At 51.7% G+C, this 60,948-nt stretch overlaps 2 protein-coding genes across 5 annotated transcripts; both read left to right on the top strand.

Annotated features, from left to right (window-relative positions):
• The first annotated feature begins 41,211 nt into the window (after positions 1 to 41,211).
• On the top strand, positions 41,212 to 46,369 carry PRR14 (proline rich 14). The gene is made up of 12 exons (XM_075564765.1): positions 41,212 to 41,393; positions 41,866 to 41,938; positions 42,064 to 42,250; positions 42,891 to 43,015; positions 43,087 to 43,285; positions 43,554 to 43,594; positions 43,728 to 43,837; positions 44,480 to 45,155; positions 45,295 to 45,364; positions 45,446 to 45,537; positions 45,790 to 45,861; positions 45,959 to 46,369. The coding sequence occupies exons 2-12, from the start codon at positions 41,916 to 41,918 to the stop codon at positions 46,245 to 46,247; spliced, it is 1,884 nt and encodes a 627-aa protein (XP_075420880.1). The 5' UTR covers positions 41,212 to 41,393; positions 41,866 to 41,915; the 3' UTR covers positions 46,248 to 46,369.
• A 1,346-nt stretch (positions 46,370 to 47,715) lies between these two features.
• FBRS (fibrosin) lies at positions 47,716 to 59,882 on the top strand. Of its 4 annotated transcripts, none has more exons than XM_075564766.1 (19): positions 47,716 to 49,276; positions 49,565 to 49,744; positions 50,507 to 50,542; positions 50,659 to 50,688; positions 51,666 to 51,714; positions 51,807 to 52,107; positions 53,120 to 53,185; positions 53,767 to 54,068; positions 54,219 to 54,424; positions 54,551 to 54,595; positions 54,755 to 54,850; positions 55,010 to 55,078; positions 55,749 to 55,778; positions 56,118 to 56,192; positions 56,446 to 56,563; positions 56,673 to 56,753; positions 57,594 to 57,677; positions 57,787 to 57,994; positions 58,090 to 59,882. In XM_075564766.1, exons 1-19 carry the CDS (start codon positions 48,824 to 48,826, stop codon positions 58,679 to 58,681), a joined length of 3,021 nt encoding a protein of 1,006 aa, XP_075420881.1. In that variant the 5' UTR covers positions 47,716 to 48,823; the 3' UTR covers positions 58,682 to 59,882. The 4 variants fall into 4 exon arrangements, with proteins under 4 accessions (XP_075420881.1, XP_075420882.1, XP_075420883.1 ...); XM_075564767.1 differs by having other exon boundaries at positions 56,121 to 56,192; XM_075564768.1 differs by lacking the exon at positions 53,120 to 53,185.
• Positions 59,883 to 60,948: the final 1,066 nt, after the last annotated feature.

Genomic DNA, 60,948 nt, shown 5'->3' on the forward strand with positions numbered 1-60,948 from the left:
AGACATGTCCATCTAAATATTACTTTAAAAATAAAATAAAATTACTTTTCAAATTTTTTAATCATTTTATCAGGGGCTCTTACAACACTTAAAAAATTTATTGAGGGTTCTTAAAGCTCTTGTAACAATCCATACATCAGTGGTATCAAGCACATTTGTACATATGTTGCCATCATCCTTTTCAAAACATTTTCTTTCTACTCGAGTCCTTGGTATCAGCTCCTCATTTTTCCCTGATTTCCCCCACCCTCCCACCCTCATGGACCCTTGATAAATTATAAATTATTATTTTCATATCTTACACTGTCTGCTATCTCCCTTCACCCATGTTTCTGTTGTTTGTCACCCTGGGTGTGTGTGTGAGGGAGGGGGGTGTTGATATATAGATCACCTTCCCCCTACCTACCCTCATGGTATCACTACTCTCATTATTGTTCCTGAATTTACCTGTTCTGGATTCTGTGTCTAGAGCTCTTATCTGTATCCGTGTACATGTGCTGGTCTAGCCAGATTTGTAAGATAGAACTCAGGTCATGATGGTAGCGGGGAGGAAGTATTAAAGAACAAGAGGAATGTTGTGCATTTCCTCAGTGCTATACTGCACCCTAGCCGACTTGTCCCTTCTTTGTGAGCCTTCTGTGAGGGGATGTCCAATTGTCTACAGATAGGCTTTGGGTCTCCACCACCACAACCCTTGTTTGCATCGATATGATTGTTTGTTTGGGGTCATCTGATGCCTGATACTCGATCCTGTTGCTACCTCATGAGCACACAGGCTGGTGTGTATCTTCAATGTGGGTTTTGTTGATTCTCATCTAGATGGCTGCTTGTTTATCTTCAAGCCTTTAAGACGCCAGACACTATATCTTTTGATAGCCAGGCACCATCGGCTTCTTCACTACATTTGCTTATGCACCCATTTTGTTTTCCGCGATCATGTCAGGAAGGTGAGCATCACAGAAGGCCAGATTATTAGAACAAAGTGTTCTTGAGTTGTTTTCTTCTTTTTTTAAATAAATAATTTTATTGGAGACTCTTACAGCTCTTACAACAGTACATACATCAATTATATCAAGCATATTTGTACATATGTTGCCACCATCATTTCCAAACATTTTATTTCTACTTGAGCCCTTTTTATTTTGTTTTCTTCTTTACACTGCATTAATTGCTTTCTAAATGTTGAACTAATTTTGCACACCCAGAATAAATCCTACTTGTTTGTAGTGTATAATTATTTGCATGCCTCATTTGATTTAATTCACTAATATTTTGGTGAATTTTTTTTGTGTGCAACTATGTTTCCTATTTGTAAAATCTTTGCCTGGGTTTGGTTTTAGGGTAATACTGGAAACAGAAGATAAAGTATGACGTATACCTTCTTCTAATATTTGGAAAGTAATATGAAAAATTAATGTCTCTTGTTTTTTAAATGTTTGGTAGAATTCACCAGTGATACTATCTGGGTGTGGTGCTTTCTCTCTTGAAAGGTGATTAATTACTGATTAAATTGATTTGATAAATATAAAGATATTTATCTCATAAGTGTTGACAGCTTGCATCTTTCACAAAATTGATCCATTTCATCTGTTAGGGATTTTGGAGGCAGAGTTTCTCATCTTATCCTTTAACACCCCTTTAAGTCCACAGTTTATTTGAGATGACTCCTCTCACATTTCCGATATTGGTAATACTATCTTTTATTCTTGGGTAATATACTTAGAGATTTGTCAACAGTATTGATATTATTCAAGAGCAAACTTAGAGATTTGTTGATTTTCTCTATTTTTCTGTTTTCAATTTCATCAATTTCTGTTTCAATCTGTATTTCTTTTTCTCTGGTTGCTTAATTTTTCCCATCTCTTTAATTTCCCCTCTCTTTAATACAAGTGCAAGTTATAGATTTTATATATTCTTTTCAACTATAGGCTTCCAATCCTATGCAGTGTTCTCTATGAACTGTTTCCTGCATCTGAACTTTTGGATACTTGTGCTTTCATTTAGTCATGCAGGCGTCCTCAAACCTTTTAAACACTTCACTGTCCCTCAGACCCGTTGGAGGCCGGACTATAGTTTTTTAAAAAAAAACTATGAACAAATTCCTATACACACTGCACATACCTTATTTTGAAGTAAAAAAAACAAATGGGGCAAAACCACCCAGCTGGCCAGATAAATGTCCTTGGCGGGCCGCGTGTGACCCACGGCCGTAGTTTGAGGATGCCTGATTTAGTGTTTTTAATTTCTCGTGTTACTTCTTATAACCTTGTTGTTGATTTCCAAATATTATGCTTATTGTTAGTTATTCTAGGTTAATTCCATGGTGGTCTGAGAATACGCTTTTTTATGATACATTTGTTAATATGAGTCATCAGGGTTTTTTAAATAAAAATTTCTATTTTATGATTATACTCCATTTTTCTCTAACAGTAACTCTAACTCATGATTATGTTAAAATAATACTGAATTACTATTTTAATGATAAGTTCAATAGTCAAGCAGACTAGGGTGCTTGTATCGGTTGTAGGAAAGGGTTTGATGGTCATGGAGTCAGAGACTGGAGTCACGGCAGAGTGTGTTTAATAATCATGTCTGCCTTTTCATACTTCAGTTACCTAAGTGGGCAACTTCATTGAGTTATAAAACCAGATATCTCTCTCTCTCTCTCTCTCTCTCTCTCTCTCTCTCTCTCTCTCTCTCTCTCTCACACACACACACACACACACACACACACACACACACACACACACACACACACACCGTTTCCACCATTTTGCCTCCGACTCGTGATCTCAGGTATGTCACAGTACAGCTGCGTCTCAAATGGTTTTCAAGAGCTGATTTGTTCGCAATAACTGCCAATCCTTTCTTCTGAGGCACCTCTAGATGGACTCAAAACTCCAACACTTTGGGGAGGGAGGGAAAAAATGAGGAGCCGATCCCAAGGGCTCAAGTAGAAAGAAAGTGTTTTGAGAATGATGAAGGCAACAAATGTACAAATGTGCTTGACACCATGGATGGATGGATAGACGGATGGATGGATGGGTTGTGAGAAGAGTTGTACCAGCCCCCAATAAAATGATTTATTAAGGAAAAAACCCTCCAATATTTTGTTAGCAGCCTAACCTCTTCTATTACCCAGGAAGGCCCCACAGGGTTAGACAACTGGAATTCTGGGTAAGTACTTAAACTAATTTGGAAGTTAAAAATAGCAATTCAGTTCTCAGATGGGTAGTCCAAAAAGCAACATTTTGAAGATACTGACATGCTTCCTGGAACAGGCAAGAATTCCCTCCCCTGATACACCCAGAGATGTCTGACACATTCAGATGTTTTCATTTGGCCTTTTAAACACTTGAGAGGGTTACTATTTTCGGTTTTTTATCTATTTCCGCTCTCTTCTGCACACTTCCACGTATGGGCAAAACAAATGTGCTACCTCATTCAGACAACTTTGTGCCATCCCCCCCCCACGCTTCTGTTTTCTCTGATGATCTACCCAAACTTTGTAGTTTCAAGTCTTAAAAAAAAAAAAAAAAAAAGAGAGAGAGTGAAAGAGTGGGCAGTAATAGTTAGGTTTTTTTGTGCCAACATGGCTCCCGTAGGAACATGTGGGTGGAATTTAACCTGTCAATCAGGCCACAGCTTGATTGGAGAATGACCCAGATAAATGAGTTGCTGGCCTCTCTTTCCCCCTGGACATAGGCCACTCTCTCTCTCTCTCTGCTTTGCCTTCCTGTTAACAAGCCATGTGGAGCCACGCTGAGAACAGTGAGCCCTGTGATGCGGCACCTCCATTGGATCCACAAGCTTGTGATCTTCCTGCATTCTGCATCGTTGCGTGTGGCTGTGAGCCTGAAGAGGGACCTGCGGACTTGAGCTGGCCTGGGCTGGGCTGGTTGCTCGATATGTAACTACTTCTTGATATAAAGCTCTCTCTTACATATATATGAGTGTCAGTGGATTTGTTTCTCTAGCCAGCCCGGCCTAACACAATACATAAACCAACAGAACAGAATAGAGAACTGAGAAATAAGCCTCGGCCACCTCTAGACAACTAATTTTTGACAAAAGGATGAAACACATTAAATGGGGAAGAGATAGCTTATTCAACAAATGGTGCCGGCCAAAGTCAATTTCCATTTGCAGAAGAATTAAACAGGACCCATATCTCATGCCATATTAAAAAAAGCAACTCAAGATGGATTAAAGACTTAAATGTAACACCTAGCACTTTCACTATAAGTGAAAAAATAAGGACACGGTAGGGGCCCATAGACGTAGCATAAAAACCATCAAACATAATGGAAACCATACACACAGAAGAAGATAGAATAGACGGCTAGGAACTCTTTAAAATAAGACATCAAAAGATTTGACAAAAGAGCACAAAGAGAACCCACAGAGTGGAGGACGCTATATAGGACAAGGACTAAGATCTAAAACCTACAGAAAACCAATACCACACAAGAAAAAGACATATGACCCAATAGAAAATGGGCAGCGGGCATGAACAGACTGTTCACCAATAAGACACTCCAGCGGCCAACAAAGGCATTCAATGTTCACAATCACTAGTCAACCAAGAAATACACATCGAAATATCACTTTACCCCAGAACTGATAGCAAAGTTCATAAAAGCAGCTAACAGCAAATGCGGGAGAGAGTACAACGACATTGGGACCCTCTTACACTGTAAAACAGGATAGCCACTATGGAAAATGGTGTGACGCTTCTTCAAACAATTGAGCTACCATGGGACCCAGCAATTCCTCTACTTGGGATCCAGCCTACAGAAATAAGGAACGTAGCCAATACAGCCGATATTTGCTGCAGAACTGTTCACAATAGCAAAAAGATAAAACAAAACACTAAGAGCCCGTTGGTGGAGAAATGGATAAATCACTGTTGATACAGACACAGAATGGAATGCTTCATATGCCTGATAGAGAATGATGTTGAGACTGGGAAACACCTCAAGACGTGGATGGAGTTGGACGTTAGTGTGTTAGGGTTCTCCAGAGAAACAAAACCAGAATGCTAATACTTTTATATATTTATACAGAAGATGTATTACATAAGAAATAAACAGTTCATTAAATTATAAAGCAGTACAAATGGTTCAGTGCAACTCACTCCCATGAGACAGTTGTGAGACACTGGCAGTCCTTCAAGGCTTGAGGGCCGACGAGTAGTCCTCTGTAGAGCAATTCAGGCTATCTGGGCACAGGCAGCAAACAGCAAGGCAGGTCACCACAGTCAGCCAGATGACAGGGTCCGACAGACCCAGCTCAAGATGTAAATTCCAATGGTGTGGAGAAGCAGGTCTTGAAGGAACCTCAAACAACGGCGACACAGTCCACAGGTTAGGTGTCCCACAGGTAGTGCAGCTTGCAAACTGAGGCACAGAACAAGCAAGGCAGCCGCACACTGGCCCGATGATCAAAGAGCAAGAGACAAGAAAGGCGAGGCTCGCCGAGTCATTTATCTCTCTGCCCTTCAATTAATCCCACATGTGATCATCGGCCAGGTTGGCACAATAAACCAACTACCTCAGGTAGGTTGAGTGAAGTTAGTCAATCGCAAAAGGATAAATACTGTCTGAGAGCAATGTTATCTAAAAGTCAAGAGAAGAAAAGATGGTCAGACTTGGATGGTTACGTGTAGGATGGGAGGGGCGAGAAGAACTCATAGGGCTTCTTGAACGTCTCCCAGTTGCGATGTGTTTCGCCCTAGAAACCTGCGATGTGGGCAGACACCTCAGGTTCATTCGGCATTGGAGTTTTCCTTGATTTGGGTTGATGTGTGTTCAGAAACCTGTGCCCCTTGCCAATTTTCTCACCACCCCAGTACGCAGACCCGCTGTTTCAGAAACTTTGGGCTGGAGGTCAGACAGGTGTTCGCCTGGATAAAGGGGAAGATGATGCCCGACAAGAGGGAGGTGGGGGAGCAGAGAAGCAGGGCAAGCCATTGGGGGACTGGGTAAGTTGTTAAATGCAAAAGTGAGGACCTCACTTGTGAAATCCCACACCTATTTCACCATGAAATGTTGACAAAAGAGAAACAGCATGCACCTTCAATGCACAGAAGTCTAAGATTCACTTCCGTGACCATGCTACCTACCTGTCAAGCACGAAGGCATCACATGAGTTCACTGCTACCGTCTTAACTACAGAGACTGTTTCCATCACAGGACAGCGGACACTTAATACGGCAGAGGAGCAGTGCACAAGAGGAAGGCGCTGAACGAGATGGAATGGCGCAGTGGGCTCAAACGTAGCACAGGGCTGGGGGACGCTTCCTCTGCTGTGCACAGGGTCCCCATGAGTCAGAGCTGACTGACTCGGTGGCCCTTAAGGACAACAGCCACAGTCGGAGCAACTGCCACCATGCAAATGACTGGCTATGCAAATGAGGGCCTTGGGATCCACCAAGGGGATGGGATAGCTTGCTCAGAGTATAAATAAGGTCTATGGCACCCTTGTGGGAGTGGGGCCTTGCACATAAGGGGTAGGAACCCAGATGAGAGGATTGGTCTGTTTTGCCACCATGGCGAGCGTGAACCGAGCCAGGAGGCAGAAAGAGGGACCTCTTGATCACCGAGGAGAACAGCTGAGTGCGTAGTGCATCTTTTGGACCCAGGATGCCTGCGCGAGGACCTAGACTCGGAGACAGACTGTTGTCACCCTGGGGACGGCAAGAAGCGGCGGTAGCAGAGGCAGTGGAATCAAGAGTGTGGCACCAGACAGCCCAGCAGGTTTCCCGGCTCACGAAGTAAGGAAGCTGAGGGCCTTAGGGCGGGAGCCTCGCTGGAATAGTGGGGGCCTCTGCACTCTCGGTGGAGCTCGGTTTACTGAGGACCTTTGGGCCACGGCTTGCTGGTGGATTACAATACCTCTAGACCCTCATTAGCGGAGCTCAAAGCGTTTCATAGCCCTTGCCTGAGAAGGGCGGAGGGGAGCCCAGGCCAAGGGACCAACAGCCAGAGAGAGACCTGTCTGTGGGTGTGGCTGTACAGAAACTGCCCGACCATCATTTCTGATCCTGGAGTGTAAGCTGTTATTTCCCTAATAAACCCCAGAATCATGAGTATTGTCTGGGCGTGCTATGTGGCCATCGCTACGAATAACTGAAACCAGCAGAGAAGTGGGGTGACGGGGGATGGATGGTTGGTCTCAGAACTGGTTTAAAAGAAAAAGGAAAAAAAGTAGGGGGAGGGACTGGGAGGGCGAGACGTAGCTGACCTCCATCAGAATCAGCCTTGGGCTGTTGATGTTGATTCTCCTCCCCCCTTGTGAAGTTGGAGGGGCTCAGACACATTGCTTTTACATACATCACTGAAGAATTTCTATGGCGGCCTTGCTCTAGGTGAGCAGCAGAAAGTCCTCAAATCCACCATCCATCCCACCGTCCAGGACCAGCGACCTTGAGAAAGCTCAGAGGATCCTTACAATCTTACAATCTGGAGAAGGTGTGTGTGTGTGTGTGCGCAGTGGGAGGAGTCGATTGAGAGAAAGGGCCTCCTACAAACTATGTCCCAAGAGAGACTGACTTCAGCTCACCCTCTCCCTCCTCACTTACCTGGGACTAAGCAGGCTCGCTGTAATTCTTCCTTGAACAACAATTAGGCAAGAGTTGGCCACCTTATGGGGCACCTGCTCCATGCCAGGCACGGTTCTTGGCTGTGCCTGGATATGGGGAAGGAAAAGCAACGCAGCCCTGCTTCCTGACAGCTCACAGGACCGTCCCTCCTTCCCGCCCCAGGACTCTGCCCCTGTCTCACCAAAGGTCTTCGCTGGCGGCATGTCTCCAGAGCTCCCTCCCTCCTCCAGACTGGATAAGGGCACCCACATTAACAATGAGGCACCCCTACCCCACCACCACTGTATACACACACACACACACACGCACACACACACCAGAAACCCTTATTTCACTTGCTGTCCCTATAGGTTCATCCATCCTGGGTCTCATATACCCCCCAAAAAAACCCAGAAAAACATAACACAACTTCAAGAGAGTGACCCCCCAAAGACATAACACATCTGAGATAAACCCTACTATGAACAAACAGAAAATATTGGAGTATCAGGTCCAGTGTGCATCAGAGGCGAGAATCGACTAACAGGGTTGAAGCCCTTCAAGTCAGGTTTGTCCCTCTGATCCATCTCATGTCTCCAATGCACTCTATTTATAACCCCTGTCTTCCCATTCCTCGATTGTGGACAGAGGAAAATCACTGGAGAGACAGCAAATCTTCAACAGAGAGCTGACCCCCAGATGGGGAGACACGGGGTCCTCACTTTGCTAGGGGCCAGCCACTTTCAGAAGAATGAAACAGGACCCATATCTCACACTCTACACAAAAAACAAACCCAAGCTGGATCACACACTTACATAGAAAACCTAGAACTATCAAGATCATAAAGGGCAAAATAGGGACAAACTTAGGGACCTGACCAAGGGCACATGAGGGAGGGGGGGAAGGGGAGGGAGGGGGAAAAAAAGAGGACCTGATGCAAGGGGCTTAAGTGGAGAGCAAATGCCTTGAGAATGATTGGGGCAGGGAATGTATGGATGTGCTTTATACAATTGATGTATGTATATGTATGGATTGCGATAAGAGTTGTATGAGTCCCTAATAAAATGTAAAAAAAGAAAAAAAAACTTAGGGACCTGATACATGGTACACCTACATCATCCAACTTAACGAAAGACGTAGAAACAGCTGAAGGCAGAATAGGTGCCTGGGATCCCCTAAAATCAAATACATCAAAAGCTTTCATGAAAAGGGCACTCAGAGACTCAGAAAAAAAAAGTTGGAAGTCACCTACTGGAGAGGGGACTAAGCTCTGAAAGATATATAAAATGTCAGCTCATCAACAAGAAAAAGAGAAAGAATTGCATTTTAAAAATATCGGCAGAGGGCATGAATGGGCTTTCCCCAAAGAAGACACACAGGCAGCCCACAAACATACACAGAAGCACTGCGATCATGAGCCCTTCAGAGCTGCCAATCAAACAACAATGAGATCGCATCTCACCCCAACACGAACAGCAAAAGTAAAGCAAAAACCAGGAAACTGCGAATGGTGGCAAGGGCAAAGAAACACTGGGCTTCGTGCCCCGCTGGTGCAACTGTAAAGCACACGACCACTGGTTGGCGTCTCCTCAGGAAGCTGCAATTAAAGCTACCACATGACCCAGCAACGCTCCCCTGGGAATATGTCTTAGAGACATAGGAGCGCCGACAGGAAGAGGGACATGCACGCCCATGTTCATCCCATCACTGTTCACAATCGCACAGAGAGAAACCACCTAACAGCCCCTCCGTGGGAGAGCGAATAATAAGCTCTGATACATATGCAGAAAGGAATATTATACAGTTGCAGAATAACAGTGACTGCAATATACCCCACCCCAGGAGGTACCGAGAGGCTATTATGGAGAGTGAAACCAGTCAATCAATCAGGACAGAATAAGGATGCTTCCTCGCACTTAAGGACTTTTGCGCATCAAAGGGCTTGACCCAGAAAGTGGAGGCGGGAAAGGCAGCCGGTGGAAAGGAAGGAAGTACTTGGTAACCTTCTCTGGCTGACCAAGAATACAAAAGGACTCTCGGACAACTCAACAGAACTCTTTCTCATGGCCACAGAGCTTAAACAGACAATTCTCCAAACAGCACATCGGCGTGGTCCAGACACACACAACATGGTCAGAGGGCTCATGTGAACAGTCAGATGGATTGACTCATGTTTGGCCAGGCTCAGCAGTCAAAGAAACGCCCATGGACACTCAGTGCCTGGCAGGCCTGCGCCCCCCACTGGGATTGCATCACCAGGGGATAAGAGACCCAGAGCCAGGATCCCTGCTTCTTGCCCACACGCAGCAGCTGGTACTGGGTCTTCATCATCATACAGGGCACCCACTGGAGGCAGGTCAACGGGGGATGCTCTGCACACAGTGGCCGACCAAGCAGTTGGCCTGGCCGAGCTCTGAGGTGTCGTGATGACCAGATTGAGGAGGACGCAGCCACCTTCTGGACGACAAGTAACGCACCACAGCCCCTGTGATGGGGTTTCCCAGGCCGCACGGACAATTTGGAGCCTCTGCTGTGGAACCTCGTCACGGCCTCGGATCGCAGAATGTGAACACACCTCCCTGTGAACTCATCGACCCTAGGATTTTGTTCATTCTTGTCCTCCCAGCTGATTCCTCCCAGCTGATTCCTCCTAGAAGCAGAGGAGATGGAGAATTACACCCTAAAGGAATTCTATTTTCCATTAAGAAACTGTACAATGACAGGGTTCCCAGAACGAGAAGCTGGTCTGCACAGGTGGAATGAGCCTGGTTTTGGGGGTGGCTAGGGTGTCCTTAGCCAAGGTCCAGGGCAGGATGTGGCAGGAAGCACCGTCGCTCTTAGCCCAGCAGAGGGCTCTGGAGCTCCTGGGGCAGCCCTCCTCTCCCAGGGCACCAGGGATTAGCTTGGTTCCCACTGTGCGGCTGTCTTCTACAGAGCACGGTGAGAAATACAGGCCGTGTCTCCCCAGACTTCTCAGGTTCACGCCTAGAAAAGGCATTGCCCGGTCGGAGTACACACAGCATACATGAGACAAGAGCCGTTGGTGACCCTTCAGAGCTTGGGGAAGAAGAAATGACCCCCAGCGAGTCCCAGAGGAAGGAAGTCCCTGGGTGGGTGGGGAGGACAACTCCTGAGGCTCAAAGGAAGTAAGAGGTTTGCCTAAGTCCGCGCCGCTGCATGCAACGAATCTAAGTCTGTGCGACATCAGTTATCTTTGTGACCTACGGCTTTAGGACTGCAGAAACATGGCCAATGGTGGGGGGATGATGGGGACAGAGGATCTCAGGCTATACTTCTGGGAAACCCTCACATTAAAAAATATCATTTTATTGGGGGCTCATACAACTCTTATCACAATCCATCCATCCATCCATTGTATAAAGCATATTTCTACATTCGTTACCCTCATCATTCTCAAAACATTTGCTCTCCACGTGAGCCCCTGGCATCAGCTCTTCATTTCCCCCCCTCCCTCTCCACCCCCCCTCATGGACCCTTGATAATTTATAAATCATTATTTTGTCATATCTTACACTGTCCAACTTCTCCCTTCACCCACTTTTCTGTTGTCCATTCCCCAGGGAGGAGGTTATATGTAGATCCTTGTAATCGGTTCCCCCTCTCTACCCCACCCTTCCTTCACCCTCCCAGTATCGCCACTTTCACCACTGGTTCTGAAGGGATCATCTGTCCTGGATTCCCTGTGTTTCCAGTTCCTTTCTGTGCCAGTATACATCCTCTGGTCTAGCCAGATTTGTAAGGTAGAATTGGGATCATGACAGTGGGGGAGGAAGCATTTAGGAACTAGAGGAAAGTTGTATGTTTCATTATTGCTACACTGCACCCTGACTGGTTCATCTCCTCCCTGCAACCCTTCTGGAAGGGGGTGTCCAGTTGCCTACAGATGGGCTTTGGGTCCCCACCCTGAACTCCCCCTCATTCACAATGATTTGATTTTTTTGTTCCTTGATGACTGATACCTCATCCCTTCAACACCTCGTGATCACACAGGTTGGACTGCTACTTCCATGTGGGCTTTGTTGCTTCCGAGCTAGATGGCCGCTCGTTTACCTTCAAGCCTTTAAGACCCCAGGCGCTATACCTCATGATAGCTGGGCGCCATCAGCTTTCTTCGCCACATTTGTGTATGCACCCGCTTTGTCTTCAGCGATCGTGTTGGGAAGGTGAGCATCATGGAAGGCCAGTTTAATAGAACAGAGTGTTCTTGCATTGAGGGAACACTTGGAAACCCTCACATTTGAACTGGCTTTAGCCTCGGGTCATCCGTGAGAACCCATCATGTCCCTTCTTTCTCACAGGTTGGTGCACTTTACTTTTTCTTCTTTCATGGCTCTAGCTAGAACTTCCAGTTAGAGAGTAAGTGAAAAAAGAATTGCTACAAAACCGTCGAATCTATTATTTTTTTTTTAAATCAAAGCGTGAAGCTGCTGTCTCTCAGCAGATCTCCATCTCAGTCCACCCACATCTGAAGGTGGTGTTTCTGTCTCTACAAACCCTCCTGAGAAGAGTCGATTGGTGGCAGTTTCATCATCCCCATAGGGCTCAGATTGTGCTCTCCTTCCACGTTCTTTGTGTTTGGGGAAAAAGAAGAAGTGTGAAGAGACATGAGCAGGGCCGAAGGGTGGATGGAGTAAGGTTTCCCAGTGAATGTCTTGCAGGGCGGCCCTTGCTACCCTCAAAGAACGTGCAGGCTCATCGTTGCGATGGGAAAATTCCTTTTGCACAACTTTACGGGAATTTTCTCCCCCATGCAGGTTTGCATTTTCTTAAAACGTTCCCACAATAAGCCCCATCCCCATCCTGTGACCTTTGAGAAAATCTATCGCGCTTACCTGTCGGGAATCACAAAAGACAATCACCATAACTTTCCGTACTGAGCTCTCTGCCTTGGTGTGCAATCCTTTTATTCTGCTGTGAGGTTTGCTATGATTTTGGTGAAGAATTTTGCCACCACAGTCATAAGGTTAATTCATCTTCCTATTGCAGGGTAGTAATTAGTCTTCCTCCAACCCTGATACCCAGGGTCACTAAGAGTTCAAATAAAGACCTCATTAGACAGCTTTAAAGTTATGTCTCATTCGTACACCTTGCCTCGGTTATTTTCCTAATTCTTATCATTTGTGTATAGCACTAGATTGTAAAATATTTTTTGTATGAAAAGCACCACTTCACTAAAATGCAAACATTTAAAATATGCCACTACTTTTCCTAATGTTTTCATCTCCCCCCCGCCTGGCCCCACCACCACATCTTGGCAGCTTAAAAAATAACACAACAGCTAGGAGCACTCCCAAATTTGGGGGGGTCCTTTTATTAGACCCACACCGGCTTCAGGAGTGGCCTTTTCAGTTCTGCGACTCCTTTCCTGAATCCTACAGACTCCCAGCTCGGCCTCTGAGATTTCTGAGCCCCCGCAGGTTTCTCCTTCTGAGCCCAAGCCTGGGAAAGTCCCCTAGAACACATGGCGGCAGAGGCAGTGAAAGCAGTCAGCTACTCCTTCCTCATTTGCTTGAGCCCCCTTACCACACGGGGCAGTGTTGTGACACCCCCTGTAGAGACCAACGCTGTAGAGACAAACTGCAGGGTGACAGGATCCCCAAGGGAAAGAGGAGGGATCTGAAACCTGAGTGAGAGCAACCTGAGGACTGAGTCCTTAGGGACTCCTGGGACCTGGGACCTGGGACCTGGCTGGGGGAGGGAACATCCAATAGGGGTCATGTTGGACCTGGGGCTGCTCCCAGTTACAAAGGAGAGAGAGGGAGAGAGGGAGGGAGAGGAGGAGGAGAGAGGGAGAAGAGAGAGAGAGAAGAAAGAGGAGGAGGAGGAGATGAGGGGAGAAGAGAGGAGAAGAGAGAGCAAAAGCGAGACCAAGAGCAAGAGAGAGTGAGAGCGAGGGAGTGTGTGTGTGTGTGTGTGTGTGTGTGTGTGTGTGTGTGTGTGTGTAGACCAAAGCTCTGCCTTGTGGCAACTTAGTGCTTGGAGACCAGGTGTAGCTTCCTCTATTACTAAAAAAAAAAAAAAAGCAAACCTTCACGGCCATCGAGTCGATGCCAACTCACCGTGAATGCAGGGCAAGGTAAAACTGCCCTCTGTGAGTTTCCAAGATGGGAACCCTACGGGAGTGGAACCCCCAGTCTTTTCCTCATGGAATACCTCGTGGTTTCAAACTGCCAACCTTGAGGATGGCAGCCCAATGTGAGGGCCCAGGGCCCCCTGTTCCTCTGTGCTCTGGGAGGGGTCTGGCGCTCCTGTGTGGATCTCAAACTTCCGCTGAAGCACGAGGTGCCAGCTGCTCTTCCTCCATCACTGTCAGTTTCTGATGGTAAAATGGAGGTCTTGATCCAGCCGTCCTAAGATTGCTGAGGGGAATTCCTCAAAGCGTCTCTGTGGACATCAGACTAAAGCACGAAGTGACATGAAATGCCCACGATATGCAAAGGGGGTACAGACCGGACTCCGAGGACTGGAGGTTGCCCAAGAGAATGGAGAGTGAGTGGTGAGCTCATGGATAGGGAGTTTCTTTGCACCGTGGTGAAAATGTTCCAAAATTAGCTTGTGGTGATGCTACCGTGAAGGCGCTAAAAATAGTTTAATTGTACACTGTGAGTGGGTGAATGATATGGTTGATGAATTATATGTCAAGAAAGCTGTTTAAAATTTGTGAAAGGAAAAAAAATAAAAAGTAAAATTTTAAAAAATGTGTGAAAGGTCTCTCTGTAACTTCATTGAACATTTGAGAGCACACACAGCTTAAAAACATGTTGCATAAAATGTGGTTTATTACTTAATATGACCTTCTGGCTGTCGCCTCTGTAATTCCCCCCAAATGACTGAGTCTCCAGGAAACCATTGTCCTCCAGTTGATTCTGACTGACAGCCACCTTCTGGTCTATAGGGCAGGGGAGAACTGCCCCGTGGGGTTGATGAGACTGACATCCTGACAGGAGCAGATAGCCTCGTCTTTCTTCTGAGGAGCGTCTGGTGGATTCGAACTGCTCACCTGGTAGTCAGCAGCCCAACACTGACAACACTTAACCAACTCTGGCAACAAGGCTCCAGGTGATGAGCCCGAAGGATGCCAATGTCAAGTTCTTGTGGCCACTAAATGGACTGGATAGCTTGCATGGTTCCTTGATGGAGAGGAGGGGGAGGGTGCTGCCAGGTACCAAGTCAGTTTCAGCTCACAGTGACCCTACAGAGAGCAGGACCAAACACTGCCCAGGCCTGCACCATCCTCACAGTTGTTCTGTTGGATCCTGATATTGCGGCCACTGGGCAGTCCATCTTGCGGAGGATCTCCCTGTTTCCCTCTGACCGTCTAATTCACCAAGCATTGAGTCCTTTGTCCAAGCACTCAGCCATATCGTGAGATAACACCTCACCAGCCTCGCCTCTAAGACACTTTCTGGTTGTACTGACGCCCAGGCAGTTTCGCTTGTGCTTACAGGTCTGTGGTCATTTCACCATCCTTCACCCACTCCATCGTTTCAAGGCATCTACTCTGCAGGCCTCCGGATTCACTGTCCAGCTGTCACTTGCCAAGGAGACAACTGCAAGAGCCATGGCGAGGGTCACCTTGGGCCTCAAGGGCTATCTTTAAAGAGGTCTTGGGCAGCACATTTCCCCAGTGCAATATGTGTCTCATCCCGTGAGTATGGATTGTGGACCAAACGAAATCCTTGACCCCATCAGTCGTTCCTTGCTTTATCATGACCTGAGCCGTGAGCCTGGGGCCATATAAATAAGGTGGAGAGAACCTCACATGGGGATTGGTCTATTTGGCCGCCCTGTTGCTGTTAGGTGGTGAGATAGTTAAGGTTTATGGTGCCAACCTGGCCGACAGACACATGTGGGGTTAATTGAAGGGCAGAGGGATAAATGGCTCACCTTTCTTGTTCTTGGGTCTCTTGCATTCTGATGGTTGGACCAGGGTGCAGCTGCCTTAACTAGTTCCCTGCTTCAGCTTGCAAGACTCACTTCCTGTGAGACATCCCCGAGGAGAAGCCACATGGACCTACCCCGATGCAGCCCTGGGTGCTGGAGCAGCCGTGTGGAGACCCCTGCCAGTGCTGAGGTGCTTACACACCCACTGATTCAGCTTTCCTCCTGCAGTCGGCGCCATTGTGTGTGTTTTGTGAGATGGAGGACTGTAGATTGGTGACGCACATATAGGCTAATGTTGGACTTATGGGCTTGGAGAGCACTGGGTTGGGATGCTTTCTTATGTATACTTACCCTTTATTTAAAACTCATATATATACATATATATGTGTTTCTGTGTATTTGTTTCTCTAGTCTACCCAGACAAACACAGGCGCATGGACTTGGTTCCAACCCAACCCTAGAGACCGTGTGCACAACACAGCGAGACCCTGAGGCCCTTTGCAGTCCTCGCAATTGTTCCTCTGACTTCCTACTAGATGTCATGAGGTGAGTCGTCCCAGAAACCAAAAAGGGACTTCATAGCCACCCAGAAGGAAGACCCAGGAACGGAGCCAAGAATGGAGTGTGTCCTGTGGGCCCCATACCAGGACCACCCTTAACCCAGTAGACAGCTGTGACACCAGAAACCACAAACAGTGGTGAAAAGCGCTGACAGAGAATGACAACGGCAGAGGCTGCACAGCCAAGAGGCTGGCACCAGACAGCTGTGCATTTCCTGGCCAAGGAGTGAGAAAGCTGAGGGGCTTTGAGCAGGAAGTGTGCTAGTAGGAAGCTTGTGGATGGAGGAGGGTGCCCCCGGGCATTTATTCGGGAGTTGGTTGGTCAACACGCAGAGCTCCAGCTGAGCACCTTCGGGCTGAGGCTCACTGGCAGAGTGGGATACCTCTGGGCAGTCAGTCAACAGAGCTAAAGGAGCTTCGTAACTCCTGGGCGACCACAGCAGAGTGGCCTGACAGCAGGCAGGGCTGGGAAGAGGCTGTCTTGGTCAAAGAGCTGAATCGTGAGCATCCTGAGCCTGAATGATAACCTTTCATGTTACTAATGGACATGAGTATCATGAGTCTTCTCGGTTAGTTCTGTGTAGCCCTTGCGATGACTTATGAAACCCAGCCAACACGTGGGGCGTACTGTGGAAGGGACAGGGGCACAGGTCAGATGTGGCCCTCACACTATTTTGACACCCATCAATTATTGAGTTTGCCCTTCGCCCAACCCACTGAACTGAGCAGCATGTGAGACAAGCTATTCAGGGAGGTAGGGTGGGAGTGGGGGAGAGTTCTGGTGGAACTAAGGGAAAGCACTGAGCTACTAATTGAAAAGTCAGCCATTTATACCCGAAGACCCGGGCGGTCTAGTTCCCTGAAGATTTTGACTTCGGAAACCCAATATGACCGATCTATTCCATCAGGTAAGGGACCTTAGAAGTTGGAACCAACTTGATCGGCCCCCAACACCAAGAACTCCGAGAACACAAACCATTTCAAGGCAGAAGCAAAAGTGAGAGGGCCCTGGAAGGTCTGAAGGAGAGAACGCAGATGGTGTTAAGGCCTAGGCACCACATGCACCAGCTCTTCATGGGCAGAATCTGAGCCAAGGGAGAGAACATGACCTTCTAAACAGTGGTTCTCCACCTTCCTCATGCCGTGACCCTTTCATACAGTTCCTCATGTGGTGGTGACCCCAAAACCATAACATTATTTTTGGTGCTACTTCATCACTGTCAGTTTGCCCTGGTGATGGATCGGGTGACCCCTGTGAAAGGGCCGCTTGAGTCCCTAAGGAGTCGCAACCTACGGGCTGAGAACCACTGTTCTAGGAGGGAGGGAGGAGCCCTGGGGGGGGGAGGTGGATTACATCCTGGGTTGCTAACCATAAAGTCGGCAGTTTGAAACCACCAGGGCTCTATGGGAGAACAAGATGAGACACCCCCTCCCATAAAAAGTGACAGTCTCGGAAGGGCACAGGGGCAGTTCCTCCCTGTCCTGTACGGCTGCTATGAGTCAGCATCGACTCAGTGGCAGTGAGCTTGCTTTGCAGGAGGAAGATGCTAAAGATACGGACAGGTGACGTAATAATTAGCTCTCTTTGGCCCTACTTACTGCCCAATGAGGGAGACTTTTGTAACTGTCAGTCTGGGTAAGCTCATACTACGTGAAATAGGCAGAATCTTGGGGGCTCGATAGCACACACCAACTTATGATATTCCTTAACGGGCTTTATGAGATCTGGTTCATCACATTACATCTCTGAGCCTCGGTTTGATTAGAGCCTCTACCTTGTAAAATTACTGTGAAATTTAAGTAAGCTTAGTGTGTAGTGGGCCCTCGATAAGAGCTCCTTTCGCTCCCTGAGTTAAACAAGCACATTGGTTGGCCCTTATTCTGTAGGCAGCAGGGTTTTGTTGAATGTTCTTGAGCAAGAGGGTGACATAATCAGGGATAGCTTTTAAGATGTGGAAGAGGAGCATCTACGGAGATAAGAAGGGGCATCTGTTCGCATTGGTTCCGATGTAACTGAGAGTAAATGAGGGTCTGAACTCAGGCAACAGTAGTAGACATGGGTAAGGGGATCCCTTTCCATAACTATTCATCGTGGGTCTGTTAACGTTCTGGGAAAAATAGCTTAGTCTTAGCCCAGTTCATACAGACCTCAATCTAGTCATCCAATCTCCTGGATTAAATCTGGGACAGTCAGATGAGGGTCCCAGATTCCATTCCATGGTGGTCTCCCCTTTAATCTGTTAAAGCTCTGCCCCTTTCTCTCCACAGCACACACCCTCGCGGCGTCTTGAGAAGGAAGAAGCGGGAGACATTGTTTCTTCTGTTTTTTCATCATTTTATTGGGAGCTCTTACAGATATCATAACATTCCACAGCTCAATCACATCAAGTAGTACTGGACCATTGCTACCACAATCCATTTCAAAACATTTTCTTTCTTTTTGAATGCCTTGGTATCAGCTCCCCTTTGCCCCCCTCCCCCCAGGAACCCTTTCTTTCCTATAACAGTTTTTTTTCTTTCTTGCCATATCCAACACAATCCTATAGATCGATTTGCATACATTTCTGTTGCTTGATCCCATCCCATCGAGTGGGGGTATGAAGTCATCAGTGCTCCTGACTCTCCCTTCCCGTACCCTCCGGAAACTATTACTCCTCTCACTGTCTCTGAAGGGTTCACTATCTGTCACGTTGAGAACCATCTTAAATATACGAATGAACGCACGCAAATCTAACACGATTAACGAGGTAAAACAATTAAAAACCATAATAGTAAGGGGGGAAATGCTAAAGAACTAGAAGATAGTTGTGTAGTTCATCAGTGCCATATTGGATTGATCGCCCCTTCCGTGTGGCCCTTCTGAGAGGAGCTGTCTAATTAACTTACAGGTGGGGTTCGGGTCTCCACTGCATCCACACCCCTTCACGTCGACTTGGCTGCTTGTTTTTGAGCTTCTGTTACATCTTCTCATCGACACCTCGTGATCACACAGGCTGGTGTTCTTTGTCCATGTGGGCTTTGTTGTTTCCCTGATAGATGGCCACTTGTTTAACTACAAGCCTTTAAGACCCTAGAATCTAGTGGTTCTCTACCTTCCTAATGCCGTGACTTTCATATAGTTCCTCAGGTTGTGGTGACCCCCCCCCCGCAACCATAAAATTATACTTTTATTTGGGGTTCTCACATCTCTTATCACAACCCATATATTCATCCAGTGTGTCAAGCACATTTGCACATATGCCGCCATCATCATTTTCAAAGCATTCTCTTCCCGCTTGAGCCCCTGATATCAGCTCCCCATTTCTTCCCCCTCCTTCCCTACCCCACTCACCTCCCTCACAAACCCTTCATAAGTTATAGATTATTATTTTCATATCTTACATCATCCGTCATTGTCCCTTACCCACTTTTCCATTGTTCGTCCTCCTGAGAGGGAGCTATTGGTTGATCCTTATGATCGATTCCCCCTTTCTCTCCTCCCCCACCCTCCCCTTATCCTCCTGGTATCTCTATTCTCATTGTTGGCCCTGAGAGGGTTATCTATCCTGGATTTCCTGTGCTTTGGGCTCTTGTCTATAGCAGTGTGCATGGTCTGGTCTAATCTGATTTGTAAGATAGAACTGAGGTCATGCTAGCGGGGAGAAGGAAATGCCAAAGAGCTAGAGGAAAGTTGTGTGTTTCATCGGTGCTATAATGAACCCTGACTGACTCATTTCTTCCCTGTGACCCTTCTGTGAGGGAATGTCCAATTGTCTACAGATGGGCTTTGGGTCTCCACTCCATGCCCCCCACCTCCATTCACCTTGGGCATGATTTTGTTCTGGGTCTTAGATGCCTAGTACCTGATCCCATCAACACCTCATGATCACACAGGCTGGTGTGCTTCTTCCATGTGGGCTTTGTTGCTTCTCAGTGAGATGGCCACTTGTTTGTCTTCAAGCCTTTGAGACCACAGATGCTATATCTTTCGGTAGCCAGGCACCATCAGCTTTCTTCATCACATTTACTTATGCACCCACTTTGTCTTCAGGAATCCTGTTGGGAAGGTGAGCATCACTAAATGCCATTCTTGTGTTGAGGGAGTACTTGAGTCAAGGCCCAATATCCATCTGCAACCTTAATTCTTAAATACAGATATCAGGACATAGTTCTATTCCCCTTTCATTATATATAAATACCTGTATTTAGACATCTATAAATGTCCTTTGCCTCCTGGCTCTTTCCCCTATTTCCTTTTACTTCCCTCTTGTCCCATCATCATATTTGGCCTTCATTCGAGTTTAGTAATTCCTCACTGCTACATTGCCCATGATTAAGCCCCACTAGGCATCCTACGCCCTTCTCTCCATTGATTGTAGTTCACTTGTTCTCTTGTCCCTGGGTTGATTTCTCCCCCAACCCCTTCCTTTCTCCCATCTACCCTCCTATATCCCCCCCAAAACCATTTATCCTGTTCTTTTCATCTCTGAGTTATTTATCCCGCCTATCTTATCTAGATAGACATGCAGATACATTAATAAGTGCAAAAACCCAGCAAAGCCGAATAAAACAAGAAAAGAAGTCAAAACCAATAAAACAATAACAAAACAAAACAAAAAAAGAAAGCCACTGACAAAAATGGAAGGTCTATAAATAGTTCAAGGTCTGTTTGTTTACAAGTGTGTTCCAGTCAAGTCTGATGGGGTGCCACACTCTGTCTCCAAAGTCTATTTTTGGTATTTTTGAGAGCCGCTGCCCTTGAGGCTATATCTTTGAATCGCCAGGAAGCCTGAGCTTTCTTCACGGTTGCTTATGCATTCCTTCAGTGATCGTGCCAGGAAGGTGAGTATCACACAGTGCCGTATTATTAGAACAAACCTTTCTTATACCGAGGTGAGATTTAAGTAGAGGCCCAAGATCCATCTGTTTCTGTGTTGCATTTGCATATATTTCCATATGTTCTTCCCAATGCTTTCCCAGCCTTGTCAGGGCCTGGAACAGCGGTTCTCAACCTGTGGGTTGTGACCCCTTTGGGAGCTGAACGACCCTTTCACAGGGGTCGCCCGATTCATCACAGGAGCAAAATGACAGTGAGGAAGCAGCAACAAAAATAATTGTATGACTGGCACGGAAAGGAACTAGAAATACGGGGAATGCAGGACAGATGAGCCCCTCAGGACCAGTGGTGAGAGTGGTGATATCGGGAAGGTGGAGGGAGGGTGAGGGAGAAAGGGGAAACAGATGACAAGGTCTACATGTAACCTCCTCCCTGGAGAACAGACAGTGGAGAACTGGGTGAGGAAGACGTTGTATGGTGTAAGATATGATAAAATAATAATTATTTATAAATTAACAAGGGGGAGTGGGGAGCGGGGAGGGAGGGGAAAAATGAGGAGCTGATGCCAAGGGCTCAGGTGGAAAGCAGGTGTTTTGAGAATGATGATGGCAACATATGTACAAATGTGCTGGACACAAATGATGTGTGCACGAATTGTAAAAAGAGTTGTATGAGCCCCTAATAAAATGATTTTTAAAAAAGAATATCGACAATCGGCAAACGGACAGCATTGCCAGTGGCGCTCTGGTCAGGCACTGGGCAGTTCCCACCCATCAACCTCGCTGTGAGAAGAGCCTTTCTGTTCCCATAAACATCGACAGCCTTCGGAACCCAACACAGGGTACCTGTGAGTCAGAATCAACTTGACAGCAGTGGATTCGGTTGCTTTGGGGGCGGATGGGAGGAAGCAGTGAGAGGGAGGGTCCCTTTGCCGAGGGGACCTTGAACTTCTGCTCAGGGCGATAGAAAAACCTGGCAAGAGATCATGGCTGCACAGTCTGATGGACTTAATGCTGCTGAATTGTACGTGTTGTGGAAAAAATTTGGAATAGCAAATGTTATTTATATATATACGTATATATAACCATGAAAATGAATAAAGGGTGGAGAGCAAATGCTTGGAGAATGATTGGGGCAGGGAATGTGCAGATGTGCTTTATACAATTGATGTATGTATATGTGTGGATTGTGATAAGAGTTGTATGAGCCCCTAATAAAATGTTTTAAAAAAAAGAAAATGAATGAAGGACTTAAAAATCAAAAATAACAATAATAACAATTGTATGGTTGGGGTCACCACCACAGGAGGGACTGCGTGGTAGCGTGGCAGCAGGAGGAAGGTTGCCAACCGCTGGCCTGGAGGGTCAGCTTCCAAGCTCACTCACAGAGCTCTCGGCAGAAGCTCTCAGATCTTCTGCGATGCGGCTTCTCCGTAAGGCTGTCTGTGACGTGTCAGCTGACTTCTCTCAGAATACAAGCTGAGAATGAGTGTGCCGTTCATGGCCGACTTGCCAAAGCCACACGCTGACACTTGGCCTGTGCTCTGTTCTCTGAGTGTGAGTTATGAAGTCCGGCTCATTCTACAGAGGAGGGCAAGTGGGCTCCAATTTTTGAGGGACAGCATATTCAAAGAGCTTGTGGGTGTCTTTGTGAAACGAGCCTGTTATAATAATTTGATGCCCCCCATCCGTCTTGCAGAATTGCCAATTCTTTCTAAAATATCAGCTTGACTTTGTCTCGACTCTCCTTAAAGACTGTCGCTGTAAAACACATGTGCACTAAGAGACACCCAGGTCAAAGTAATCACCGAAGCCTTGTCTCCGATACTAGAAGAGGGAAAATAAGTGAAAGACCCAGAAACACGGGAGTGACTCAACACACGGTGCCTAACGTCACGGCAAACCAGGAAGCGGTTGGAAACCATCTGGAAATGCTCGGCCAATGACCAAGTGCAGGCAGTGTGTGGAGTAAAGATGAGCCGGGAGAATAATGACCTGGGCATTTGCATATGCGTACAGCATCAAGGAGCTCCAGGGCTAACGTGTCCAATGAGGACGGTTTCCTATCAGGATGTAGGAATGAACAGAAATTTACTTTTCAGAATTCAATCATGTGGAGGTGTGAGTTGTTAAGACGTCACACTGAAAACATAGATAGCTTTATATTTTATTTATTTTTATTAAAATAACATTTTATTGGGGGCTCTTACAGCTCTTGTAACATTCCATACGCGAATCATATCAAGCATATTGTACATAGGTTGCCACCATCATTTTCTAAACATTTACATTCTATTTGAGCCCTTGAGATCAGCTTTTCATTTTTCCCTCCCTCCCTCCCTTTCCCCTCCCACCCGGGTGACCCTTTGATAAATTATGAATTATTATTATTTTCATCTCTTATAATGACTTATATCTCCCTTCACCCACATTTCTGTTGTTCATCTCCCTGGAGGGGGGGGTGTCACGCGTCCATCATTGCAATCCGTTCCCCCTTCTTCCCCTCCTTCCCCCCCACACCCCTTTCCCCTACCCTCCTGGTAGCGTAGACAGCTTTTTGTTACCCGCTGCCGTCATTCATTCAGTCACTCACTCGTTCATTTAACAAAGCTCTATGGTAGCAGTTCTCAACCTGTGGGTCGCGACCCCTTTGGAAGTCAAACGATCCTGTCACAGGAGTCGCCTGATTCATCACAGTAGCAAAATGACAGTGATGAAGTAGCAATGGAAATAATGTATGGTTTAGGGGGGGAGCTGTCTGAAAGGGGCGTGGCGTGAGGAAGGTGGAGAGCCACTGCCCTAGAGAGTCATCCATACCGGTTCTCGGCATTCACCACTACTATTTTCCTCCAACCAAGGTGACCCTCACTGAGTCCAGAGCAACCCTTTCACCTCCCTGTCCTGCCCGGGTCACTTCTCCGTTGCTCAGTCTCATCCCCTACCAATGGTCCCCAACTGCTGGCTATCAACTGAGGCAGGGGCACCCCAGGGGTGTTTTGTGAATTTTAGAGGTGATCTTATCATCACAGGGATGGAGGGCCCACTGGCAGTTAACAGTGGGCCCTGGGCTATCAGCGACCCCACCAGCACCCAAGGGTCTTGCTCAAACAGACGCACTCTCTTATCTTCAGGGTGCCTCTCAGACAGTCATGTAGGTTGAAAACAGGCCTAGAATGATCTGAGTACAGAGCCAAATGTCTTTTATATATAAGTACAAACATATAAGCACATCGTCAAAACCACCAGGCCCCTCGAGAGAAAGACTGGGCTGACTGCTCCCGGAAACAGAGACTCAGGAACCCACAGGGGGTTGCTGTGAATCAACATTGACTCGGTGGCAGGGAGTGAGTTTTGCTTTAAGTTTCCAGAAAGGCCAGCCACTTAAATCAACGAAGGGAAGAAGGCATTTTTGTTTTGATTGGAACTTAACCAAGAATTGTTTGCCTTGTTTTGTCAATGTCGTTCTGTGGAATCTGGGACAGGTAAATCTATAGGATCGATAGCTTCTTGAGGGGAGGGCAGGGGAGGTCGGGGGAAGTGGACGTACCAGAATGAAGACAGCTTGCTAAGTCTGATTGTGGCGATGACTGTACTACGCTCCTCGCTGTGAGTGAACAATTGAGTCGTCTGAAATGGGAATGACGGGCTGTGCCAATTAAATTCTTGGGGCGGAAAGAATTGTTACTCTGATAATTCAGCAGTAACTATAGCACTGATAGCAGGCGGGCCTGGAATCACCCCCACCCCCACCTGTGGCCGTCTGTCTTGCCAGCTCTGTACTCATAGAAATTCTACGTCTCGGCAGAAGCGTGGGGCTACTTCAACACGACCTTGTCCCTCTTCCTCCTGGCATGGCCCTGCTGCAGCACTTACCGACTGTGGTCAGCACCCCTTCTTTAAACTTCCAAAGTCATGTGACAACAAACATACAATATGACGAGAGAAGCACACGCAGGGAAAGGCCACATCTATAAATGGGGCCTCATAAAATGAATACTTTTGCTCATCAGAAGGCATTCTGAAATCTACCTCCGAGTTTATTGCAGTGCTTTGAGACGTCACACTATTGGGAGCCCCCACACAACGTACGACAATTAGTCTCCATTCTCCTGGGGCAGCAGAGGGAGAGGGTCCGGAAGCAGAAGCAGAAGAGGGAAGAGACTACAGGTCTCGCTACCTCCTGAACAACTGCCTCTCTTGCCGGGAGACCAGAAGAACCAGATGGTGCCTGGCTTCCATGGCTGGATATTTTGAGCCGAGATTCTAGACAAAACTACTGAGCAACCACAAAGAGACTGAGCAACAGGGGGGTGAAGCCGTGGAACAGAATCTCAGATCGCCATGGATGCTAAGCTTCGTGGAGGCGCGCCTGACCCAAGCCACGGGGATGCTCAGTCGCCTCGGATGCGAGTCAAAGTTGGATGGAATGCAGAAGACCGAAGAAAACTCGATACATTAGAAGTGTGGTGTGGGAGACGAATGTTGTAAGGACCCATCGATCTGTCTGGGAAGATGGACGACCAGAGTGCTCCTTGGAGTCAAGGATGGAGAGACTTCTTACAGACTCTGGACCAGGCGCTGGAGCAGGCCATCACATGGTGAGTAGAGGGCAGTGAAAAAGAAGGCCTTAGCGGAGATGGACTGTCACCGTGGCCGGGCTCAAGCACAGGACGAGTGGCGGGGATGGCGCAGGGCCAGGCAGTGTTTTATCCTGTTGTGCGTAAGGTCACTACGGTCATAACCAACTAGTCAGTCCCTCACAACAGCAGAGACTGGATGACTCACCTCAACCATTGCTCTGAAGAAATCTTTAAACCTGAAACAGAAACTATTCCCTCAAGTCATCTTTAAACCACACCATCGCTTGCTTAATCCGTGAGAAAAAAAAATTGCCTTCAGGATTGTGCCCTTTGAAACTCGAGACAGCAACCATTTAGAAACTGTTTAAGGAAGCACACTGAGAAGGTAGCACAGCCCGAAGAACACAGCCAACCTCCCTGGCAGGTACGTGTAGAAACTGCTCCACTGGTGTGCATTTTGTTGTGTCTATTTTCAGTCTCTCTCCCCACCTCCAAAAAAAGACTTAATCGAAAAAAATGAAAGGACAACCTACAGAGTAGGAGAAAAATTGGGGGAGACACAGGTCCAATAAGGGAGAAAGATGGGGCTTTCAACTGGCATAAAGAGTCACAGTCTCGGAAACTCGCAGGCGTTCCACCTTGACCTCTAGGGTCGCTATGAGTCGGCATCAACAAGAGAGCATGAGTTTGAAGGAATTTTGTTTATATCCAATAAAGGTCTAATATCCCAAAAGTCTAAAAAACTTCCACAATTTAACAACACACAAAAAACAACCCAATCAAGAAACGGACAAAGGCCTTAGACCAGCGGGTCTCAACCTGTGGGTCACAACTATTGCCAATGGTCTTAGGAACCAAGACACCACTCCGCTATCCGTCTCCAGGTGGGTCCGCCCACATGCAGATACGCCCACCTATGAGTACCTGGCGTGAAGACTGTTACCCATGCTACACCATGCTTCAAGACAAAATGTCATTTACTTTTAGAGTGGAAAGGGGGAACCGATTGCAAGGATCTGCATGTAACCTCCTCCCTGGGGGATGGACAACGGAAAAGTGGGTGAAGGGAGACGTCGGACAGAGCAAGATTTGACAAAATACTAATTTATAAATTATCAAGGGTTCACGAGGGAGGGGGGAGGGGGGGAAAAATGAGGAGCTGATACCAAGGGCTCAAGTGGAAAGCAAATGTTTTGAGAATGATGAGGGTAACGGATGTACAAATGTGCTCGACACAATGGATGGATGGATGGATTGTGATGAGAGTTGTATGAGCCCCAATAAAATGATTTAAAAGAAAAGCAAATAAAATTTTTCATTGATTTTTAATTAGCAATACATATTTCACAATATAGAATTACATCTTGTTTTTGTGAATCATCACGATGCTTGAATTATGTTCAATTTGTAATCATGAAAATACATCCTGCCTATCGGATATTTACATGATGATTCATAACCATAGCAAAATGACAGTTATGAAGTAGAAACGAAAATAATTTCATGGTAGAGGGTCACCACAACATGAGGAACTGATGATAGGGTCTCGGCATGAGGAAGGTTGAGAACCACTGCCTTAGACATTTCACCAAAGAGACTCTGCACGTGGCCAACAAGCCCATGAAAAGATGTCAATAAAGGGAAATGATACTCAACCATCATTACCCATTCACACCAAAGAAACAAACAAACGTACTGCCATCAGTTGGTTCCAACTCATAGCAGTCCTGCAGGACAAAGAACTCCCCATAGTTTATGCACACTGATGCATTTTTAAATAAAGGTAAAAATACTCCCACATATTTCATTTTAAAAGAACTCCTCAAAGGGTCCCCAGGTTGGAAATCTTTGTGAGCAGACTGCCACATCATTCTCCCAAGGAGCAGCTGGTAGGTTTGAACCAGCAACCTTCAGTCGGCAGCTAGTGTTAACCACTGCACTCCCAGGACTTTCCTTAGTCATTAGGGAGACTGTGCAAATGGCAGGATGGAGACAGCAGACCTTTCTCGAAGCTCAAAGGGGTAGTAAAGTCTTTCTCCCACAACAGGTAGATGTTTTCGGAAACACAGGTGAGACTTACCTCATCTCTCCATCCTTTTAACCATTTCTGACACCAGCCGTCACTCCCAGAGCACTCTGCTTCTCCACCGGGCTCAATCATTCACTACAACAGCTACACAGAACTCCTGCACCTTATCGACATCTGCGGAGTTTATTGGTAACGCAACAATTCGGGATTAGGGACCTCTCAGGGAAGAGGTCTTCTGTCAGAACAGCTTCTCAGTCGGGCCCACAACCAGTCCCTCCTCATGGTCTTCAATCTCTCAGCCTTCAACTCAGGCCTCCTGGGCTGGCTCCACTGAGGAGCATCACACACCCCACTCTACCAGAGAGCCTCAGCCCAGAAGGCGCTCGGCTCTCTCGCTCCAGAGGCTGGGGAGGCTACAAGTACCTGGGGCAGCACTCTGCCAGCAAATCTCCTGCCCAAAGGTGCTCCGCTCTCTAGCTTGGTGAGGCTCAGGAAGCTCACTGTGCCAGCTCCTCTTGGCCTTTTAGTTCTGCCGCCTCTGTTCATAACTTTCTTTCTGCTGCTGCTTCTTGCCATCTCTCTCCTCTCCACCTCACCCCTGCCCCTCTCCCCTGCCCCTCTCTGTCTTCTGGGGCTAGAAAGTTCTCCATGTAGGGAACCCATGTCCACTACCATTCATTGTGATACGAGAGGTCCCCTCTTTACTGTGGGGCCGAGTCTCTTTTTTAAGCCTAGCAGGATGGCAAAATTGGCCAATTCCCTTTGTGGGGTTCCAGACTTTTTTTTGGCATGGCCTCACCCCAACATGGGCTCCATGCCCCTTATTTGCTTTCTTGGCAGGCTGTCCAATCCTCTTGGAGGGTATTACATATGCATCACATTTTATTCTAAATTACTTCCCTTTTACTTATCCTTCAGTTAGCAGTGAGGGTGGCATCGGCTTTTAGAAGGAGTCCCTAGCTATAATTGGGCATTGGTGATATAAATGGTTAGTGCACTTGGCTGGGCTGACAAACCTAAAGATTGGAAGCTTGAGGTCACCCCAAATCACCTCCAATCGACTCCCCAAAATATGCTGTTCTTATTGTTAAGTGTGATCCAGTCAGTTCTGACTCATAGCTCCCCTGTGCACAACAGAACAAAACCCGACCCCGTCCTGCACGCTCCTCACCACTGTTGTCATGTCTGAGCCCATCGGGGCAGCCTCTGTGTCCATCCACCTTGTTGAGGGCCTTCCTCTTTTTGGGATGTCCCTTGACCAAGCATGAGGTCCTTTTCCAAAGACTGGTCTCTCCTGACAACATGTCCAAAGAACGTGAGACAAAGTCTCCCAGGCTTGCCTCTTAGGGGCATTCTGGCTGTACTTCCTCCAACACGGATCTGTGGGTTCTTTTGGCCATCCACGGTAGCTTCAGTATTGTCAGCTCCATAGTTCACATGCACTGATGGCTCTTTGGTCTTCTTTATTCAATGTAACTATCAACTGTGGGAAAAATCTATATTGATACCCAAAGGATTCGTGTCCAATTCCAACTGGAATACGAAACCATCAAGCAGTATCATTAATATCACATGATTAATTAGGGTTTGTGTCAACCTGGCTGGGCCAGGATTCTCAGTGGTGTGGTTCTACCTCTATGAGCTATCTAGACCAGGCACATGTATACATACCAAAGTTGATGATCCTGTGATTAGTGAGGAAGAGGGAGGGGTGTCGTTGTTTGGGCTGTCTCTTCATGGGGATGGGAAACCGTGCCATGGATATGGGGGAGGGCTGCACACGACTGACAAAAAGAAAGAAAAATATGAGCGTTATTGGTCACACTATCCACAAGGTAAAGAGAACACAAGTGTCTGTCAACAGATGACTGAATAAACAAAATGCCACAAACTTGGGCTAGTGTTAGTGTCCCGCTGATGTGTGCTACGACCTGCGTGACCCTTGGAAACCTCATGCTGAGGGAGCTAAGTCAGTACTGCACAAAGATAGAAAGGGTATAACCCTAGTTACGGGAAATATCTAGATTAGACAAATGCATAGAGACCCAAGATGAGGCCTGATTACAGGAGGGGTGGGGGCTGTGAGAAGCAAGGATGCCTACTGAACTTGTGTTACGGATGATGAAAAACCTTAGGCATGAGTAAGGGTAACGGTTGCAGCCTTGTTCATGTCCTGAGGTACACATGTACAAATGAAGGAAAGGACAGAGCTGTTAGGGATATTTCACCACAAGAAAACAGTTTTTATAAAAGTGGAACATTCACTATGATGGACTAATGACCAATTTATGGGCAGCCTCTTGAAAGTCCCCCTTTGGACATGCGGCGACAACTCACTGTATGGACTTTCTTGTCCATCTTCTCTCCTCAAATTCTCAGATTGTTCATCAGATCCTGTCTCTGGGGCGCATTTCCCAACACCGGTTATATGTCCCTTGGAGTAAGGTGTAAGAAGAATGATGTGGGGATGGCGTCTGCTCCCCTGCAGCCTAGACAAGGGGAGGGGGAAGCAGGTCAAACATGCCCACCCTCCCAATTCTCCCATTGGGACCTCCAATTCATTGCAATGGTTCTGTAGAACTCCAAGGAAGTTAAGGAGTTTAAAAATACTCAGGGTACAATTATTTGGACAAGACAACCCCTTCTCTGCTTGCCTGCAATCAGGCCTCTCTTGGAATTTGATCTCTCTGAGCCACAGGGCCTGTTTCAAAGTTCTTTGAAGGCTGCCAATAAATGCCTAAAGGCATGCTACTCCGCCCCTTGACAGCCCGAGGCACTCAGCCCCAGCTCCTCCACATACATGCCTGCAAGCCCCTCAGGCTACAGGTCAGCCTCCTGCTGAAGGCACTCAGCTCTACTTGGTCCACAGCCTGAGAAGTCAAGTTCTGGCTCACGGTTCAGCTTGCTGCTGCTTGTCGGATGACAGCAGGCATATCTGTCGCCTGAATCAAGGAAGTTCAGAGCACAGGATCTTGGGGTTCAAGGGATTCACCACCCACTCCTGGCTCTTCTTACTGAGATAATTCATCTTCAACCCAACATAGAGGCAATCATCATTAACCCTGTTAACAGACACAACTGAATCTCATCAGCATCTTCCCTCTCCTCTCTTACCCAGCCTCATTGGAAAAGGGTCTTTGGGTTGGAATGGCAGAGCCTATGACTGAAAGAGACACATTAAATAATTCACTGCACTGCAAGTATGTAAGTTGAGCTTAGCCTTCCTCACACTAGAATGCACTGGTCTATTGTTTGTCTCTCTGAGCTCAAGGTTTTCAATGTCTTGTTCACGGTTGTATCTTTTGTATCTAGCACTTGCTTATAGTTCAACAAATTTGTTGAACAAAGAAATAGGCTTGGATGGGGGAGATTTGGGGAGCAAACAATGAATGCAGGATGGGGGAGGGTGCATTAGAAATGATTGTGATGATGCATTGACAACTTTTAAAAAGTGATTTAAAAGCCCCAATCCCGGGCCTACACTCAAGTACTCCCTCAATGCAAGAATACTTTCTTCTATTAAACTGGCATTCTATGATGCTCACCCTCCCAACACAACCGCAAAAGACAAAGTGGGTGAACAAGCAAATGTGGTGAAGAAAGCTGATGGTGCCCAGCTATCAAAAGATATAGCGCCTGGGGTCTTAAAGGCTTGAAGGTAAACAAGAGGCCATCTAGCTCAGAAGCAACAAAACCCACATGGAAGAACACACCAGCCTGTGTGATCACGAGGTGTTGAAGGGATCAGGTATAAGGCATCATCAGAACAAAAAAAATCTTACCAGAGTGAATGAAGGGGGAAGTGCAAAGTGGAGACGCAAAGCCCATTTGTCGGCCTCTGGAGACCCCCTCACAGAGGGGTCTAGGAGAGGAGATGAGTCAGTCAGGGTGCGATGTAGCACGGATGAAGAAAGACTACAGCTTTCCCCCAGTTCCTAAATGCTTCCTCCCCTCCCCTCCCCCCAACTATCATGATCCGAATTCTACCTTGCAAGTCTGGATAGAGCAGAGGATGTACACTGGTGCAGATAGGAGCTGGAGGCACAGGGAATCCAGGGCAGATGATACCTTCAGGACCAGGGGTGTGAGTGGCGATACTGGGAGGGTAGAGGGAGAGGGGGTTGGAAAGAGGGAACAGATTACAAGGATCTACATGTGACCTCCTCCCTGGGGGACGGACAACAGAAAAGGGGGTGAAGGGAGAAGTCAGACAGGGCAAGATATGACAAAATAACAATTTAAAAATTATCAGGGGCCCATGAGGGAGGGGGAGTGGGGGAGGAGGGGGAAAAAAGAGGACCTGATGCAAAGGGCTTAAGTGGAGAGCAAATGCTTCGAAAATGATGAGGGCAAAGAATCTACAGATGTGCTTTACACAATTGATGTATGTATGGAAGCTCAGGAAGAGGGACGTGTCTGATCAGAGCACACGGGAGCAAATAGAGGAGAAAGAGTGGAACGCATCCTGAACCGCCAAGCCCTGAGGGTGATATTCCTGCTCAGAGCAGCCATAGAGAAGACCATAGGGCCAGCCTCACCATGAGACATGACCTCCCTCACTGACCCTTAGCTCTAAAAGGACAACGCTGGACACAGTGTGGGGACTGTGCCCGATCTGACCCACCACGTGGAGCGAAACACTAAGGGCGTGCAACAGAGCAGCAAGGGGAACAGAGCAACAAAGCCCCTGGGGAATACCAAAATTAGACTTTGGGGCCAAGGGCATGGCACCTCATCAGATTTGACCGAAAAACACACCTAAAGGTCAACAAACAGACTTGGAACTATTCATAGACTTTTCCTTTTTTGTCATTGTTTTTTGTTGTCGTTGTTGCCGTTGTTTTGTCTTGTCTTATTTTTCGTGCTTACTGTCTCTGCAAGTCTATCTAGATAAGATAGGTGGGAAAAAACCCAGAGGAGAAAACAACAGGACAGGTTGGGGGGAGTAAGACATGGGAGAGAGGGAGTGGGGTGGGGGAAGAAGCGGGTGTCAACCAACCCAGAGACAAGGGAACAGCAAGTGACCTAAAATCAATGGCAAAGAGGGCGTTGTATGCCTGGCAGGGCTTGATCAAGGGCAATGTAGCCGAGAGGAATTACTGAAACATGAATGAAGGCTGAACATGACAGTGGGACAAGAGCAAAGCAAAAGGAAATAGAGGAAAGATCTAGGAGGCAAAGGACATTTATACAGGTCTAAATACACACATATACATATGTAAATATATTTATATTTGATGATAGGAAAAGAAATCTATGTACATATATTTATATGTTAAGTATTGAAGTAGCAGACAGACATCGGGCCCCTTCTCAAGTATTCCCTCAACGTAAGAACACTTTGTTCTAATAACCTGGCATTCTGTGATGCTCACCTTCCCAACATGATCACTGAAGACAAAGCGGATGCATAAGCAACTGTGGAGAAGAAAGCTGGTGGTGCCTGGCTGTCAAAAGACATATCTGGGGTCTTAAAGGCCTGAAGATAAACAAGTGGCCATCTAGCTGAGAAACAACAAAGCCCCATGGAGGAAGCACACCTGCCTGTGTGATTGTTAGGTTTCTCGGTCCTTGGCATTGTGCCAGAAAGAATTCACACTGAAGCCCGGTTTGTGATACAAGTGAGTTTATAAAGGATAGAAGCAGCACAAATGAGGGGGGCCTCAGCCTGGCCACTCCAAACTGCAGCTCCGCTGTGCTGCTGCACTGTGTGTCAGCCATTGGGAGAGAGGTCGAGAGAAAACTTCTGGCTCCCCAATGGCTGAAGTAAATTCACCAGGCCCAGATGGGTCAATCCAGGTGTACCACCCACCAGGTGTACACCCCTAGGTGTACCATCCCTTCCTGGCCGGGAACTCGAACCTCTGAGCATGTGCAATGGACACCCCAGTTCTTGTGCTAGCTACCTAACATGATCATGAGGTGTCAACAGGATCAGGTACCAGGCACCAAAGACCTAGAACAAAAAATCATATCGATGTGAATGAGGGGGATCACGGAGTGGAGACCCAAAGCCCATCTGTAGACAACTGGACACCCCCTTACAGAAGGGTTGCAAGGAGGAAACGAGCCAGTCAGGGTGCAGTAAAGCACCGATGAAACATACAACTTTCCTCTAGTTCTTTAACGCTTCCTCCCCGCCCCACTATCATGATCCCAGTTCTACCTTACAAATCCAGCTAGACCAGAGCATGTACACTGGAACAAGTAAGAGCTGGAAACACAGGGAATCCAGGACAGATAAACCCCTCAGGACCAATAATGAGAGCAGCGATACCAGGAGGGTAAGGGGACAATGGGGGGGTGAGAAAGGGGAACTGATCACATGATCTATATATAACCCCCTCCCCAGGAGGATGAACAACAGAAGAGTAAATGAAGGGAGACAGTGGTTGGTGTAAAACATGAAGAAAAAAAAAGATAAATTATCAAGGGTTCATGAGGGAGGGACTGGAGGCGGGGGCGGAAATGAGCTGATTCCAAGGGCTCAAGTAGAAAGAAAATGTTTGAGAACGATGATGGCAACAAATGTGCAAATGTGCTTGACACAATGGATGGATGCAAGGATTGTGGTAATAGCTGTACGAGCCCCCAGTAAAATGATCTTTTTAAAAAGCAATTTTACTATATGAGTGTCTGATATGGGAGCGCTCCATCAAGAAGTAAAGAAACCCAATGTGACCACTGGCTACCAGGGGACTAGGCCTTAGGGGGCACTGACCTGGGTTCTGTGGAATCCATTGACAAAGAGGATCCTTAAGGGCTACACAACACGAAGGGGACAGGCAATGGCAGGGACGTATGTGCGTTGTTGAATTGAAGCATGTTTTCTTGTGCATATTTTTGCCACAATTTTTACTTTTTCATTTTATTTTTTAATTTATTTTTTAGACTAGTCAAGTGCAGTAGGGGGGGGAGGATGTTAGACAAATAGGTCAATCAGTAATTGACTGTAGGCAATTGTGAGATCTCACTACCTTCGGACCAGCCGCCATAATTTTTAAAAGTTCAAATTTTTAAAAAAAGTTCAGGCTTAAGACTCAGTCCGTATGCCAGACCTTCTCAATCAACTCCTGTCTAGGCCTCCCTCTTGCCCTGAAGGAAAGGCTGAAGCGATGGGAATCTATTTGTGTGGGGCCATGTCCCTAACCTAGCATCAGCACTCCAGCCCTGGCCACCCCGGGCTTTCTGCCCCAACCCCCACTCCCACCTGTATCACCAGGTGGGGCTGTGAATTGCCAGTCTTTGTAACTTCCACTGAATGAGTAGAACTAGGCGAAAGTGAGGTATGGGTGACCTGCCAAGGGGACCGGATAGGCTGCTGACAATGAAAATAGGGTGCAGGGCACCCACATAAGGATAGGGCACACACATAAAGATAGGGTGTTGGTTTTCCAGAGCTATAACTCAATACGGGCGCAGCAAGCGGCTTTCTCCTGTGGAGCGGCTGGTGGGTTCGAACAGCTGACCTTGCGGTTAGCAGTGCAACCCCTAATCCACCTCACTCTCAGGGCTTCTTCCATGTGGGATAGGACCATGCAAATAGTGTGTAGAACTTTAATATGGGGCTTGGTCAGGTTTGTTTGTTTCATTTGGGGTTTGTTTAATCATGTTCTTGGGAGCTCTGACAGCTCTTGTAATATCCCATACATCCACTGTATCAAGTGTATTTGTACACGTGTTGCCATCATTTTCTAAACGTTTGCTTTCTCTTTGAGCCCTGGGTATCAGTTCCTCGTTTTTCCCTTCTCCCTCCCACCTTCGTGACCCCTTGGGTAAATTAGAAATTATTGTTGTTTTCCTTACACCTACCGCTGTCTCCCTGCACCCCTGTTTCAGCTATTGTTTAGAGTTTCCCTCCTGCTAGTTTTTGTTTTAAAATAAGTAGCCTCTGCAGCTCCTTACTGAAAATGTATCGGTCACCCAACTTGTGTCCATTCTACTGTGCAAGCTGGTGTACGCTCCTTGGCAGAGATGCTAATCCGTGGTGGTCTATGCAGCCCTCCCGCTTTTTTTTAATACCTGTATATTGTGTTATTTTAATTTACTTTTCCCTTCCCTTTCACCCAAGTGAATATGCGTCTATCCATCAGAGAGCGATCTCCCCTCCCCTCCTTCCTCTCCCACCCTGGCATCCCACTAAGTGTCAAGTGTGAGCCGTTTCGGGAGCAGAAAGGCCTCACTGCCATCAGGAATGAAGAGCCAGGAGAAGAACACAGCCTTTGGACCTGAAGGTCCTTGTGAACCCAACTCCTTGATCCAGGGCGCAGAGAAAGAAGGCACCGGCAGCAGAAGACAAACAGCGGCAGCAGATCCCAGAGCATAAGAGAGAGCAGAGGGATCCCAGCCCAGGGAGCAGGACAGCCAAGGGCCTGCTGGCAGCAGCCTTGCATAGAGCAGGTGCCTCGCTGGGTTTGCGGGCGCACAGAGCTAGAGCTGAGCATCTTCAGGTTGAAGGCTTAACTTGGGAAGAGGCATTTTTTTCTCAGAGCCCCAAGAGTTTCACAACATAGACCAAACAAGGCAGAGGTCCAGGAGGTGTGGGGCTGAAGAAGCCACGGTTCAGAGAGCAGCCTGCCTGCTGGCCTAAGAAGAGACTGCCCTGACCGAAGAAGTGTATCCTGAGTATTTCTGACCCTGCATCGTAACCTGTCAACTTCCCTAAAAACTCCATCATCATATTATCTGCGAGTTCTGTGTGGCCATGTCAATGATTTATTGAACCCAGCAAAGAAGGAGAGAGCTGTGAGAGGGGTCTTTGGTGTGAGAAGTGATTAAAGAAGGTTGGGGGGGGGGCACATCTGACCTCCACCTCACAGGAACTGGCCTTAGGGTGATGTGAAGCTCGATTCTCTTGTTCCCTTGTGAAACCAGAGGATCTCAGATCATCCTGCCCCAATCCCACTTTTGAGTCACACGCAGTCCTATCTGGATACTTCCCTCTGGGCTTGTTTGCGGAATATTTTCCAAAGCTGGCCTCTCCAGTTTGCCAAGGATTACCCTTAGGCAACATGGCAGCTACCTAGCTTAAGTTTCTACATGTAGGTGAGACAGCTATCCTCACCAGCACCCTATGGATTCATTTTCTGGTTTTAAAAAAAATCAGTAATCGCATAATGTCATTCTGTATTCCTATAAACTATATGCAAGGGGCCCTGGTGGTGCGCTGGAGTAAGCATTGGGGTTGCTCATGGCGAGGTCAGCGGCTCAAACTCGCCAGTCAGTCTTGAAGAGAAAGACGAGGCTTGGCTGTTCTCATTCGGATTTACAGTCTCAGTAACGGCACATGAGGTCCCAAAGAGTCGAAATCAACTTGGTGACAGTGGGTTAGGTCCTAGATGCAGTAGTCATGTTCACACTGACTTACAGAGAACCAACACGTTAATCTGAAACAGGAAAGTGTGATGCAAAGACTCGCTCGCTACAGCAGAGGACTGAGATCGCCAAGAGTCGGGAGAATGCTAAGGAAGATAGAAAGAATAGACAAAGCGACCCCTTTCTCTGAGCTGAGCTAGAACATTCAAGGAAAGGCTTTCACCCCCTCTAGGGCTGAGAGTCAGAACTTTGGGGGGAAGGCACAGAACTCGCTGAGGTACCGTTCTGGAGGAATTTACTAGAAAAATCCATCCTCCATCCAAGGAACCCCATAAACAACTGTTTCTGGAAAGACCTCTCTCTTGGGGCACACCACTACACAATCTCCTGAGAGGAACGCCACGGGAAGCCGTTGGTTTTTGGGTTCTTCTGTCCACTGCACTCCGGATGCTGGGTACTGCTGAGCCGCAGAAGCTGGCAGCTGGGAGCACTCTCCTGCACTACACGAGAGCACAGTGGAACCAGGAGGCAAAATTCTTACTGCAGTGTCTCCCCAGCCATCCATTGACACAATTTAAGATGGTTCACAGCTAGCAAAGAAAAAATATTTCAAGGGCCCAGATAAGTTTCATAGGTCTGTTGTGTTAGGCAGGTTTCTCTAGAGAAACAAAGCCAGGATACTTATGATTATATATATATATATATATATATATATATATATATACACACACACACACACATATATACAGAGAGAAGGAAAATAGCAGCTAATTAATCCACACAGCAGTACAGAGGGCTCAGTCCAACTCATTTTCATGGAACAGTTAATATACTAGAAGTCCATCAATTCACGTGGGCTGCCAGGTCCAAGGTCAAGGAAGCAGACAGCTGCGCGTTCCCTCAGGCAAGGCAGGCAGAGTCTGTCCGGAAGCAGCAGACAGCAGGGTGGGTCAGCAATAGTCAGTAGCACAGGAGCTTAGGGAATCAGGCCCTAATGGGATCTCGAGCTCAAGGATCCACCAGCCTCAAGCGCAAGTAATGTAAGCACCCAGCAGCACAGTGACGCAGATTTCGAAGAAGCCTCAAGCTCTAGCAACAAAATCCATGGGTTGGCTTGGCCCGGAGGTAGTGTAGCACACAGGTTGAGGCAGAGAACTAGCTAAAAACAGTACGCTGGTCCAATCACCAGAGAACAAGAGAGATATGAGACGTCGGCTGTCTTAATTTATTTCGGTGCCCGTCCAACCAAGCTGAGGCCTGATCAAACTCTGCTCACATGCTCCCATTAGCCTAGTTGGCACAATAAACCTAACTATCACATCTGGCAAAAAGGATCCATTTGGAGCTAAGAGGTAATAAATCAATTACCAGCGCAAGGACACACTTTGTTGCAGGTATCAGCAGACAGCTTTCTTCACCCTCCTTGTAGCTCTGCAAGAATGCCCCTTCCCAACATCCTCATCACAAGTCCTGCCCCAGCTCCTCTAAACGTGGCATGACTCATCATCTCTGGCCTCCCCAAACTCCCAAAATACCAACGATGGATCTATACATTTCTGCACAGAAGTTAGACCGTGAGCAGGACCAACTTTCTCAAGTAAGAATGTTCGCTGACCAGAGTGGAAGGATGATGGTCATGGAAGTCCCTAGCCAGGGTAGGTAAATGGGGCAGGACTGTGCTGAAACCTGGTTGTACCCACTGCTTCATGGGGAGGGCGCTGCAGTTGAGGAAAGCGTCAGAGCCTGTGGCATTCTTGTAGACAAGGCTGTCAACGGGGTGACACAAACTCCAAGCTCTTTCTTGATGGTGGTAGGTCCCTACTCTGCTTGCTCCTCTCCACACCCTCAGAGAATTCCCCATACAGGTGACCAGGGCTATGCCCTGATTAAAGGTATCACACCCCCTGCTAAGCCCCTTACAACTGATTTGATTATCATTGCAGAACCACTCCCGAGAATCCTGGCCCAGCCAAGTTGACACATTTTCTTGGGGGAGCATCCTTTGGTCCATCACAGGCACCATATCAACTTCCATGGGATCGTCACACGAAGGTGCTCACCTTTTCTTGACTTGATGTACAACCCAACCCCCAAACGTCCTTTCTTAGAGAGGATGGTTCTTGGCAAAAGATTGCCAATGGCTGTTCCAAACATTTCAACACCCGGCCGCCGCATCCCAACCCAATTCACCGGGCTTATGTGAAGCTCAGGCAAGGGGCTTCTACGGAGAGGGGTGCGAAGCAGAGCAGAGGGCTTCAGGACCAAAAAAGGGCCAAAGCTGCTGTTATCTTTTTTACCTGCAGCCTTTACACTTAAATTACTTATCAAGCGCACTCACATGTGCCTTTTTGCTTGCTCTTAAATGTCCACTTTGAGATAGTCAGGACTGGGCTTATTGTTCCCATTTTATAGAAGAGATCACTGAGGCTAAGCATAATTAAACAGGTGGGAGAGAAACCTAGAGTCACTCTAGAGGGGCCCAGAGGTTCTGGAAAATGATACAGCGATGCACCCTGAACAGGTGGGCGGGCCCACTGATCATCAGTCAATGACCATAACCTGGAGTGTTTGCACAGGTGGTCGGTAAGGAAGACAAAGGTACAATAGTAGCCAGCAAAAGAGCAGAGGTGAGAGTGTGCTCACCTGAGCTTGCCTTAGAGTTCAATTTGATGAACGACATTTCTCGTTAGGGTCTGGGAACTGGGTCCTCCCGATCAGTTTCTTTCTTTAAGCTACTCGATTTACCTTCAGCGCGAACTTTTTCTAAAGACCTGGAGAATTCAGAACAGACCTCCGCAGCCCTGAAGTCTCTTCCTTCCCTGGATCCTGGAAAGCTTATAAACTTCTGCAAGAGTGTAAGGAGGGCCTGGTGCAGGACTCTCAACTCACCACCTCCAAACACTCACAGCTGGATGTAGGACCCCACCTTCTAAGGCACATCATCAGGGGAGAGAGGGAACAGCTGGAGCCCCAGAGCTGCTGCCTGCTCCCACCTCAAGTCTCCTCCCGATTTCCAGAAGAAGCATCAGGCCCTCCTGTTACAAAAACAGCTGAGTGCCGAGGACGGAACTGGTGAGTGTCCCTTGTCCACAGCAGCGCTTGTTAATTTTGCTCTTTCCAGTTCACCATGTCTGGTTCTCTGGCTTCATCACTCAAGTCCCTGAGAGAATGATGCCGGGCCAGGTTGATGCTTCAGCACACTTCCACTGGGCCTTAGTTTGGACCCAGGATTCCAAGCTTGGGCTTCACTTGTTCTAGCCAGAATATAATGCCTAGTTTGGTTCAGGGAACCTGGGAAATAACTAGTGGAGATAGGATCTTTGGTTCAAGGGTGAGTGCTTTTGCAGCACAAGAAGTTCACTGCCTCCCCCCACGCCCAGCTCCTCCTCGGAAGGGTTCCCAGATTCAACCCACTGTCTCTCTTAAGCAACAGGAAAGATCTGAGCCCCTACTCCTAACCCCACCTCTCAGTTCTAGCTGCATCCGTCATGTCATTAGGGCTAGCCCAACACCCCTATAAGCCTGGAATTTAAAGGAGGGCAGAACCTCAGAGTCACACAGAGGGGATTTCTGGTCTCCTGCATAACTCTCTGAACGGGGCGCGGGCGCCCCCACTTCTTTGAGAAGTGCCAACCACTGGGGTGAAGTCAAGTTTACTCCCTGAGCCTCCTCCCTAACCACAGCCCTCCCCCCACCCCCAGCCCTTCGAGCACTTCCCGTGAGCACTGCCCCCCCCAACTGCACACACCTCAGTCCCCAGCCCCGCTTCCCCTCCCTAAATTCAGACCCTGTGTTAGGAGAACCCCGTTTGGAGTCCAGCAAGGCCAGCTGGCGAATAGGACGGCCTCGGGCAGCCTCTCTAGGAAACTTCACGTGTCCTTAGCATTCGGTTCACGTTAATTGGCCTAAAGTGGGGGGGGGGAAAGCACCCCACCGGAAGTGCCCTTAAGAAACATGGCGGCCCGGCGGCGTCGCCGGGGTTCGCTGCCCACCTGGAGAGCCTGTTCCAGCCCTCGGCCGCGGACCGGCCCTCCAAAGACGAGGCCGGCCCGCCCCCCGCGGCGCCCCGAGGACCACTCGGCCCGCCCCCCACTCGGACGGCGGCTCTGCCCGGCGGGCGCTCGCCCCCAGGAACGGGGCGCCGGCGGCGGCCTCACCGCGCGCGGCCCCACTCCGGAAGACGGGCGCCGGCGATTGGGCGGCGCCGGGCGGCGCCCCGAAGAAGGCCCTGGACGGTTGGGCAGCGTTCGGGGAGGCTGGTTTTAAAGGCGCCGGAGGGGCGGCCGGCCAGGACCCGGGATCCGCCGGCGCGGCGGTGAGCGGCGCTGGGGGAGGGCGCGGAGCGAGGGGGGCAGTAACATTCACCCATCTGTTCCGGGGGGGGGGGCGCTGGGCGGGCACCCAGGGGCGTCGGGGGTGTTTCTCTGGGCGGGACCTCCCGGAGTGGAGTGGAGGGCTATCTGCGTGACAGTGGATCTCCCGGGATCCAGACCCAGAGCGGCGATGTTCCAGCCGGGGCCGCCCTTGTCCGAGGGGCGCTTCCCGGAGTCGGCGCTCCCAGGGGGAGGAGGATCCTCGCGCGGCGTCTGATTGGAGGAGCCGCGCTGTAGGATTCTTTCCACGGGGATCGCGTCTGGGGGCCGAGGGGAGCGGGATGCGGGGGGGTGGCGTCGTGGGTGGAAAGGTCGCCTCGGAGGTCTGGACAGCCCGTTCAGCGTGGAGGGGGATCGCAGGGAGATCTGGTGGAAGCTGAGCCCCCCCAGACGGGGATCCCAGCAGATCCCGGGGGTGCGGTGGGGGGTGAGCGAGGGGGAAGGGAGTGGATTTCAGGGCGGAATCTTCCGCAGGGACAAAGGCCCCCGGAGGCTCCGGCCTTGGGGACTCCAGTGGCCCGCCGCCCTCCAGATCCTCGCGGCAGGTGCCAGCGATCCCGGGGTAGTGCGAGGCGGCGGCGGCGGGGCGCCCTTCGGAGCCCTAGCTGTGAGCGCCCGGGCGCCCGCGGGTGGACCATGGAGGGCGGAGCCCCGCGGGAGGGACTGGCCCTTACCCCCCGCTCCCCCGCTGCCCCCCCATCCCAGGCCGCAGCCTGGGATCCCTCGGGGATCCCCCCGGAGCCGCCGCTTCCCCCATGGACTTGCCCGGGGACTCCAGGTGAGAGCGCACCCCGCCCGCCTGTCTTGATCCCGGGAGACGGGGGAGCCCGGCGGCCGTACCAGGGAGACCACGGAACCGGTGACGGGCTTGGGCAACTGGCCTCTGCTTCTCTTGCTCTCTAGCGCGTCTGGCCCACCGCGCCTGTGTCGCCAGCCACTGGCCCGAGCAGTATGGGCTGCCGGGAACGCCAAACGGCCGAGGCTGCAGCCTCTGGGGGCTCCTTCGCCCCTGGGGGCTCCGTCGCCCCTGGAAAAGGCCTCTCGACGGGTCCTGGCCGTGGTGCTGGAAGATGTCATGGCTCCCCACATGGTGAGCCCCCTGCACTAAGAGGCACCCTAACGCTCTCTCTGTCTCTCTCTGTCTCTCTCTGTCTCTCTCTCTCTCTCTCTCTCACTCTCTCTCTCTCACTCTCTCTCTCTCACTCTCTCTCTCTCACTCGTAGTCACGCACAAATTATCTTTTTCTCTCTCACTCTTAATTATCAAAGCCATATCAGACCCTACAGAAGCAAGACAGAGGTCCAAACACGCCCCTCCAGTGTCCTTCACCCAGGCATCCTCCAGAACGCTAGAGTTCCATTTGGCTCCCACTTTCTGCACCTGCGTCTGGGGCAGGACTTTCAGTAGCTGGTGCCCACCACCAACTCTGTTGGACCAGAGCCCTGCCCAGAAGGCTCTTTTGAGTCGAGGCAACCTCTGAGCTCTGAGAGGCTTTAGGTCACAGATGAGGACAGCTGGGGCACAAAGCATGCCGATGACCCACCCCACAAGGTCACTTTTCAGTACTTCAAACAGCCTGCCAAAGATTATGGGTCAAGTCACTCCGTACACCAAGTTGGGGTTTTTTTTTTTTTTTCCCCTTGGAAATGATAAAGTGAGACTGTCGCCTTTGGGGCACAGGGGGACCCTGCCCAAGTCAACCTTATTCCATCACTGTGCCTTTCCTACAGGTCCCTCTGGTGCCCCAAAGGGAAGCCATCACCCCACGGCCCCACAGCAACCATTGGGCCTCCGTCCCCAGGCAGACACCGCCTGCCTCGCCCGCTGCACAGCCTGTGTGGGCCTCACCGGCCAGGTGAGTATAGCAGGTTGGGGGGTAAGCTGGGGACCCCAGGGGCCTCTCTGACCTTCCTGCTCTTCCTTTAGATCTCCCAACCCTCTGCACTTGTGCCGAGAGCCCTTAACCCGCAGCCACCGGCCTACTTCAAGCCTGAGGCGGCGACTGAGGCCTGGCCCAGAGGCTGGCTCTCCACCAAAGGCCAACAGGGGGCCCCAGCCCACCCTGGTGGTGATGCTGGAGGACATTGCTGGCTCCAGACCCCCAGCTGAGGTACCAGAGCTTCAGGTAAGACAGTCAGGGGTCCCTCTGAGGACAGGCATTCCTGGGAAGAAGAGAGGGTTAGGAAGCTTGAGGCTGAGCTGGGTTGTACTCAGGGCAAAAGGCCAGCATTTTTGGCGGGAGACTCTCAACCCCGACTTAGGTGAAAGTCTTTGGTGTGAACCCAGGCAGGCATATGGAGACAGAATTGGGGTTCCAGGAGCAGAAGAGGCAAACAGGGCGGGCCAGAGGGCGCTTTCCTGCCTCTCCACCTACATCCTCTGTTTACACCCAGGGTTTTGATCCTGAGACCTCCAACTTCACCCCGGCCCAAAGGTAAGGAGGCCAGGGAAGGGATGCACCAGAGCATCCAGGTGGACTGGGAGCCAGTTTGTCCTGGGGTCACTTTCAGAAAGTGTAGGGGCCAGTTCTGGTTCAGATGAGCCATTACCTGGCTTCTTCATTCTAGGGATGAGCCCGTGCCAATGGCTCCCCAGCCAACCCCTTTGCCCAAGGACCTGGAGCCCTCCTTCCAGCCATCCGTCCTGCCTGTTAGTCGTTCAGAGAGCCCCCCAGCCGGTAAGGACCTCCGTCAAGGGATGAACTGGCCACCTGGGAAATCCTGGGAGCCTTCGGAAGTGTCAGGTGCAGACTCGAGAGTAGGGTCTAGAGGCGTTCAGAGTGAGGAGAATGTTTTCAGGTGTATCTGGACATTCCCTACGTTGGTGGTTCCATTTGAGAGACCCAGTTCTGCTCTCAGCCAGGACATGTATTTTCATTGTATGTGTGTGTGTGTGTTTTGCTGTGAGGCAGAACGGGTTTCAGGGGAGCCTCCAGACTGAGACGGACTAGAAAGAAAAGCCTGGTTATCTACTTCTGAGTATGAGCACGTGGTGACTCCATGGATGACGGAGCAGCACAGAGCGGCAGCGTGTTCCATTGCACACAGCATTGCTCTGAGACAGGAGCTGACTCCACGGCTGTTAGCCACGGCCGAGCCTAGGGTGTAACTGCATTCCAGATTTCAGCAGCCTGAGGATCAGCTCCTTTAAGAAGGTCTTCGGTTTGGGTTTTTGGTGGGGGGTGGGGAGAAGTGGTCCTTATTCCTCCATGGAAGTCAGTGTAAAGGTCAGTGTAGGGGGAGGTGCTGACCTCCTGAGGGGTGGTTTAGATCTTAGGTCTCTGAGGCCTGACCTGTGGTGACTTCACTCCCGTCCTCAGTCCCAGATCCTGACCTGGAGTCCTCAGTCTCAGATTCTGACCTGGAGTCCTCAGTCTCAGATTCTGACCTGGAGTCCTCAGTCCCAGATCCTGACCTGGAGTCCACCTCGGCCCCACCAATGTCCACTCTCTTACGTCCTCGCCTCAGCCCTTGGAGCTTAGCGCCGCTCTTCCGTTCCGTCCGCTCCAAGCTGGAGAGCTTTGCCGACATCTTCCTGACACCCAACAAAGTCCCTCGGCCCCCACCCCCAGCACCTCCCATGAAGCTGGAATTGAAGATTGCCATCTCAGAAGCTGAGCAGTCTGGGGCACCTGACAGCACTACCTGCGTCAGTCCACGGCCCCCTATTCACCAGTGGCGGGCCCAGGACCACAGTCCCCCAGCACTGCTCCCTAAGTCCTCTCTGGGCCGAAGCCACTCCTGCCCTGATCTAGGGCCCCCAGCCCCAGGTTCCTGCCCCTGGCTCCCCGTTACACCCCATCTCAGTCGACCGCGGCCCCGACGGCATACTGTGGGCGGTGGCGAGATGGCCCAAGCTGCACTGCCACCGCCTCCTCGGCCCTGTCTTCGGAAAGAAGTGTTTCCTCTTGGAGGGGTGGGCGCCTCCCCACCCCTCACTGCATCTTGCTCATCCACCGGGTCCGCATCTTCCTTCTCGGAGCCAGCAGATGCCAGGTGATGCCCTCAGTTAACCTTCCTTCCAACTCTGGCCAGGGCTTCGGCCTCAGCCCAGCCCGCTGCCGTCATCCTCCAGGGTAGGAGACGGCTTCAGCTATGAATGTGGCCTGTCCCTGAGCCTTGACCTTCTTGGCAGGTTGGGCTCACCTCAAAGGAAGGAGCCAAGGGCCCCAAAGGACCAGGCTCATTCAGACCCTGAGACTAAGGTAGGTGTACAGGTGAGGGGGATGTGCCAGGTAGAGGCCTGAGCTCATGCCACGCGCTCACCCTCTGCCCCTTGTCTGCAGACCATGGGGAAGGTGTCTCGATTCAGAATACGCAGGACGCCAGCCCGGCCGCCCCCTAACCTGACACCCATGGGGCTGCCTCGACCAGTCAGGTGAGAGGCGCTTCGCCCTTGTTGATGCCTGGGCCAAACGCGTGTGGCATTGGATCCCTGCAGAGTGACGCTCGTGGGGATCACAGTCCAGCCTGGAGGGGTTGAGAATGGAACAATGATCTGTCTGGTTCTGACTTGCCTAAGAAACTGAACCGTGAGGGAACATCAGAAGGCCACTCTGGGCGCATGTGCCAGCTGCAGAACCCAGCTATAGCCCCAGGCTTTTGGGTGACCGCTGCCCTTTGCCCCCAGGTTGAACAAGACGGAATTCAGTTTGGAAGAAATTTACACCAACAAAAATTACCAGTCTCCCACCACCAGGAGGTGAGAAACTGTGGAGGGCTTCAGGGGTGGTAGAGGGAAGGCTGGAGCCAGGGAGCAAGCCCGGATGGTGACCGGAACCGTTCCCTGCCTGGCCCAGGACCTTTGAAACCATCTTTGAGGAACCCCGGGAGCGCAACGGAACTCTGATCTTCACCAGCTCTAGGAAGCTGCGCAGGGCTGTAGTGTTTCGGGACAGCAGCCTTCCTCGCTCCCGGCGGCCCTACCGAGGGGCCCGCGCTGGGGCTGGCAGGACCCTTTCTCCCAGCCCAGCCCCTAGCCAAGATGTGGGACCTCTGCTGCAGCAGCGGCTGGAGGAGCTGGATGCCTTGCTCCTGAAAGAAGAAGAGGAGGAGCCCATGGATGGGGACCCGCCCCACTGGACCTAGGAACTCCATGTTTGTCCATCTGTCCATCCGTCCAGGCGTGGGGGAAGCCAGCTGAGGGTGTCACGATTGTTTTTCTTTATATTTCTAGTAAAGTTTTCGCTATGTTTGAGTCTTTTATGTTTCCCGGACTGAGCTTCAGAGTGATTGACAGGAATGGCTGCAGTTTTCCACTTTGGCACCCAAAGGATTGGATTGGGAAACCCCCGGGGGACTGTGCCAGCCCACGGTTATCCGAGCTGGGTGCAGCAGGGAGGAGGTGGGGAAATGATCCTCAGACATTCTGTCTCCATGGGTGAATGAATTCTCCTGCCTGGAAGTGTACTTCAGAATCTGCTCCAGACGGTCCTGTGACCCTTAGGGACCCTGGGCAGGGGCAGGCTCTCCCAATTTTCATACATGGAAGAGACTAGCAAGCCCAAAGTCGCCCCCAAACAAACTCACTGCCAGCAAATTGATGCTAACTCAGCGACCCTATAGGACAGGGTTAAACTGCCCCCGTGCGTTTCCCAGACTGTAACAGGAGTAGAAAGCCCCATCTCTCTCCCGGTGCTGAGCAAGGCTTTGATCAAATGAATACCCCCGACACAGACCCGGCAGGCTACGTGAGCATAGCCGTGTGGAGGGCCCCAATGGTCACTTGATGGATGACAGGTGAGCACCAGTGCATCATTCATATAAAACACAAGGCCAGGACTAGGCTTCGTTGGTAGCTTAGGGGCAGGATACAGTGGCTACAAGCAGTCACTCAGAGGCTGGCGTCTTGAGTTCAAAGTCTTGCTAGGAAACCCATCATTTTCCTCCTCTGTAAAATGGAGATGAGACTCATTTCTGTTAAGTAGTCACTTAAAGAATTTTTTCCCCAAATGAGTTAACACACTACAAAGTGCCTGGCACCCAAGCGCGGAGACCCCAAACCAGATGCCCTCCAACTAGGGCCCGCGGCTTGCTTCCAGCGCATCTGGCTCTCCCAGAGCACGCGGCCGCGCGATCCCGCGGAGTTGCCACCCAGCGAGGTGATCGCCACGCGCGTGCGCGAAACGCCAGGCGACCAGTGGGTAAAAAAAAACAAACCGATCGGTGGAAAGGAAGAGATGACGTCACTAGCCGACGGACGGAACCTTCCGCGTCCGCGCCCCCAAGCGGCCAACCGCCCCTAAATGCTCGCGCACGATGCCCCAACTCCTCCCGCCCGACGTCGGCCGGAGGCTGGCCAATCAGCGGCGAGCAGGAAGAGGCGGGTCCTCGGGAGGAACCTCCCGCAGCACCTACTTCTAACCAGTTGAGTCACAACATGTGAAGGGCGGAGCTAATCTGGAGTACACCCAATCGGAGCTTTGAGGGTGGTTATAGATTGCCCACTTCCCCGATTTAGACTCAGCCCTCCGTTTTGACGTAAATTCGTCGACCTATCAGCGCCCAAGGCTGTGGCCAGTGGAGCAGAGAGAAGGCGGGGCAGAGTGGGCGGAGGCCGAGAGAGGAAGGAGGCGTAGGCTGAGAAGGAAGAGGGAGGAGGGGCAGGAAAGTCCTGGTGGAGAAGAGGCCCGACACTCCCGGGGAGACAACAGGAGGGTGTGCTGGAGCTCCCCCGCTGCCTAATGGCCGTCCCGGACCTCGTAACACCCAAGTCAGACTGAGACGGAAGAAAGGAAAAGACTTTTATGTCGGCAGACGGTGAAGCTTCAGCCGTCACCGTTGCCTCATATCCGGGGCTTTGGAGGGCTGGCCCCGCGGCTCCGCCCCCCCGCTCTCCCCCCCACCCCACCCGCGCCTTTCATGGCGACCGAAGGCGGAGGCTGGAGAAGCTGGGCCCGGAGGAGGCCCCTTTAAATCTCCTTAAAGGGGTGTCCGCAGAACTCGGCAGACACCAACGCCAGCCTTAAAGGGGAAGCCGCTGGACAGACGCTGACAAATTGAGAACAGTGTTGTTGGGAGAACTGGGGTGACTGGGGGTTCTAACCTCCTCCCCCTCCACCCCCGGCCAAAAAAAAAATCCTTTAAACTCAGTTTAAAGGGGCCGTGGTCTCTTGTGGACGATTGGGAACTTAACTCCCAAGTCCTTAAAGGGGCGGCCTGCTGTTAGGCGGACCCTAGCCTCCTTAAAGGGGCGGCTTTTAGCCGGAGGACCAGAGACTTTTAAAGGGGAGGTGTGCGTTTCGGGGCGAGCATTCGGCCCCTTTTAAAGGGGTGGCCCTTCCTCTTCCTCGGGGAGACTAGCCTCGACCCCTGGCAGGGGGCGGCCACCGCACTAGGCCGGCTAGACACCGTCGGGTCGTCTTAAAGGGGCCGGGGGCTGGACTACTGGAGGCCTCGCCTTAAAGGGACGACCGCCCCGCTCGAGCCGCCCCGGCCCCGCCGGCCCCACGGGGGGGCCCCTCGGGCTCGTCGGCCCGGGGGCGGCGCCGGTTCTCCGGGCCTTGGCCTTGGGAAGCTCGGGTCCAGCTGCTCCCGCTTTCGAAGGGGAAGCCGTGGCCCTCTCGCCCCTGTGCGGCCGCCAGCGCCGGGTCTGCGACCCCGGGCCTACGGACAGGCCGCTCCGGGCCCCGCTGCCTCCGGATGCGGCGCTGAGGGCGGTCGTCATGGAGACGGCAGCGGCCGCAGCTCCGGGCCCCGGCTGGGCCGCCGAGGGGGAGCGGCGGCGGCGGCGCTGCTCGCGGCGAGACCGAGACCGGGAACAGCGGCGCCGCCGAGGTCCGGGCGGCGACGCGCCCCGGGCCCTGTTGGCCGCCCCGCGCGGCTCTTCGTCCTCGTCGTCGCCGCCGCCGCCTGCCAGGCCCTGGTCGTCAGCTTCGTCTGGAGAGCGGCCCGGGGGCCCGAGACGGCGGCGGCCCCGGCCCCGGCCCCGGCCCCCGCGACCCCGAGCTCGGAAGCGGCCTGCCGGGTCGGGTAGCCGCGGGGAGGAAGAGGAGGAGGAGGGGGGCCCAGACGACGGGGAGGCCGAGGAAGAGCCCGAAGAGGAGGAAGAGGAGGAGGAGGAGGACTTGATCGATGGCTTCGCTATCGCTAGCTTCTCCAGCTTGGAGGCCTTGCAGGTGGGGCCTGATGGGAGTGGGGGCTTGGGGGGGGGCGTCAGAGGGACAGTGAGAGAGTGTTAGTGCCCAGAGTGGGTGGAGTTGAGGGGGGAATGCTGGCACCCCAAACCAGAGCAACCGGCTTCTCTGGCCAGCTCTCTGCCCCACCCTGGATGGGAGGAGGTAGTTAGTCCCCGGGGACCCGCCAGCCTCCCCGGGCTTCCAGTCACTTCGGCAGCCTGGTCACCTCCAGAGAGATGAGGAGCTTTCTTTCCTCCACCCACCTCAGTCCCACCTCCTCCCCCACAGAAGGATGCATCTCTCCAGCCCCCAGAGCGACTGGAACATCGGCTGAAGCATTCTGGGAAGCGGAAGAGGGGGGGCTCCAGTGGGGCCACTGGCGAGCCCGGGGACAGCTCTGATCGGGAGCCGGGCCGGCCCCCTGGGGATCGGGCCCGAAAATGGCCCAATAAACGGAGGAGGAAAGAGGTGAGCTTGCCCCACATTCCCATCCTGTCAGACGCATGAGGTAGGGTGTCGCTGGCCTGGGCCCTGTTTCCATCCCCGCTGCCACCGCCGTGTAAACAGGGACTCCAGTGCCTGAGGGCTTTGCCCTGGGTCGGGCAGAGCCAAGCTGGGAGGCCTGGACACAGGACAGACCCAGCAAAGACTTGTCCACACTCGGGCCCACACTTTGGACCGCTACGCATTCTCAGTGAAACCAGCTGCTAATCGGTGGGGGCAGTGAAAGGGGCTTGAGGTACTTGAGTCATGGGAGACAAGTGAGTTAGATGCGGGCCCTGCCTGCCCCTCAGAGCGGTGACAACCTAGCAGGAAAGCACTAGTCAACAGACACCTGTCCAGGGTGGAACCTGAGAGGCTCCAGAAGGCAGAGACCTGTGAGAAATGTACAGAGACCCACATGAGGAAGCCATGTCATGCCTGGATGCTAGGGACAGAGTGGTGCTTAGGGAAAGCCCCCTAGGGCATCTTAGTCAGGCCTGGGAGGAGAGCGGGGCGTTTGCTAAGAGGAGAAATGGGCCAAAGTGGCTTGAGACCAAAGGACAGCGCGGTGAGAACCTGGGGACAGGGAAATGGTGATTGTCTCTGGAGTGCAGCGAGCAGAAGCAGCTAGAGCAGCAGTTGAGAGCAGATTGCCAGGGCCTTGAGTGCCTTGCCCTGGGAGTTTGGACCTTATCCGAGGAGCCAGCCAGTCAGCCTCCCTCACCTCTGGACTCTGGTCTTTCCCAGGCCTCCTCCCGGCACTCTCTGGAAGCGGGATACATAGTAAGTACCATCACCTTGCCCTGGCCCCTGCCCTCCCACTCGCCACTGAAAGTCCCTTCTCCACCCTCCTCTACTCCTCTTTGCCCCTGTGACACCTCTGTCTTTCCTTCCCCCAGTGTGATGCCGAAAGCGATCTGGACGAGAGGGTGAGTGGGGACAGAGCCTGTGGAGAGGGCGCTGTCAGTTTGTCAAGCAGACTATGGTTTCGAGGGCTCCCAAGCTTAACGGAGTGCCCTCTGGGTCCGTGGGTTGGCCGAGGCAGGATTCGGTTCTTGGGAAGCAGTTGGAGCTGGGTGGGTGAGTGAATTCCTTGCTGTGGAGGCTAGAGCTAGTTAACCAGAGAATGGACAGCCCATGTCTTGATGGACCATCCTTTCCAGAGCTCTTAGAGCCCCCAGCAGTTGGCCAAGGAAATCCAGAATGCATGAGGAACTGGGCTGGTCCTTCCTGCTGGCCATTAGTCTGCTCTGCTAGAGTAGAAGGACTGAGCAGAGCCCTCCGAGGAAGGCCCCTAAGCCGCCGTAGTCCATGTGAGAAGCAGGCCCAGCAAAGGCGGATTTCAGTTCATCAGGGCTGCTTTGCTTGGGCTGTAACGTGGCCCAGTAGTTGCTCCTCTGCCCACCTGGACCTTGGCAAGCAAAGTGAGTTTGTACTCTCTGATGTGTGTGTCCTGTAGACTTCTAGAGGCTGTGGGGAAACCAGAGGCTGTGAGTTCGTCTAAAGGCGGTGGCTGCTGTCCAGCTCGACCCGGTTCTTGTCAGGCCAGAATAGGGCCGATTCTCAAGATCAGCTGAAACGTCTGGGTTTTTCCCAGGACTTGCCCAACTACGCGCCTATTTTTTGTGTGGAAGTTTTGGTGGACACTTGTAGGTCAGACTGCTCTGTAGGCCAGCAGTTGGTGATGCCCAACCCTCTCACTTGAATTTGCCTGCTCCTGGGCTTTCCAGCCCTTTCCCCCCACATGGGCGGATAGAGCCCTGGGCTTTGATGGACTTTGGCTAAGCTAATGCCACAGACTTGGCACTGCCACCGACCAGTCCCTCAGGCTCCAGAGGCTGTTCGTCCTCCTGAGTGGACACCTAGCCTGACCCATATTTGACCCTGCCCTACCCTTCTTCCCCAGGTCTCCGATGATGACCTCGACCCTTCCTTTACTGTCTCAACCAGCAAAGGTTGGTTCTCAGGGCCAGTGCTGGAGACGATGGAGGGCAGGTGGGTGAGCAGGGGGCCTCAACTGAACCAGTTTGTCTTCTCGCCCTCGCAGCCTCAGGCCCCCACGGCACCTTCAATGGGAACTGTGAAGCAAAACTCTCTGTGGTCCCCAAAGTGTCGGGCCTGGAGCGGAGCCAGGAGCAGCCCCCAGGGCCCGACCCGCTGCTAGTGCCTTTCCCCGCCAAGGAGCCACCACCTCCACCAGTCCCTCGGCCTCCTGCCTCACCCCCTGCCTCCCTGCCAGCCGCCCCAAGTCTGCCACCCCCACCCCAGCCTCAGCTGCAGCTTCGGGTCTCGCCCTTCGGCCTCCGCACTTCTCCCTATGGCAGCAGCCTGGACCTCAGCACTGGCAGGTGAGTGGGCTAGGGCTCGTCTGGTCTGGAAGGGCTTGGCCCCTTTCCACCCACCCTTGCATCCAGGGGCTGGGACCCAAGGGCTTTGACTTGAAGAAAGACTCTGCGGCCAGAAAGTGGCAGAGGCACTCTGGGGGTGAGACGCAGGCCCAGAGATGGAAGCAGGGCTGGGCCCAATGTGGGGGAGCCCAATGTATTTTGCTGGTGGGACCTTTCTTCAAGGCACACCTGCTGGGGACGGGTGGCACGATGCTTAGGTGTGCTGGCTCTGGCGTCCATCAGACCTGTATTCAAATTCTCACTCTGCTGTGTATTTGGCTGTGTGGCTTTTGCCGAGTCACTGACTCCCTCTGAGCCTCAATTTCCCCTTTCCATAAAATGGGGTGGTGATAGCACCTCTACCCTGGAGCCATGGTGAGAATCAACTGTGAGCTGAGGTAGTTTCCCACAAAGTGTCTGCCCTTCCCACAGGGTATTTGGGGTGATTCAACTCTTCACACGCAGACTCCCGTTCTTCCCCAGTAGCTCTGTGTTAGCGTCAGGAGTCCTGCGGCATAGTGAGGTCCAGGCTGGGCTGCTAACTACAAGGTCAGCCTCTGGACACCCCAGCTGCTCCGTGGGAGAACGGCTTTCTCACTAGAGTCCAGGAAGCCCACAGGGGCAGTTCCACCCTGTCGCTGTAAGCCCGACTCAGGCTGGTGGCAGTAAGTGTCTGTTTTGAGTGCCGGCTCTCATGCGCTTTAGAAAAGCGCCAGGGGGCTTTTACCCCCGTGGTGGTCCATGGCATTTCTTAGGGTGCAGCTAAAGCAAAAAGACTTTGAAAAGCAAAATGAGCTTAAGGAAACAGTAACCTGTCCAGGTTACTTGCCCAGATTTGGCCGCGATGGGGAAGGTGGTAGAAACTGCTGGCGATCTGGTGGGGGCAGATGAAGTAGGTGGCAGCATTTGCTCACAGTAAATGCTCACTGAGGGGTAAGGGTTGCTGATTCTGTGCATGCTGTCTGCTCCTCAGAAACCCGCAGGGCCAGTGCTACCCTGTCCTGTTGGGGCACTCTGAGCCAGTATCGACTCGATGGCAGTGAGTTTGGTTTGTTTGGGGTTTGGGTGCGGGGGTTGGGGGTGGAGGGGGCTTGTTCATATGGTTACTGGCATTCTTATGCTTGTTAATATCTTTGGGAAAACTGAGGCTCAGAGAGGGTCATTGACTTGCTTTCATTGACCAGCTTGCCGATGGCAAGGTGGGCCTAGAATTCCAGCGTCCTGACTCCCAGGCCAGGACAGCTTGGTGGTGGTGTTTCTTCTACTGTCTTACAGGAGGGGGGGCGGGGGTGGAGAGAGACCCCAGGTGGCCTATTGTAATGAAGTGTCAAAATGAATGAGGTGTCTCATGCGGTTGAGTCAGAATAGGGTAGGTCACGTGGTGGAAATGTCCAGAGCAGCTTTGTGAAGAGGCCTGGGAAGGGAGCGGGGCTGGTGTTAGAGGGGTCACCTCAGTCAGAGGCCTGGTTCCCTGGGTGCGGGTGGGAGTGCTGGGGGTCGGGTTCCATCGACTCCCATGCTGGAGAACCAGGGTCAGGGTCTCGTCCAGGCTTCTGACCCCTTCCCGTCAGAGCTGGCACCTCTCAGCCCCCTCACTCATCTCCCCACTTCTCTCCCCAGCTCTTCACGGCCGCCCCCCAAGGCCCCGGCCCCTCCCGTGGCTCAGCCTCCCCCCTCATCATCCTCTTCGTCCTCTTCCTCCTCATCTGCCTCCTCCTCGTCCGCGCAGCTCACCCACCGGCCCCCGACGCCCTCACTGCCCCTGCCTTTATCCAGTCACAGCTTCCCCCCACCTGGACTGCGCCCCCCACCACCTCCCCACCACCCGTCCTTGTTCTCCCCTGGCCCCACCCTGCCCCCACCCCCACCCCTGCTGCAGGTGCCAGGGCACCCTGGGGCCTCAGCGACTAACGCCCTGTCTGGTGAGTTTGGGGTCCTGGCCGGGGGTTGGGGGGCCATGACCTGGGGCATAGCAGGCAGCAGGGCTCATGGAGGGAGCGGTGCAAGGCCAGAAGGGAAGGCCAGTGGCCTTGGTGTCCATAGGCCTGAAACCTTTCCTTCCCTGCCCACAGAGCAGGACCTGATCGGCCAGGACCTGAACTCGCGCTACCTGAATGCCCAGGGTGGCCCTGAGGTGGTGGGGGCCGGGGGCTCAACCCGCCCCCTGGCCTTCCAGTTCCACCAGCACAACCACCAGCACCAGCACACCCACCAGCACACCCACCAGCACTTCACCCCTTACCCTCCGGGCCTGCTGCCACCCCACGGCCCCCACATGGTGAGCTCCTCATTGAGTTGGTGGAGAGGCTCTAGGCTTGGAGGCCTGGTTGGTGGGCGCCGGGGCGAGGGAGGGAAGGAGAAGGCCCTGACTCTTGGCCTGGTACCTTATTCTTCCCTCCTTTAGTTTGAGAAATACCCAGGCAAGATGGAAGGTCTTTTCCGGCATAATGTGAGTGTCTGGGGGTGGGGAGGGGCGTGGGGGAACAGCATGCAGCACAAAAACGGGGGCCTGGGAGAGTGGGTTGAGGGGTGGCGGCCAGAAGACTGACAGGCAGACCACTGGGCTATACTCTACCCCCAGCTTGGACCGTCCCCCTTCTCTCCACAGCCCTACACAGCCTTTCCTCCCGCGGTACCTGGCCTGCCTCCGGGCCTCCCGCCAGCTGTGTCCTTTGGCTCACTGCAGGGGGCCTTCCAGCCCAAGGTGAACCCCCAAGTCACCCTCCAGACCTTCCCATTCCCCACAACCAAGACCATCCTGCCCTCCTTCCCCTCTGGGCCCACATTTCTCCATGGTCCCCGCCCTCCTCCATCTGGGTGCCCTGACCAGCTCTCTTGACAGTCCCATCACCCCCTTTCACAGAACACAAACCCCGAGCTACCACCAAGACTGGGGCCGGTGCCCAGCGGGCTCCCGCAGAAGGGGACACAGGTGAGGGGTGCCAACACAGGTGGGGCAGCTGCACGGTGTGCTAAGGGGGAGCAGAGAAGACTTGAGGAGAGTGAACTGTCCTGCCCCTGAAATCCTTGTTGAAGAGTGTCTAACCAGAGAGGAGGTTTCTGTAAACCAGGATTACAAGCCCCCAGAAAGAAGCCAGTGGCACTTACAGGGGTCTTTTTAAAACTTTTAAAGTCACAGAACCCTGTTTTCAAATGACATCCGGTCAGAAAACTGTACACGAAACCTAAGAAGCACTGAAGGGAGCCAGTACCGTCTCACCCACTTAGGCAGGTGGAGACCCCCAAAGCCCACAAGTGGCTCTGGGAACAAGCCTGAAAAAGGTCGCAACTTCAGGTCTGAGGGTGGGGCGGGCGTGCAGATGCAACAGGATCCTGGCTGGAGGGTCCTTACATCACGCTGTGTCAGGGTTGGGGAGCCTGTTGCCTGTCTGCCCTCTGACCTGTACCCTTACCCTGGGCCACCCTACAGGCTGGTGTTAGTGGGAGGACACCCAGAGGTGGGGAGAAGTGGACTCAGCGGGGAAGGCTTAGGGGAGCCGCACGAGGTCTTGGTAGAAGCGTGGGGAGGCAGGAGCGGGGGCGTGTGGTACGAAAGTCCGCATTGATGGCGATAGACTTGCAATGTCTGCTTTGCATCCCAGATCCCCGACCATTTCCGGCCACCTTTGAGGGTGAGTTTGGCAAGGACCTCAAGATGCATGCGGCTGGGGCTGATGTTGGGGTTGCGGCGAGAGGGGACGGCTTTGCTTGAGAAAAAGACTCTTAAAGCGTGGGATGGAAAGGCTGGCTGTCATAGACCTGGCTTCAGGCGGAACTGGCTGGGGGACCTGGGGCAAGACCGTGTCTCCCTGAGCCTCACTTTCCAGACTGTAAAATGGACTTAGTCATCCCTGACTGTAGGGGAATGAAGGGCTGGTGTGGCAGGGCTGGGCCCAGGGCCAAGCCCGGGCGGAGCAAGTGATGCGTGAATGTTCTCTCCTCGCTTTCCCTTGGGTCATCCTTCGGGGCAGCAGAAGCCAGGGAAGTGGTGTGCCATGCACGTGCGTGTGGCTTACATGATCCTGAGACACCAGGAAAAAATGAAGGTACGAGAGCGGAGCCTGGGGAGTCAGAGTGCTGAGCGTCTACCTTCCACAGCATCCCATCGGAGACAGCCCCTGCTGTCCCGGTCACCATGTGAATGATGATGCACTCAGTACTGCTGAGAGGCCAGTGGCTAGGCACTCCAGCCGGCTGACCCTGGGGGCGCTCTAGGGCTTGGGGGGGGGCGGGGGGAAGTGTGAGAACCAGCCCACTCCTGGCTCCTCACTCACTGTCCCTTCCTCTGTTTCCACACAGGGCGACTCCCACAAGCTTGACTTTCGGAATGACCTCCTACCCTGCCTTCCGGGACCCTATGGGGCTCTGCCCCCTGGGCAGGAGCTCTCCCACCCGGCCTCACTCTTCACTGCAACTGGTGAGTCTGGCCAGCCCTCTGAGATCTAGGGGTTCCCCATCTCCAGTCTTGAGGTTCTCCACCTTGTGCCCTCTCGGCCTCATCAGCACCTCCCACTTCTCTGCTCCAGGTGCCGTCCATGCCGCAGCCAACCCTTTCACGGCAGCTCCCGGGGCCCATGGGCCCTTCCTGAGCCCTGGCACCCACATTGGTAAGAGCCAAGGGCAAATGGACCAAGCCAAGCCTTGTCCTTGCCACCCAGTTCTCAAGGCGTGGGGAAGGGCTAGACTCGGTGAGCCCCGGGCACGGTACTCCACACTCTCTGAGCCTGGATCTCCCTGTCCTTCAAATGGGGTGGGGAAGACTGGAGTGGCTTCCCTCTTCTGTGAGCTCCACTCTTGCCACCTGCAGTGGCCACTCATAGGGGAGAGTGGCCACAAGAGCAGGTGGGTGGAGGGAGGCCCAGCAGGCCAGGAGAGCACACCCCCTGGGTCCTGGCAAGCGTAGCTGGCTTCCTTGTGAGATTTGGCTCACCAAGATGATGTGAACCTGAGGGTAAAGGAGAAGGTTTTCCTGGCAGAGGATATTGGGAGGTTCCCATCAGGGGCTAGTTGAGTTCTGACTGGCTTTGTGAAGGGGCGTGAGCTTGGGCTCGAGCTGCGAGGGCCTCTGCTTGTCAGGGGTCTGTCTTCCAGTGGCTTGTTGTCACTCTGGGACTGCTACTATGGGCCTGGGTGGGCTGGGTGAGAAGAGTTAAAGACCCTAGGCTGGGTTCCTGGTGGCACTGGCTAGGTGACCATTGGCAAGACACCTCACTTCTCCCAGCCGTCTCCTCGTCTTGAAGCAAAAGTGAGTCTCCCCTGTCTCACAGGGCTTAGCTGGCATGCCCAGCTATGCGCCCCGCTGGCCCGAGGCAGGTGCACGAGCCCTTGCCGCTTCAAGCCGAGCGGCCGAGGACCCCAGAGCCAGCTTGTGCCTCTGCCCCGCTTCGCCCGCCAGCCCCTTCTCAGTGCGTGGCTGCGCAGGCGCTGACCCCGGCTTTCCCCAACAGATCCCTTTGGGCGTCCCACAAGCTTCGCTTCCTTGGCTGCTCTCTCCAACGGGGCATTCGGCGGTCTGGGGAGCCCCACCTTCAGTGAGTGCCCAGTGGGGCTGGGGGGCTGAGGCACTGGGTTCTGTGCTCAGACAGGGTGCTGGGCTGCCTAGGCCTGGTCCCTGCCATGCCCCCTTTGCCCTCTGCCTAGACTCCGGTGCCGTGTTTGCCCAGAAAGAGAGCCCAGGAGCCCCGCCAGCCTTTGCCTCACCCCCAGACCCTTGGGGCCGCCTGCACCGTAGTCCTCTGGCCTTTCCTGCCTGGGTCCGACCCCCTGAGGCCGCAAGGACCCCAGGCTCAGACAAGGAGCGGCCTGTGGAGCGGAGGGAGCCCTCGATCCCCAAGGAGGAGAAAGACAGGTGGGCTCTGCCCTTCCCTGCCCACCTTCTCTGCCCCACCCCCCCTGCAGGCCTCCCTGTCCCCTTGACCACACCCTCACTGTCTTGCTCCCCAGGGACCTCCCCTTCTCCAGACCCCAGCTCCGAGTCTCTCCTGCCACACCCAAGGCCAGGGCAGGTGAGGAAGGGGTCCGGCCAGCCAAGGAATCCGTGCGGGTAAAGGAAGAGCGCAAGGAAGAGGCTGCCACCGCCGCTGCTGCAGCCGCCGCTGCCGCCGCAGCCGCTGCAGCCGCCGCCGCTGCCGCCACCAGCAACGGGCCTCAGGGCCTTCACCTGCTGTTTGAGAGGCCCCGGCCACCTCCTTTTCTGGGCCCTAGTCCACCAGAGCGTTGCGCTGGCTTCCTGGAGCCAACTTGGCTAGCAGGCCCCCCACGCCTTGCTAGGCCACCCCGTTTCTATGAGGCAGGTGAGGAGCTGACAGGACCCGGGGCCGTGGCTGCTGCCCGCCTCTATGGTCTAGAGCCTGCCCACCCCCTCTTATACAGCCGCTTGGCTCCTCCACCACCCCCTGCTGCGGCCCCAGGAGCCCCTCATCTTCTCAGCAAAACCCCACCAGGAGCCCTTTTGGGGGCTCCACCCCCACTGGTGCCCGCCCCCCGACCAGGTTCCCCCCCTAGGGCCCCAGGCCCTGCTAGGGCTGACAGGTGAGGGAAGGGGTGGGGCGAGGGACAAAGCTCTACCCACCTGTCCTTTTGAGAAGATCCCAAGGCTGAGGTTTCAACCCAGGGCTGGAGGGCAAAGGGCATGACCTCACCTGCCATCTCTTGAGGTCATGGTTCTGGGAGCAGAAGCCCAAACTACCACGGCTTCAACATCAGGTGGACCGTGGGGTCACTGGGAGGGTCAAGGTCACAAACCTAGAGAGAGGGGTGTGTAGGTGTGTGTGTGTATGTGTGTGTGTGTGGGTGGGTGGGTGCGCGTGCGCATGTCTCTCTATGAGAGTTGGGGGTCATTTCAGAGCTCATAGCTCGTGATCTGAGGTGCATCTTCACCCCCTCTGAGGGTCCTTAGGCCCTTGACCTGCCTCCCTCCCCAAGGGCTCACTAAGCCAGAGGCCAAAGTGCCCCCCTCCCCCTTCACCTACCACCCGAGTCTTCATGCCCTCTCAGGGCTGAGGGAAGAGGGGCTAAAGGAAGGGGGGTTCCATGTACATATTTATCTCCCCTTCCACATAGCCCCCCAGACCTTTTGTACATTTTTACAGGGGTGCCCGTCCCAAGAACCCCACGTCCTGGTTAATTAAACCCTCAGACTGGTGCTGTGTCCCTAGCCTCTGGCCTCTCTGGGGGGGGGGATGGGGGATGGACTGCAGGCCAGAGTGCCAGGAGGGTGTCGGCAGGACCCCAGGGAGACAGGGGGGGGTGTCCAGCAGGAGAAGGGGGCTAGGCTGGAGAGAAGGGCCAGGAAGGGCTGCTTTGCAAGCACCGGGCCTGCCAGGGTACTTCTGAGAACGCCGTGTGTCCCGCCCTTGAAGCTCAACCTCTACGCCTCAGACGCCACCTCTTAATGCCTCAGTCCCTCCCCACCCCACCCCATCTCCAAGTGCCCCCAGGACTCCTGGGCCCTGCACCCCAAAATGCTGTTTCTAAGAACCCTGCCCCAGGCTGAGGGTGGCCAGAGAAGGTCACCACGTACCACACACCAAAGAAGGGGGTGCCCAGGGCGGGGCGGCGCTGGCAGCAACGCTTGGCAGCAGCCCCACCTCAAAGCAGCAGGCCCCCTGGGCGGGGCCCAGCCTGAAAGGCAGGGGTCAGTATAACAGAAACTTAACTGTTGACTTTTTTCCCCGGTGGGCTTATTCTGTAACATGACTTGTGGATATTTATATAAAAATGCGTGTTACAATGAGGCCCCCGGCTCCTCCTTCAGTGTGTGTGGGTTGCCTGCGGTGATTGGGCTGGGTCCTGGTGGAGACAAGGCTGCCTGCTACCCACCCAAGAGAGTTCCGGTTCTGGACGGCTGGGTGGAAGTCTTGAGCATGGGGGATTTCACTTTTAATTGTCCACAGACTAGGAATACACAATGTATAGCGCTCAAACAAGGCAGAGCAACATTGAGCAGAACATTGTTTCCCCCAACACCTGCCAACCTGCTCAACGCCCCCCCCAAAAAAAATTCCCTACGGTGACCACTATTAATCTGTGTGTGCGGCTCAGGTTCCTGCCTACTTACCTGTCCAAGCGTGAACATACACGATTATGTTTAAAAAGGATCACTTAAACAATCCGTTATTTTGTTAAGTGATACTTGTTCATTATATAATAATTCATACACAGAAATAGGAGGCTAAGTTGGAAACTGTTGCCACCGGGTTCCTGTTGTTCCGACAGGCTTATTCCAGACAGTGTGTGAATGTGTGGGTGATTGCAGATTCAGTAATGCTTTTTTTTTAGTTTATTGGTAATTGGGAATTAATATCATTCCAGCGCTCAACCAACAAGAATACTCTTTTAAAAGTCTCCTTAGGGAATCTTCCAAAAAAGATACTTACTAGGCTGTGGGAAAACACCAATATTAAGGGCAGGACCAATACAAAATTTCTAACAGAAAAATTGCACATTTCTCAACTTGAAACTTCATGCTTACGTACAACAGATGGATCAAGCATTTGGAAGAAAGTTTGGGAAGACCTCAAAGACAAGCCAAAAGGGAGAAGATCTTCCACCTCATCAAATGAAACTGTGACTGAAGCCCAGAAACCGCAAGAAGGAAATGGCACACTTGCCCTTGCTGTGATCACGCTTGAAGCTCGGGTCTCACCTGGTTCCACAGTTTCAACTTCTTTTTAAAATCATTTCATTGGGGGCTTGTACAGCTCTTTGCACAATCCACACCCACACCCATTGTGTCAGGCACACTCACATTTTCAATCCCAAGTGAACTTGGCTCCCACAAGCTTTCAGCTCAGTGAGTCC

This window comes from Tenrec ecaudatus, chromosome 12, assembly GCF_050624435.1.
Source record: "Tenrec ecaudatus isolate mTenEca1 chromosome 12, mTenEca1.hap1, whole genome shotgun sequence".
NCBI lineage: Eukaryota > Metazoa > Chordata > Mammalia > Afrosoricida > Tenrecidae > Tenrec > Tenrec ecaudatus.

What these genes read in the sequence shown, in the direction of transcription:
- FBRS (XM_075564766.1), top strand. Translation starts at nt 48,824, where the DNA reads ATGGAGACGGCAGCGGCCGCAGCTCCGGGCCCCGGCTGGGCCGCCGAG. An exon ending in TACTGTCTCAACCAGCAAAG is followed by an intron (nt 51,715 to 51,806) that starts GTTGGTTCTCAG and finishes TCGCCCTCGCAG; the next exon opens with CCTCAGGCCCCCACGGCACC. An exon ending in GAGCCCTGGCACCCACATTG is followed by an intron (nt 56,754 to 57,593) that starts GTAAGAGCCAAG and finishes TTTCCCCAACAG; the next exon opens with ATCCCTTTGGGCGTCCCACA.
- PRR14 (XM_075564765.1), top strand. Translation starts at nt 41,916, where the DNA reads ATGGACTTGCCCGGGGACTCCAG. An exon ending in GGGCTGCCTCGACCAGTCAG is followed by an intron (nt 45,538 to 45,789) that starts GTGAGAGGCGCT and finishes CTTTGCCCCCAG; the next exon opens with GTTGAACAAGACGGAATTCA. An exon ending in CAGTCTCCCACCACCAGGAG is followed by an intron (nt 45,862 to 45,958) that starts GTGAGAAACTGT and finishes TGCCTGGCCCAG; the next exon opens with GACCTTTGAAACCATCTTTG.